Source organism: Pteropus medius, unplaced genomic scaffold (assembly GCF_902729225.1).
Source record: "Pteropus medius unplaced genomic scaffold, Ma_sr-lr_union100, whole genome shotgun sequence".
NCBI lineage: Eukaryota > Metazoa > Chordata > Mammalia > Chiroptera > Pteropodidae > Pteropus > Pteropus medius.
In genome coordinates, this window is record NW_024356248.1 from 3,735,570 (window position 1) to 3,807,658 (window position 72,089).

General features: G+C 44.3%; 2 protein-coding genes and 2 pseudogenes across 2 annotated transcripts; 2 read left to right on the plus strand and 2 right to left on the minus strand.

The window, feature by feature from the left end:
• The first annotated feature begins 2,495 nt into the window (after positions 1-2,495).
• LOC120600774 (olfactory receptor 9I1) lies at positions 2,496-3,422 on the plus strand. Its single transcript, XM_039860296.1, has one exon. It carries the CDS (start codon positions 2,496-2,498, stop codon positions 3,420-3,422), a length of 927 nt encoding a protein of 308 aa, XP_039716230.1.
• A 6,798-nt stretch (positions 3,423-10,220) lies between these two features.
• On the plus strand, positions 10,221-11,078 carry LOC120600748 (olfactory receptor 9I1-like; annotated as a pseudogene).
• A 21,453-nt stretch (positions 11,079-32,531) lies between these two features.
• On the minus strand, positions 32,532-33,516 carry OR6Q1 (olfactory receptor family 6 subfamily Q member 1). The gene has a single exon (XM_039860342.1). The coding sequence runs from the start codon at positions 33,501-33,503 to the stop codon at positions 32,550-32,552; it is 954 nt and encodes a 317-aa protein (XP_039716276.1). The 5' UTR covers positions 33,504-33,516; the 3' UTR covers positions 32,532-32,549.
• Positions 33,517-45,778: 12,262 nt separating this feature from the next.
• Positions 45,779-45,897, minus strand: LOC120600918 (uncharacterized; annotated as a pseudogene).
• Between the last annotated feature and the right edge of the window lie 26,192 nt (positions 45,898-72,089).

The following is a 72,089-nucleotide window of genomic DNA, read 5'->3' on the forward strand; positions in this document are numbered from 1 at the left end:
GGGGCCACCTCTACTCTGAGGAGTTCCTCTTTTTCCCAACTCCCTCCAGAGATCTCATTTTTTTTTTTCTACATTACTTAGTATAATCAAAACATTTTATAAGTGAGGATGTCAAGTCATGCATACTTAGGCCTTTTACAAAATGTTTACTGGCCATAGACTTTTGTTTTCTCTCTTGAAAAATGTCTCAGTTCAGGGAATCTGTTGCTGCCCTCTACTCTGGACCCATCCAAGCTGCTGGCACCCAAACTCCTTCTTAAACAAGATCATACGAAACTGGTTGTCGCCAGCCTGGTCCTGAAATTTTTCCTTCTGGGAGCTATTCTGGAAATTGTCTCTCTGAAAAATAAGAACATTCTACCACATTAGGTAAAAATCCATTCTAAGCTACCAAAAATCATTATTACATTATTATCAAGAAAATAGAGACTCTAATTTGGTTAAGCAATTTCCCCAAGAACATACCAAAGGAGAGATATGGCCCCCAAAAAGTCTATCTAAACCCAAAAAGAAGAAAGGAGTAAAGTCATGAACCATCAAAAAAAAACTCCAAAATTAAATGTAATCCTCTTCTCCCTCAGAAGTTGAGTATTCACCTAATAATCTTGGTGGTGCTATGATTTTAAAAGCAGAGACTCGAGTCTATAGAATGAGTAATTCTCTTCCTCTAAGAAGACAGCATATTGTGGCAGCAAGAGCACAGAATTTGGAGTTAGAAAATCTCAGATTCAAGTGTCGATTCTGTTTTTTCCTAGGCACGTGTCCAGGTGGTCAACTTCCTTAACCTCTCTGAGCCTTACTTTGGTCGTCCACGAAACAATCATACCCATAAACAACCTGTGGAGCTGCTGGAAGGATTAGAGTTAATATGTGAGGTAGGCCTGGCACACATGTGGCACAAACCCAGTGTGGCTGCATCTGTAGTCCAATGATCTGCCACCTAATCTCTGGTGATGTGCCTGAAACAGTCTTGTCTCTAAAGCAGAGGGAACCCTAGGGCCTTGCCACCGGATAAACAGAAAAGAGACTGTGACAATTTCAGAACTAGACATTGAGAAAGATGTTGAAATCAGCCACGTTTTCTCATGATTTAAAAACGGGAAGGATCTGATGTTCTAAAGAACTGCAGTGATATTTCTTTGATTCCATAAATCATAAAGATGCAGTAAAATATAGGGAAGCTGCGAAAGAAATTCATAGCAGAGAACACAGAATTTGCCATCAAATCATTAGCATTCAGAACTCAGATCTTCTACTTATTAAGTCGGGTGACCTAAGACAAATACATCTCCCAGAAATTCAAATTCCTCATTGGTAAAATAATAATATTAAAATAATAACATTTGCTTGAAGATCATCTAGACCATGTTACTGGACCAGCCCAAGGGACCAGCCCAAGGAGGCCATGTTTTATATGATATGTCAGTGTCTCCCCCCATCTAGTGACCCCTGATTAGAGCTGGAGGAAACCCCCAACCCAGGATAAAGTTGTAAAGATTAAAGTGAAGAGGCTTTTAGTTATCTTTTTATTAATATTATGATATATAACTGGCAATAATATCATGTAAATTTAAGGTATATAGCAGGTTGGTTTGATGTATTTATATATTAAAATACGATTACCTCCATAACATAAGCTAACACCTCTATCATGTGCCATGATTACACTTGATCTTAGCGAAAAGGCCAAGAAGCTATATCGTGTCCCATAATTATCATGGCTTCTTTATGGTGAGAACGATTAAGAACTACTCTCTTAGCAACTTTGAAGTTTATAACATAGTATTGTTGATTATAATCACTGTATAATCTCCAGAACTTAAACCTATCGGTTATAATTTTGTTCTCTTATCACATATTTTAATACAATGTGACTAAGCAATTTTTGACCTCATAATGAATAACTATATAACTAGAGAAATATAACAACAGGTAATATGAAGGAATAGTCAACATAAAGAGCAGATTCTTCATCTTCCAACTTCTGAAAGGTTTTCATGGCAAGGGATTAAATTGTGAGTGTCTGGAAGAGGTAAAATTAAGCCAAATTTGTAGAAGATAAAGGGAGAAAGAATCCAGGTTCAAAAAGAGAATTAACAGGTAGAGCTGTCCACAGATGGAGGCTCACACAGCAACCGGATAACCATGTGGAGAGTACACAGTAGAGGAGACTCTAGCATCCAGTGGGGATTAGAACAGATGCTGGATAGATTCTTTCCAAATATGAGAGTCTATGTCTCTTATCTTCACAGACATCTCCAAATACAAACCAGAATTCATCTGAATCAGAAACACCAGCTCACGACTCAGCTCCAAAAAATACAAGAGAAGAACATCGATGCCCAAGGAAAATCAACCACATACAGGATTTCTCAAAAACAAGCTTTATAAATTGGCCCAGAAATATAAACCTAACTCTGTCAGAGAGAGAAAGCTGTCCTTCAGTTCTAGGATTTATTTTTATTTCATTCTCATCAAAAGTCCACTTTGAATCCATGGTCAAGAATAATCTCACCACAGTGACTGAGTTCATTCTCATGGGCTTTACTGACTACCCCCGACTGGAGATTCTTCTCTTTCTGGTGTTTCTGAGTTTCTATCTAGTCACCCTTCTGGGGAATGTAGGGATGATCATTCTGATCCAACTGGATGTCCAACTCCACACCCCCATGTACTTCCTCCTGAGCCACCTTTCCCTTCTAGATGCCTGCTACACCTCAGTCATCACCCCTCAGATCCTGGCCACACTGATCAGAGGCAAGACGGTCATCTCCTATGGCCAATGTGCAGCCCAGTTCTTTTTCTTCACTATTTGTGCAGGTACAGAGTGTTTCCTGCTGGCAGTGATGGCCTATGACCGCTATGTTGCTATTAGCAACCCACTGCTCTACACTATGGCCATGAATCCCAGAATCTGCTGGAGTTTAGTGGTGGGAGCCTATGTCTGTGGGATGTCAGGGGCCATCCTACGTACCACATGCACCTTCACCCTCTCCTTTTGTGACAACAATCAAATCAACTTCTTCTTCTGTGACCTCCCGCCCCTGCTAAAGCTTTCCTGCAGTGACACAGCAAGCACTGAGATTGTCATTGTCTTCTTCGGCAACTTTGTGATTTTGGTCAATGCCTTGGTCATCTTGACTTCCTACCTGCTCATCATCAAGGCCATTTTGAGGGTGAAGTCTTCAAGTGGCAGGGCCAAGACTTTCTTCACATGTGCTTCTCACCTCACTGCTGTGGCCCTCTTCTTTGGAACCCTCATCTTCATGTATCTGCGGAGTGGCTCAGGCAAATCCCTAGAGGAAGACAAGGTTGTGTCTGTCTTCTACACTGTGGTCATCCCCATGCTGAACCCTCTGATCTACAGCCTGAGAAACAAGGATGTAAAAGTAGCCTTCAAAAAGGTCATTTGTAGATTCTAGGTGTCCCAGAGACTGTAGATCTAAGTGAGAGGACTCTCTTTTTTTGGTCCATTTTCTTCCCATGTCAATATATCCCAATAGGCATATACCAACACTCTATGCAACTTGTACCCATGAACAGAGAGAAGGTAGAAAGGTGCCACCAGGCACACAAGAAAAACTGCAAAGGTAGTAACACTGCTTTCCAGCAACCCTATGGTACTTTCTTCTCCCCATCTCCCACCCACCTCCTGCCCATGCCTAGCACTCAGAGGTCTCGTGCTACACTCTGACATCATAACTTACAGAATCTCAGGGGCCCGAGGTGTCTTCGGTTTATCTCATTCCACCCCACCACTCTTTGTATCCATCTTGTGTTTCCTATTTTTTCTCTCTTATTTTTGCTCCCATCAATGCTGCATTTTATTCTGTGTCTAAGTTTACATCTGGGGATCCCTGTAAATAATACTAAGTAGTCTTTCTTCTTTTAATAGGTGAGTGACTGGTCAGCTCAGTAAAGGGAGTATTGTACTAGACAAAACAGAGTCTCTAAATGGCCAAGGGAAAGACAGTTGCTTGGGAAACGGGCCTTCCTCTTCACTGGTCCAGGGACTCGGGTCGGCCCCTTGGAGTGTCTTCCTTTTCACTCAGTCCAAAACAATGGAATTTGCAAATTCCAAATTTATGAATTGCCTTCCCACCTGACCACTCACTGGTTTTGTTGTTCCCGCTTTAATGCTTTTCTGAGGTCTTTAAGACTAACGAAACCCTTGAGGATATCTCCTCAAGGGCCAACTCCCTCGTCTCCAAAAGATATGGTGCACTGTTTCTCCTCCTCATCCCCACTGCCTGCCTCATGGAAGTCCTCTTCCATTTCTAGGAACAGCAGAAATAGAAATAAGAAGAAAATTGAACCACGTATCATCTTCTCTGGCAATGAACTTGGTGAGGCAGGAAAGTTACTATCACCCCTTGATCAGACCCTTCAGGGGAGACCGATTTTTCTTCATGGCTGAACTCATCTTCACACCAGAGTCTGGACCAGATGAGTTCTCAATAAGTGCTCTTGACTCCATTTTTATGGCATATGCATGGTCTCATTTGAGCCTCATGGAAACTCTATGAGGCAAATAGGAAAGACACGGTTAAATATAAGATTCCCATTGTGCTATTAAGAAAACACTTTTTCATAGTCCTTTTGGACTTTTCTCAGAGTCCCTTTGTGCCCAGTATACAGCAGTAGACAAGTCATGGCTTTTGGAGTCGGGCTTGCATCTGAATCCTGATTCTACCACTAGTTCACTGTGAAACTTAGAGTAAACGGTTTAATCTCTCAGATCCAGAAGTTCCTCGGGTCTAAAACAAGTGTAACAACTCCTAGTTCAAGAGCGTATTGTCAAAATTAAACAAGGACGCGTAAGAAATCTCCTAGCCCAAATCACGTGCTCGGTGAATATTGTCCTTCTCCTTTCCCTTCCCCTCACTTTCTGACGTCAACTCTGGGCGTTGCCACAGTGCCATGACAAAAATGAAATAGATCACAAACAAATGACAAATTTTATTTCATCCAGGAAATAAAACAAACGGGCGTTTGACTGAGAGGGGAGCAGCATTTGTCTATAGCCCACATGGTCAAGGATAACCAAAGGATTTATTTTTATTGAACACGTTGTATGCCCAATGAATCCCTTTACCCAACCTTGATATTATAAGATATTGATCCTCCATGCCCCTCCACGCCCAACCACTTTATTAACGTGTCTCATCACCCTGCCTGCAGTTAATTGATTCAGAAGTAAGAATCTCACCCATATATGGCTTACTAAAAATTTTTCCCTGAGCTTTAGGAAGTTGGGCATTTAAAAGAGATTCAGAGTAGGAGAGCGGATTGGCCAACATAGAGAAGTCAAGAAGAAGACAAGTATGAAGCAGTTTTTCAAAGAGAATCTACCACAAAAGACCAAGAAAGAGTCCTTCCAGGTTCCCTTTCCTACTTCCCATTGTACTGAGGGGCGGCCACTGTGATTTTCTTGCTTCCTTAAGACACATTGGGACCCTTTAACAAATTCCTCTTTCTGGACTAGTTATGCTGGGTCATCAGGTTCAGATGACTCCACACTTACAGAGAGCTGTAATGGAGAGGAGTTCAGCATATCACAGTGGATCTGCTCTTGTTGACTCTGATTACAACTACACCCCTGAATAAAGAACAAACTGGTTCTCAGTCTCCTCTATACTTCCATGGTATTCCTCACCCATAATCCTTTGCTTAGGTAACGACTGTTCTACCATTTGACCTTGCCCTTCAGGTAATCATACTAGAATAAGCCCCTGACCCACTGTTCATCAATGCGTGAACAGAATAGAGCTATGACATGTCCTAGAGCTAGTCAATGATTATTAAGCAGAACCAATGAAATTATCTCTCTCTTGAGGATTTAAACTGAAAAATATGGGAAAGGACTAAGCCAGCTGAGAAAGGAGACTCACAAATAATAATCAGATATGGAGAAATTGGCTGAGTCATTTTAATGGGTGAAGACCAGAGAGAAAATGAACAACTGTAAGATGCTGTGGAAGCAGCAATACAACCCAGCCCCTAGTGCTGCATTAGATCTCTCCAGGTCTTGAATTACATTCCAGGCTGAATTCTAGGGCTCTCCATAGGTCCCCAAGAAATCTCTGTCTCCCTTTTGGAGCATAACAGTCTTAACCACATTCTGCTAGAAAATCTGACTGGGACTCTGTTACAATCTAAAGGACCTACAAGCTATTGTCCTAGCTCCTTAGTAACAAAATAATAATAATAATAGCTAAGACTTAGAGAGCATCTATTATATGTCAGACACTATTCTAAGTACTTTTATATATATTTAACCCTATGATGCCTTAGCAACCCTATGATGTAGGTGCGATTATTATCCTCACTTAGAGATGAAGAAACTAAGATATAGGTTGTCCAATTTGAGCACAGGGAACCTGGCTTTAGAAATTCTGCTTTTACCATATATCCCCTTTGAACACCATTTTATAGACAGTCGTTTCTTTTCTGGCACAAAATCACTTAAGGGAAAATCGACTTCCTCGTTAGGCTTTTTCTCCAGGAACCACAACAGATGGTTTTCCTGTTTAGGAGCTTGGGAGTCATGTGAAGAGACAGTCAAAGGTCAGTGAAGAGATCAGAGGTGACAAGAATCTTCTTGCAGGTTCTTGGCTAAGCAGCTGAATGCAAGCTGAAAACGATTGCCTGTAATGCTCATTCAATAAAGATTTATCCAGAACCTACACCGAGTTGGACTGAAGAGACTCTATTCTCTGTGACTGCTAAGAGGGGACCAGCGCATCTGTGTCAGCATCAGCCATAAATTTTGTCCCAGACAAGACAGGTCTGTTGATGATTGAGAGAACGAGAGCAATACTGATTCTCAGATCCACCAACCACGTGTATTTTAACACACCGAGTAAAAGTTACTTCTCTGGGCTTCAGTTTTCTCGTCTGCCAAATGAAGAGAACATAGCAGCCCGGGTGTGTTCAAATCTCTTTTTAACATCAGAACCCCGTTTCCAAACAAAATGAAATGAAGCACCTGGTTGTTTACAAGAGTTAAAAGAATCACTGCTTTGTTTGAGGCTGAAGCTGAGTTGGCAGCTCCCCACCTACTCAGTTTCCCTTTTATTTCCTGCTGCCGTGTCCCCTCGAGGCATCTCGATGAAGGCCAAGGCCTCTGAGAGGCAGAGCTAGAAAATCACAGAACCACATCACCAAGGTCTTTCCAACTCCAGGGTTCCATGTGTCTGTAAAGTATGGGGTCTCTGGTGAGGGTTGTGGGTGCTTTGAACACGTGTGGAGAGGAGCAGGTGAGCCACCTCAATGTCTCAGACCTCACTGAGCCTGTCCTGAGGGCTGTGTGCACAGCGACCCTTAGAACTCGAAAGAAAGAGAAAACAGTCCCCTAGATGCTGACACAATGCCACATTCAAATGTCAGGCATCAGACCAATGTGGACACAGAAACTAATAGACAACAGTTGATAGCTCAGAATTTCAAGGAATGTTCTTCTCGTGAGGTTTTCCCATGGAAACAATAGATGCAAGTTGTAGCTACTGCCGTCCAGGAGAGAGTTGCCATATGAATGTATCTCTCTAGATAGAAAAGGTCAACGAGGGCATAATGGGGTCTTTCCCCTGCTGGATGAACTAAATTATGTGCTAAACTGAAGGGTTATGACCTATCTGGGAAAAAAGCATTGTGACTGGTCAATCATGACAGCACAAATCCTACTAAGCTGTGAGATATTGCTACAAGTCTATAAGGCATAAGATTGTTTAGAAATCTGAATTTGCTAGTGATTTCATTCAAATACTGAAACATTGGAAGTAATCTTTTAAGAGCCTCAAAGCGACTTCTATTTACAGTCTTATAACTCAGATATATAGTAGCAAGAAAAGGGGCATTGGAGAAAATCTAGTAATGCATGTCATAAAGCATGGATTTCATGTCTAAAGTTTCATCTCTGTGGAAAGAAAGCGGGGAAAAAAGACTGTGACTAATTCAGAATGGAGAATCCTGCGTCAAAAGAAAAAAGTTATTGGGTCATAGAAGAGAATAGATATTAGTGCAAATTCAGGAAGTCTATACGAGAAAGTTCCATGCTGAGATATGAAAACCATAAGGACAGGTCTCAAAGAGATGTCGAAATGCCAGCCCCGTTCACAGCCCAGCCGAAGGCGTGAAAGCTAGGTTTTGTATCACACGACTGCCTGCTTTGGACACAGCAGTGTTCATGTGTAGGCTGGCTACATACTTTCCACTTTTTAACTTTAGAACTGCTCCCTCCCTCCTCCTTCCCCAAAAAAGAAGCTGGATAAATTGAATTCTCTTTTTAAAGTATTAGAACTATGAGACACTAAAATAATTTTTCAGTTTTTCAATGGAACTAGAGGTGATGGACCACCGTGGGGTGAGAAGCCACAACTATGTATGAGTCAGCGCCGTGAGGAAGCAGAGAAGGGAAAAGTGATGGTCAACTCACTTGACAGAAGGACAGGGAAAAAAGCATGTGGTTGGAGCACAGAAAAAAATCACAGTGACGGCAGTGTGCTGGAGGAAAGATGCTTAAACTCTCGTGCTTAAGATCCCGAGAATCCCCTTAAGTTCAATAACATGGACTTCTGTCCGTCTTCAGTTTCCATTAGATCCGGTTCAGGAGAGGGGAGTGATGGGAGAAACCCGGGAAGCCCACGATGAGCTACCGTGAATCCAGAGATGTCGTGCGCATCTATGTCCACACCCGTCGGAGGTGTCTATTGTTAGAAACTTGGAGGACCTGGCGTTCCATATCTGAAACACCGGGACCTTGGTTCTGCCTGATGAGCTGTGGAATCCCCAGGATCAAAATTAACAGACGGCCCCGATGTTCTGTGGAAGTTCTATGGCTGCTGAGAACCCCACAGCTCACAAACAGGTCTTTAACCCTGATTTCCACCAGCATCCCAGTGAGTCTTAGATCCCTGATGGAGTAGCCTCCATCCCTAACCTCCAGAGGCATCATCCCAGAGGACGGAGCCCAGAGCAATCAGCAGCCGACAAGAGAACTCATTCCCCCACCAGAAAGCGACGAATCATTATGATGTCCACAGAAAAGTCATTCTACCAAATACTATGAACCCCTATTCTGTGAGCCAGCTCTAGGCTACAGAAGCCAGATGTTAAAGTAGATAGTTAAGAAGGAACGATGTAGGAGGGGGAAACGTGCATGGAATTTTGACACCATGGTTTAAATCCTGGCTTCTCCACTTGTAATTTATTCTTTGACAAGCCTCTTTAACTTTCTAAACTCCAGCTAACACCTTTCAAGAATGAAACTCATAATGGCTGCTCCAGGATCATTGAGAGGAACCGCTAAGTTTGTGTGGAATTGGCCAACGCAGGAAAAGGTCTCCCAAAATCCAACGGTTTCCACAGAATCACCTTCTCTCGTGGACTCTCAAGAAAGAAATCCAAGACGAACAATGGCCCTGTTTGTCAGAGAGCAAAAGTAGATTATGAAAGCACTCACAAGGAATTGTTGAAATAACTGGAAATGTTTAACTTGGAGAAGAGACTGGATCCAAGTGAGCATCGCCACTCTCCATCTTGGGAGAGAGGGTTCACTCCTCATAATACCGATGTGTAGAATATGTCAACGTGTAGAAGGTACAGAAAGAGCAAGGTGCCTTTCCCAACAGGGAGAATTTTCCAAAGGCAGAGTCGCCAAGAAGTCGCCACGACATGAAGGAAACACAGGGCCCTGCCTCTGACAGCTCTGGAGGAACCACTTACACCACAGCCTACGCGAGTGGTCGGGCCTGGAGTTATTCAGGCACAGCCTAAGAAGGCATGTGAGGCAGCCCTCGTGTACACTGGGCTATCTGACAATTAAGTGGTGATAGTCTAGACTGGAGAGACTCCAGGTTGGTCTAGAGTTCTTTGGTCTTAAAGAAAATCTCAGGCGATAAGCAAGTGAACTTGAAGAAATACTGACCTAAGGTCTAAATTCAGGGGGTTAGAGATAGGAAAAAGCTCTCCATAGTAACTGCTAATGGTGGATTCTTAAGATGGTAAACGTTTTCATCTCTCTCTGAGCAGAGAATACCTGAGACATTCACCTAACATCTGACACTGAAGAAAGCAAAGGCCTTCAGTTCTGGAATCTTTAATTCCTTTCAGTTCCTCAGATCACTTAGCTACACTGAGTCTATAGCCAAAAGAAATCTCCACCGTGATGGGTTCTCGTGGGTTTCACAGATCACTTTGAACTGGTGGTTCCATTCTTCCCGATGTTTCTCAGTTTCTACCTGGCCACTCTTCTGGGGAATGAAGAGATGATTATTCTAATCCAAGTGGACACCCAACTCCACACCTCAAATTACTATTTCCTGAGCCATATTGCCCTGCTAGATGCCTGCTACACCTCATTCATCACCCCTCAGATCCTGGCCACACTGACCTCAGCCAAAATGGCCACCTCTTATGGCCACTATTCTGCCACTTTTCTTCACCATCTGTGCAGGTATGGAACGTTACCTGCTGACAGTGATGGCCAATGGCTGCTTTGTTGCCCTTAGCAACCCATTGCACTTATAAAGCGGCTATGACTCCGGACACTCGCAGGGCCTTTATGGCCAGGGCTTAGGTCTGTAGGGTGTCAGGGGCCATCCTGCATACCGTGTGCCCCTTCACTCTGTGGCAACAATCGGATCAGCTTCCATGATGTCCCACCCCTCTTGAAGCTTGCATACAGCAGCATGACACGAAGTAAGATTTTCATCCTCTTTTTTGCCAAATCCACGTTCCTGGCCAATGTCATGATCATCCTGGTCTCTTACATGCCCCTCATCGGAGCCGTGCTGAGGGTGAAGTCAGCTGGTGGGCGAGCCAGGACCTTCTCCACCTGCATCTCCTGCCTCACCACTGTGGTCTTCTTCTTCGGGATACTTGCCTTCATGTACCACAGAAGTAACTCAAAGAAACCTACAGAGAAGGACAAGATCATGTCTGTCTTTTACACTGTGCTCATTCCTCTGCGGAACCCCTTGACCTACAGTCTGAGGAACAAAGTTGTAAAAGCCACGTTCAAAAAAGTCACTGGTAAAATCCACTTCCCAAGGGATGCAGCTTTAGATGAGGGTCCTTGACCCTGACCCGCCTTCTTGCCCTAAAGAATGGACAGTAGGTGTCCTTTGGTGGCACCTGGAGAGTGGACAAGAACTACTAGCTCTGCTGGAAAATTGCAGGTTCGGTGGCATTTCTTTGGATGGCTCCCTCTACCTCTCTTTTCTGCCCCTCTGCCTCTTTAGCCCACCCCCCAAATCTGCAGGGTTCTAGGGCTACTTGCTGACACCGCACCACATCCAACCACCTGTTCCCCAACTCAACTCAACCATACTTGAGCTTCCTGGTCCTTTGTTCTTTTGTCTCTGTGCTCAGTGATACTGATTTTTACTTTGTGGAAGATTATAATTGGGAATCATGCTAATGGAAGAATAAGGCTTTATTTTTTTCTTTTATGATATGGATAACTTGCCAACTCATTATGAGGAAGATAATGAAGAAACTCGTGAAACCAGTGGAATTTCCAGTTGGTACAGATTAGAGTAGCAGGGGGAGAGTTGCTTACTTTTGGCTACCCTTCCTCTGTGTCTTCCCAAATGGTTCCTAATATCTCTGAGACTCCGACATCTACCTTTCAAATGGCAACTCTCTATACCCTGGACATCTAATTCCTTTGTATCTCTTCCTCCTAAAACCATGAGACTTTTAGTATAATGATATAGATTGCCGACTAATAATCTTTCATCCCATCGTTTGTAGTAATTGAATAACCAATAGATCATTAAGTGGTCTCCTGAAATATAATGTCTAGTAAAAGCAAAGCTTTGAGAACTATGAGGTCTCTGTCACACAGCGAATGGTAAGTAAGGTATAGGAATTCAAGACAGTGTAGTGAGTGGCTGCTTCTAAAGGCACTAGATAGTTTCATAACATTGAATTGCATGAGAATTCCAAAAATTTTGATCAAAACAGAATAAAAATCAGGGACTTTAAATTATCATACTTTAAAAAATATCCTAACTCTTTCAGTATTAGGGCTGAGATCATGAAAAGCGAAACCCCCCATTTGAACTGTGGATGCCAGATTGTACTACCAGTTGAATTACTGTCTTTTGTCCAAAACTGAGTTTCTTAATGCACCTAAGCTTAATGTTGTGGCAATAATTGAGAAAGAATGAGATAGAGAGATACTGGAAAAAGACAAACAGTCCACTGGAATGGAAACATAAGGAATGAATTGGGTGGCTCAGACACATGAATCTAGGGAAGGCTCATTTCTCCTGTCTAGGGTGCTGGTGAGAGATATATTCAACCCTAGCAGCCAGTGGTGTGCCAGGCAGTTGTATTGCAGTCCATGCTATAGCACATGAAGCCAACAGGTTGTCCATCAGCAGGCTCTTAGGAATAAATGAAAAATGCCCAGAAGAGAGGAACTAAGAAGCTCTGCTGTAGAGCATACACAGAATAGTCTGAAAGCTTATGCTACAGTGGTTTGGTCAATTTTTCTATGGTACGAAGCCACAGCAATATATTTTATTGTTTGATGTATTACTTTCATATTTTACAGTAAGCATGTTCGGTAGCAATGCACTCAAAAAAAAAAAAAACAGATGTGCATGTTGCTCAAGAAAGTTGATGATGAACATATATTTTGTACAAAATGTTTGTAGGCATTTATCATCCCTTATGGGAGTTAGAGTGATTTGATGTCCAGGACTTGAAAAGTAGAAGATACACATTTGCTGAAGATACATCAACACTTGCTTTCAAACACTATGCCTGACGATAATGGTTTAAAATAGCAGGTGTGTTTACATTTCACTCTGGGAAGCTGTGTCTTTCATGCCCATCAGAGGTAATTTAGCTCGGTATTTCTTTCCTGCTTCTTATCCACAAAATGATAAAAGGATGGAAGCCTTTGAAATGCTACTTTTTAATCAACCTAAGTGATCTACAATATACTGAGCTCATTTCTTTAAATGTTCTCAAAATGTTTATTGTATTTATTTAAAATCAGTCAGAAATCTTATATCTTTAATCAAAGCATATAATAAATGGAACGCAAAAACTTTCAACTTTTGACAGCGTTAGCAAATTCCAAGTGTTGAAAATCTTGCAAACTGGAAGGCGTTGAAATTTATCATATCCTTGAGAAGGGAAAAACTAAACAAAACAAGCAAAAACTGTACAACATATAATTCTGAAATTACATAATCGTGGCTTGGAACATATTGATTCGTGGCAAGAGTCATTTTGGTGGTCCTTTAATCTCGACTGGATAAATCTCAATTGGAACCGGAATGAAATAATCAACAAAGCTGATCATTTTTCAGCATTTAAGTTTGAATACAGGGGCTGAAATATTTATCCAGTTCAATGTGAAAAAAAATTGGAATTAAGAATATCCTCCATTTAGTAAAATTTTCTTAAAGCTTCTTAGACACCTTTGTGAAGAAAAAAGTGATATTTCCTGAAAAATATTATAGTTTATTACAACTATAAACATAATTTGGAGGCAAAAATCAGACACAAATGACTACATATTGTATGGGTTTAGATATATAGAGGACAAAAGCAGGCAAAATAATCAATGCCATCAATAATCAATGGGGGTGGTGAATAGAAGGGTGCACCGCAGAGTGTCAGGGACTGGCGAGGTGTGGAATCTTCACCTGGGGCTAGTAACTCAGGTGTGTTAAGATTGGAAAATACATGTATGATATTAATTTTTCTGAATGTTTGTTATACTTCGATGACATTTTTAAACAACATTATAGATATTGAGGATATCTTTCTACATGACCACAATATTATATCATTATCACACCTAAGAAAATGACCAATTACCCCATCACATCATTTCATACCTAGTCTACATTCGTATTTTCCTTATTTATCCGAGAATGAGTTTTGTTATTTTTATCCATTTTAATGAGGATCCAATCTAAATTCGAGCACCGCATTTGTTACATTTTTTAAATATTCTTTTAATCTAGTACAGTCCTCCTTTTTTATTTGTTACAAGACACTGACAGTTGTGTTATAAATACTCCTTATTCTACATTTGTCTAATCAGTTGCTAAATGTGTGGTAGGCAGAATTCTAAAATGACCTGCAATGACACGTGCCCTTGTGTAACTCCCACCCCCACCCTCGGAATGAGGGGAATACGATGGGACACCACTCCCATTATAAGGGTAGCAGATTTTAAAGATATAAGTAAGGTCCCGAGTCAGTCAGCTCTGAGTTCATCGAAAGGGAGGTTATCCTGGGTGGACCAGACCTAATGGAGTAACCTCAAAAGAGAAATTCAAAGCAGCAGAGACATTCTCCTGCTTTCTTGGAAGACGTAAGTCGCCATGTTGGGAGAGGAAGGACCACGCGGCAAGGACTTGGGGGTGGGCTGAGGACCTGGCTAGCGAGGAAACGGGCACCACAGCCATACAATCGCAAAGCAATGAATTCCGCCACCGACAGGAGGAGACTTGACGCCCCTCCCGGGGCCTCGAGTTCAGTCATGGGAGACTGAATAGAAGAGGAACATACCCCACATCCTGATTCCTGTCTTGTGGAAATTAAGAGATAATAAATTTGTGTCATTTTAAGCTGCCGAATGTATGGTAATGTGTTCCTCTGCAAGAGAAAAGTAGTACATGTCACGCACTCCCGTATTTCTTGTAAACTAAAAGTTAGTTGTAAAGCAGCAGCCAAAACACTTTTCTGAAAAGAACCAGATAGTAAATATTTTAGGCCTCGTGGGCTCAACAGTCTCTGTGGCAACTACAGAAAGTAGCTATAGGCAATACGTAAACAAAAGAGTGTGACTGCGTCGCAATAAAACTTTATTTTAAAAAGCAATTGGCAGGCCAAATTTATGTCCACAGAGCCTAATCTCCCAGCCCTGCACTTTTCCTACTCTCTGGCGCCCCCTTCAGGCTGACCAATGCACAGTCCCTGCCCCAACTCTGAGTCCTCCCAACACAACTGTGTTTCTGCAGCACCCCTGAGAGCCGCTGGTGTCATAACGTGCTGTTGTTGCTCCGTTTCCAATCCTGGCATAACCGTCCTTTATTTTTCATAGCACTTAAAATTCACAAGTCTCTTTTGAATGCCTAGTTACCACATTGAAGCTCCAAAACGGCCAAGTGAGCAAGGATGGCACAATCACTCCCATCTACCAAGAGGTGAAAGTGAGACCCGCGGAGACTATATGTCACACAGCCAGTAGTGAGTGAGTCAGGATCTGAATCCTGGGGATGTGGGCTCATTCCCAGGGGCCGGGGGAGAAATGTTTTATAACAAAGAGGAATTCGCGGCTTCAGCCACCAACCAGAGTTGGGACCCGGTGGCCCTGGGCCTCTTGGGCTTTCTTGGAGCTCGTGGTAGACTGTGTGGCCTGCTCCATGAGGCAGCTCGAGTGGGAAAGGACATGATTCAAGGTCCTGCTACCCAACTCCCAGGGGAAAATAGTTCAACACACACTGGCAGCCCGACTGCATCGGCGGCTTCCTCCAGCAAGTCAGCAGGTGGCTGTCACAGGTGATGCCCTGCCTCATTTCTGCTGGACCGCCCCGTCACTCCGTGAGGGCGTGGGGCAGGGTCCAGGAGCCTCGGGTTCTAAGCCTGGATCTTCCATTTACTGCCATATGACCTGGAACAAATCTTTCCATCTCACTGCATTTCTGCTTCCTTTCTGCAATATGAGAATAACTCTGCTTTACGTGGACTATCATAAGAACAAGTAGGAAGCTGGGTTCAAGGTGGCTTTATACATTGTACAATTTTACTGCCGCTTGATACTGCCCTTCTGAGGCCCCTGAACCAGCACCCCCTCTTACCTGCCCTCAGGTACTCACCTCAACCTCTCTGGAACCATGATTGTGTTGGTCTCAGAGACCACCCCCACTCAGCCAGGGCCGGCACAATCCACAATGAAACAAAGTTCCATTGACTCTTAGTTTATTAATATTCCCTGCCTACTCAGGGTTTCTATCTCCCCCAGTGCAGAGGACAGAATCCCGAAGCTATCCTTCTCGCCAGAGTCCGGAGTCACCTTGGCCTGTCCCCAACCCCTGTCCCTCCTGGATCAAGAGTGATGACTATTCCCATGTTCACCTGATCACACTTGAAAAACTAGAGTCAGACCTCAAATTAGAGGCAATTTAGTCCCATTGAATCAAACTGTGGTCCTTAGAGGTAGAGGACTCTTTGTAGAAGCCCAAGAATCCACTGAAAGGGGCATGGGAGGGTCCAGCAGGCAAAAGTCATGGCCACTGACCCCACCTCATAGGAGGCAGCTCCACCCCTATCTGATTTTATGCATTGTACTGTGTTATGGAAGGGTTTTGCTCTTGAATCAAAGTAGGAGAACCACCTGTTGAATCTAATATTTTCCTATCACAAAAGAGAAGACTGAGGCCCAAGGAAGAGGGAGTGATTTGCCAAGCTCACTCATCGAGTTTGCAACAGAGCTGAGAATAGAACTCAGGTCAAAAACAGATTGAAGCCGGGCCCTAAGGCCAGCCCGCCCGTGGCCCTGCCCCACTGGGAGCGTGATGTCAAGCTTACCGACCCCAGTGACAGACCAGAGACAGGCCTGTGGCCACAGACTTGAGAAGGCTGTTTCACTGCCACAATTGAAAAGTTATCCAATTAGATGCCAACACTTAATTCTCAACAGCTCTACTTGAGTAATGAATAGCTTTTGTCAGTCATTCACACCCTAGTATAAATGAGTTTATCACATGCTTTCTTCTGCAATACTGACTGAGAGTGACTTACAATAACTATATCATTTATTAAATAATTACCATTAGTGGAAACTGATTTTTAGATACTCTGCATGTATCAAAATTCTTATGAAGATGAAATGAGTGGATACATGTGAAACATTTAGCAAAAGGCCTAACTTGTTATTAGTGCTATATCAGTATTTCCTATTATTATTATCTTCATTTTTATTATCTCTTTTAATCCTACCAACAACCCTGTGAGATGAGGAAATTAAGGCTCAAAGAGGAAATATCACTTGCCCAAATCACACAGCTAATATGTAGTAGTTTTAGTTCAAACTACTACTACATTTGGAGTTCAAAGCCAGGCAGCTTGATTCTAGGGGTAGAAGTGGGTACAGAATCAAGGGGGAGGGAACCTCACCTAAGTAAAAATGCTGCCTGTTTTGGGATTGGTTATTATTTCCATATTTTTACTGCACACACTACTCATGGTGAAGAGCATTGCGCTACAGCCACATGTACCATGAGGTATATATGAGGGCACTGTCCTGTCCTCACAAATGCTCATGCTCTGGGCAAGAAAGCGAGCATGAACCCAGATAGCCGTACACTGGGGCACCCACGTGGCTCTCTAAGGGTCTACCACAGGAGGACTCAGGGCACAGCTTCCCCACTTCAAGGTTCCAAATTGGGATGTTGGGTTACTGTACCCAGATCTGAGTCAGACAGACATCAGGACACTTGGCTGACGAAAGATGGCTTTTTCTAGTTTTTTATTTGTGTAAACGTTCTTATGAAAGTATAAAATGAAATCACTTTTGCTGAACCTTAATTTCTTTCACTGAGAAAAATTAAAGTGCAGGAGATCTGTCCTGTCACCACGGTCACAGACCGCGTCGCGGTCCCACGCCAGCATGGTGGGTGATGTTAGACCTGACACCATCTTCTCACTGTTGCTTCTCCCCACAAGGGCCTTTTTCTCCAGCCCCATGGCCCTCATAAGACTGAGGCTGCAACCATCACTCCTGGGTTAAGTGCCCCAGAGATGGGGTAAATAAAGCCTTCTGATACACTCAGTATTGGGGTGCCAATTATTACAGTCTCAGCTTCGTAACTCTAGAAACATCATAGTCCACACCCATTCATAGATGTTTCCCGAACAATAGCTACAAGCTAGATCATACTCTCCCAAGGTACTGATATGAGTCAGACCCAGTTGCCGGCCTCGAAGAACTCATAGTTGAGTGGGGCACAAAGAGATGACATCATAGTTCCCGGGAAAAGTACTCACCCAGAAATGACGCGTTGGTGGGGCTGGCTCAAACTGCCCCAAATCATTGTCAAAACCGGAAACTGTTTATTAACTCATAATGAGAAATGTGATTTCCAACATGACCAACAGCCTTGGATTGGCTGGTCCATCTTCGGGGGAGGAAGCAGAAGGAAGGCCTTTCGGCCAGAGCTGTGGCCTTCGTAGATGAAGGCAGCCACTGCCAGCCATGGCTGAGCAGAGAGGAATCGGGGATTCGAGAGCACTGAGCATCGGCTTCGCTCTCCTCCCATCCCCGTTCTCCAACCAGAAGACAAAGGGCAGGGCGGCCCTTCGATGCGTCCGTAAGGGTCAGCCTACTGGGGCCCAGAGTTTCTAGATGGCAAATAGAGAACTGCACACTTTTCTTAACTAGAGTAATTTAAACTTTCATGTTTGCTCTGCTTGGTGATGTGTTTGACGCTATTCCACCCTCTTATACAATTTTCTATTTATTATGCTTTGTCATACCATATATAACTTCTTAAGAAAATGAATTGGCTTCTCGGGCATGAGCCCACAGGCTTTGGAAGGACCTGGACATTGCATATATCAAAAGCCAGTGAGATAATTTGACACAGAAGGACAAATACTAGACAATAGTACTTATACGATGAATCTAAAATAGACACTCATAGCAGCAGGGAGTCGAATGGTGGCTGCCAGGGGCTGGGGGCAGGGAGAGAACAGGGCGGTGTTGTCATGGGCACAAAGTGTTCATTATACAATATGAATAAGTCTCATGTACAGCATAGTTGCCTCTAGTTAATGATACTGTATTGCATACTTAAAAATTAGCTAAGAGGGTAGATTTATGTTAAGTTCTTATCATGCAAAGCCATAACAATAATAAGAAGACGGGAAGAAACTTTAGGACATGATGGATAGGTTTATAGGTTATGGTGATGGTTTCACGAATGTGTATTTATCTCCAAACTCATCAAGTTGTATATATTATTTATATACAGCAGCAGTCTCCAACCTTTTTGGCACCAGGGACCGGCGCTCCTATGAGAATCTAATGCCTGACGATCTGAGGTGGAGCTGAGGTGGCGATGCCAGCGCTGGGGAGCGGCTGCCAATACTGATGAAGCTTTGCTCGCTCTCCTGCCGTTCACTTCCTGCTGTGCGGCCTGGTTCCTAACAGGCCACGGATTGGTACTGGTCAGCAGCCCAGGGGTTGGGGATCCCTAATATACAGTATGTTTTTAAATGTTTTTAATAATAAGAGTCAGAGAAGGGAGGAGAGGCCAAGTCACAGGGTGGCCGGTGAGAACACCGGGGAACGCCCAGCATGGGGGGTGGCGGGATGCCCTGCAGAAGTTCGCAGCCCCGTTTCTGCCTTCAGGTCAGCCAAGGCTCTCAGCACCCCCGGTTAGTTCTCCGACCACTCACAGTTCCCGTCCTTCCTCCACGCGGTGCCCAGCAGTGCCCAGCAGCCCTGGGTCCTGGCCAAGCTCTTGAGTCATTTTGACTGGACCTGGGTGGGCCTGGTGGGCTCTGACAACGGAAGCTTTGAGTGGCCGGAGCAGCAGGTGCAGACCGGCGGCTGTGTGGCCTCTCAAAGAAGACCAGCAGTCAGGGCGACAGCATCAACATCATGGCCAACGTCATCGCCTCCAGCCTTGCCGCCATGGTCATGGTCTGTGACTGTCACCACTATCACTTCAGGCTCCTGGCTGAGGCCCTTTGGGAGAACAACGTGACCAGAAAGACATGGGTCCTCTCCACCTCCTTCCCCCACAGCCCCTCGGTGCAGGGGCCCAAGGCCATCAATTTGCTGAATGGCAACTTGAGCCTGGCCATCCACTTGGGAAAAGTGCCCGGCTTCGAGGACTTCCCGTTGGCACTGCGCCCAGCCCTGCACCCAGTCAATAGTCCAGTGAGAGAGCCGTGGGAGGAGCTGCATGGATGCGGGTGGTCTGGATCAGGGGCTTCTACCTGGAGCTCCGGAGAAGGGGCTCAAAAGAGCCCAGGGCTTGAGAATGTGACAGCTGTCCACCTGTCTGCCTTCGAACTTTCTGACCTGACAGCCACTTATCAAGCCTACCCGGCTGGTCGCCTATCAGAACCTGATGTCCTGCTCCCCTGGCAGGCCAGGCCTTGGCAGGTGAGCAGCCAAGACGCCCTGCCCAGTCCCCGTCCACCCCTGCCCAGTCCCCATCCATCCCAGCTTTGCTGTGAGCCACAGACTAGTAGGGAAGCAGCGTGGCCTAAGGAACGGAGTACTAAATTTAGCGCCAAAGAGACTTGGGCTCAAATCCCTGACTACAAAGGAAATCGAGGTCTAGGTCCAAAAGACAGAACTGGCTCCTATTGGCAATGAGAGTCAATTGTAAAATGTTCAGGAATTGTGTGGGTTGTTCGTTAAACCACCCAAATCGGCAGACACTCAAAATCCTGGCTTTTCTCCGCCGGAGAGCCAGTTGTTAACCATTCAGCACCACATCGCTGCAAAATATCCAAGCAGTTATAGAAACGAAGTCCGAGTAGAGGAAAAATCCTCTGAATATTAAAAGAATGTCTTCAAACTAAGCGCAGCTTCTTGAAGTTGGGTTTTAGGTAATTTTATCCATATTTATGTAATGAGACTTCTTAAAACCTGTAAAAACGATACACTTTTTAAGTGTTATTCTATGTCTAGTGATGTTCCAAGCAGTTTATGTGTATTCACACATTTCATCTTTATGACGACACTACGAGGCAATTGAGAGAAACGAGAAACGAGAAAATTGAGAGATTGAATGACACATCCAAGGCCACACAGCTGCTTCAAGGCAGAGTCACGAATCACACCAGGTAACCCGGCTCTGGGGTCTGGGCACTGAGCCACTGTCTCCACTGCCTCTCAATGCCGAAGAATTTCAGAAATCTTTCACGGTCCTAGCATCTAGCCAAGAGAGTTGCTCAAACTCCTTCTTGTAGTCTTATTGGTCTTCTGTGATCTAATTCAACAAATATGCGTTTATGCCACAAATATTTACTAAGCACTTTGTATGCACCTTGGAGCAATGGGGGATACAGACATGTGCACGATGGGTGCTTATCTTCGAGGTATTTACACTCTAGTTGGAAAGAGACATAAATACTCGTACACACCAGGTACTGGAGGAAATGGCGTGAGCAGGAGGGGGAAAGTGATCTGGTTGGCTCAAAGAGTGGTATAGACTAAGGAAAAAAAAAAAACTGTGGAAAGAAAAATTAGAAAGGCAAGTGAGAGCTCAAAAGTCTACTTAAAGAGTTCCAGGTTTCTGGAAAAGATCACAACCCCTTCTCCTAATCGCAGAATCAAAGATAATTCCATCTTACTCCAAAGGTGTTCCAAGATCTGGAGCACTCACCTTAAGGCTCCTGCTAGGCTCCTGAGGGCACACTGCCTGTCCTTCCTTTCCAGCTACTTGAGCTTTTCCCAGAAGGGAATGATAATGGGGCTTTGAGAGTCACATAATCTGAAGTTCTTTCAGCTACGGAAAGGTTTGGGATACATTGAAACATTCATACTCCTCAGTCTGTATCTCCTTTTAATCTGAAACATCCTCTAACAGCCACAGGGCTAAAATGAGCTAGGTGGTTCTTTGAAGGCAGGGCTGAGCTTTTGTATCCTAGCTACCAATCATGTCTGGCACAAAGAGGATGCTAAGTGAGTAGGAGGATGCTTTGTACAGATGGACGGCGGAAAATTGCATAGATGGAGACACCCACTTCCCTACCCACCACAGGTTAACATGAACTTGGGAGGTGTCCTGCTCCTGACCACTTTCTTTCCTTGATTTTCTGTCCCTGTCTCAGGCGCTCCATCGTATGCTGGAGGTTCATTTCACCACCAGGGCCCAGCAAGAGGCGTTCTTCACCAAAGATGGGGAGATCCTGGCAACGTTTTAATGTAGGAGGAGGCAAGAGAATTAAAATGTTAATCAAGCCACAATCAGAGACTGCAATGCGCTGATCAGCCTTGCAGCCAGGCCAGGAGGACACCTGCAGAACAAAGGAAGATTTCTGCAGCCCATTCCCCACACCTGTGAAAGGAAACAGGAATCAACAGACATTCCCCATGGCTAAAACTATGGGAACCTAAGGATTAAAGGCCGGGAACTGCCAGCAGGCCTTTGGCACTGCATATTCTTACCTTTTCACACTACAAATTCTTCCCCTTCCTCGCTGTATGTCCATATCAAAGGAAATGGAAACTAAAGAATGACATATAAATTGAATTCCCTGAACACTCAGGGTCCCTCTGAGTGCCTTTACTCTGTCTCTCTCTCTGTTCCTCTCATTCTCTGCCTCTGAGAGGAGACCACACTCTGTCTGTGGAGTGTTACCCCTTTTCTAATAAACTTTCCTTTTGACTCCAACTTTGGCATGTGCGTGTTGAATTCTTTCTACACTCTCTGCCAAAGGACCCTCTTCTTCTCTCGGTGCAGGGCTTGGTCTCTTCCCCAACTCGGGGAAATCTGCCCTGTCCTGCGTCAGTTCGATACTGAAAATTTCTACGTCTTCCTAGACCGGAGAGCAGAGACGGCGATTGTTGGAAAAGAGCAGCTGATAAACGAGAGCATCATTACCTGGGCAGAAGGACTCTTAAAGGCAAGAGCTGAGAGCCCCTCAGGACCAAGCCCACACAGCACCTCCCGCTTCCAAGAGCCCAGCAGTAACTGATTTAGGTTCCTTGGTCAAGGGGAGGGGAGGGTGACTTACACTATGGACTTACACACCCCCTGAGGCTGTTCAGCAAATTTCCAAAAACACACCCTGGCTCCCAAAACAAAGGAATTTGAAAAGGTAAAGGTAATTAATGAGCAAATGGAAAAGTAAATTATGTATAATTGCTAATTCGAGTTTACCTCGAGATAGCTAGTGTGTCCTCCTGGAGTTACTACTGTCTTAGCCTTGCAGCCTTATGTCAAGAGATAGATCATTGATGCCAAGATTTGTACACAGTGGGAAATAACCCATGGAACCTTATTAGTCCTTTCCCAGACCCCTAAGTATCTAGGGTCACTAGGTGGGGGACTTCTATTTTAAGTGTGGTTGCACCTCAACTATTACACCATGCCTCCTGCAGTTTTCTCCAATTTAGGTGCGAGTAAGCTCTCCTTTCTCTGAACATCTAAAGCATTTGCCACATGCCTCTATAATAATAAGCCTAGGAAAATTACCGTAACAGGTATAATATGTTTTTCCCCATCCTTGGTGATTTCAAACTGGTTCCACCTGCTCTCACCATAGTCTGGCTTGTCTTTTTTCATTCCCATGACCATCACACCTCAGCATCCAAATTCCCCCACCCTGGGAGAAAGAAACAAGGTGGCCGATGAGCAAGGGAGCAGAGTAGAGTTCCAAGGAAGAAATGAGCATCATTGCTCCACAGACAAAGGGCTGGCCCCGGCCATTGGAGTCTTTACTCGGCACTGGTTCAAGTACCTTCTCATTCCTCCTTGCCCAGACCGCAGAATCCTTTTATCAGATCTTTTAAGAAAATCTATTCTGTAGGCATGATCCGAATCTTCAGTTTTTCTTAACTCAAAGTGACTTTGCCTCTGTCACCGATCTCAAGGGGTTCGTTTTGCCTGCACGCATCAAAGCCCAAAGAGACAAGGACAGGAGTTTGCAGCAAAGAAAGTAGAGGTTTATTTAAGGAAATGGTGCCAAGCCCAGAGACACAAGTAAGCAAGCGCTCAAGGACCTGGCTCTGTGATGGCCTCCAGGGGATAAATGACATAGGGGGAAATTCATTAGTAGCTAAGGGAGTTGGGGTCATGGGCTCTCCTGATTGGTCAGGGCTACGGTAGGAGACAGGTGATCATCACATCAGGTCCTAATGTCAGTCATGGTGTCATTCTGTCTGGTTGCAAGGGGATGCTGGTAGGCTGTTCTGCCTTTATGGGTGGGGAGCTGCAAGATGTTATCTTTAGTTTGACCGAAACTCTGTTCCTGTGGTCAACGGACCTGCGGCTTTGTTCCTAAGACTGTTTGATGCTGACGTAAAGGCTTAATGGTTAAGGGAATGGCCATGCTATATGCAGAAGGATGAGGAAAGAAAAGAAACAAGTGAGCCTAAGACCAGTTTGAATCAAGGAGAAAGTGAAGGGGAAAAGTCATTTTAGAGAAGAAGTAAAGATTTACATGGTTACATAGCCCAGGGGACATTAACAATTATTATTTCGTTGTCACAGCTTGTGGGGATGCTACTGGCATCCAGTGGATAGAGGCCAGGGATTCTGCTAAATATCCTACGACGCACAGGTCAGACTCCATAACAAATAATTATCCAGTGCCAAATGTAGGCTAAGGGTTAAGAAACAGTAGACTAGTAGCTTAGTGTTTCCAGTCATTGTTCCTGATTCACTGTCGGTGACTCAGTTACGTTTGGGTCGAAGGGAAAATGAGTCCTTTGAAATAAAAATAAAGGGATTTGGTGAGCCCAGAGTGCAGGACAAACTCCTCAAACTATTCAGAATATCACCCTAACTCATCAGCATTTTCTGTGCACTCACAATGTTCCATACACTGTAATATGGGTTTTACTTACATCGTCTCATTTAATCTTCACATGGTCATCCAACTAGGTATTATTTCTAATTACTACCCCATTTTATTGAAGAGAAAACTGAGGTTTAGAGAGATTAAGCTATGGGTCACCCAGCCCATAAATGGCAGAACCACAATTCCAATCAACAGCCAGGGACCAACCCTTTGTCTGTGGAGCAATGATGCTCATTTCTTTCTTCTGAAGATTTCTTGCCCCTTGACCAGGCCATGTAATCCTAAGAGCTTATTTTCATTTGTTGCTGTTTCTCTAACACCTGTGCAGAACCTGATACATGGAACACACTGATAACTGTTTGAGCAAGAAAGGGAAGGAAAGGAAAAGGAGACAGAGTTTTGATTTTTTTTTAAGGGAGGGGAGGGAGAAGGAAGGAGGGTAAGTGAGAATGATGTGGCTAATTTGTTTAAAACCTGATTGCACACATGCCGTCCCATCTCCCCTGCAGATTCTGTGGCACTCTCTTTTCTCTCCTGGGTAGGTCCCTTCTTCGATCTGCAATAAAAAATGTCCTGTGGGAACCAGGAAGTCAGCCCTACCTGGGAAGTCAAACTGTTGCTGCCGTTGCCTTCCTGCCCGCTAGGAGATCTCCATCATACCAGATAAACAGGGAGGCTGGCCCTGGGTCAGAGGCGGCCAGCCAGCAGCCCACCCAGCTTCAGATGAGAGCTGAGCTGAGATTCACATCGAGGGATGATGATTCCTTTAATGGGGGGAAAAAAAAATTCCATGGAAGAGGAAATCAAAAAAATGATGTCATGTGCCCTCCCCACATGTGACATTAAAGTCATTTAAGGCTATGCATTCATTCTTTCTTTCATCGACTGTGAGTTTGTCCAAATTCTGTGCCTAGTTTAGAGTCTGAAACATGATAGGAGTTACATAAATATTGAAAATAAAATCCCCAAATGACTTAATCTGTATTTTACTGAAATGTTATTCATTCAATAGATATCAATTGGCACCTACTGTATGGAGCCACTGTGCTGAGTGCAAGAGTAGTAATAAATAAGGCACAGCCCTTGGACCACAGAGCTCATGGTCTCTTAAAGGAGAATAATCATTGTACAATAAAGAAACTAGACTACAAAGTAAAATCCATTGCTTAATAAAAGCAAAAGCATTGAGCCATGAGAGCACAGAGAGATCATTAATTCTAATGAAGGGTATGTAAGGCGACTTCTCACTAGAGGTGGGTGGCATGTTATACAGGCCTTGAACAACGAGTGGGGTTTCAAAGGCAATAAAGCATGATGAGCATAGTCCAGGCCAAGGAGTAAGCTAGTAAAGGCTCAAGTAGCGAATGCAATAAGGGGCTGAGAGTGGCTTGCGTATGGACCGTGATGGGAGACGTAGGAAGTATGTGGCCAGTCACAGAGGGCCTTACTTGCCAGGCTCAGAAGCCTCGACTCTGTTCTACGGGAAATGTGGAGCCACTGAACTGCTTAAGCAGAGCAGCGGTGCACATGTCAGTGTGTGTTTGGGGGACATTGATAGGCCATGGACGTGCTGAAAAGGAAAAAGATTGGATCAGGAAGACCAGGTTCGGAATCCAGGTAATCGCTGAAGCCTCTTCTCACACTGAACACTCTCAGTGAGGGAAAGATGGGGCTTTGAAGATACTTTTTTTGCCCATGTAAAGAGAAGGTACTTCTGAATGAAGCTGAGGAAGACAGAAATGACAAATAAGAAATCCTTGGATGTGGAGATTAAGGAGACTCGAAGTCAAAATGTCTAGGCACGTGGAGGTATAACCAAATGAAAGGAAGAGGTGAAATGAGATCATTCAATTGATCCAGAACTCCAGTCACAAAAAGCCTGTCCTTAAAAGCACTATGGAGAACAAAGCTCTGGGAAGTTATATCAAGAGAGTGATTTAGAAAAGAGTGGCTCAGTAGAGAGAGAGAGAGAGAGAGCTTGTGTAAGCACCCCGTAAACAGTCCTTAAATAGGCCGATGAATGAGTAAATGCATAAATAAATCAGCTGTGACTGTGAATTATAATACTGCCACAATGGCTGTTTGATTCAAAGCGATGAAGCCTACGTAGGAGTCAGAGCTTCCCCAGGTAGTGGAGTCACTGTTACTTCGCTATAATCTGATGCATGATAAGCAGCTGCTGTCAGGATCTCTGACATCTGTGTCTTTGGCCCTGAATCTGAGGACATCAGACAATCTGGAAGGCCCATTTTGACAGAACTGAAATACACCGCGCCTGCTGGAAAAGCCATCAGGAGTCACACAATTGCTTGACCGTGGGAAAGTTTCCAGAAGCTTCCCCACTCTGTTCTCTGGCCCAATTTTTCTGTCTCCCTTCAGACAGAACTGCTTGTAAGAAGTGCCCTGAGGACGAGTGGCCCAATATGGAAGAGTCAGTGCATCCCCGAAATCCTTGGCTTCTTGTCCCACCATGAGTCCCTCAACGCAGTGCTGGCTGTCTGCACAGCCCAGCTCTTCCCGTCCGCCCTGGCCATCTTCATTTGGCACCACCACACCTCCATTGTCCGAGCCGATAACCGCCAGCTCAGCTACCTTCTGCCGTCCTCCTTGGCCTTCTGTTTCCTCTGCCCCTTCTTGTTCATTGGTCAACCAGGGCCCTTCACCTGTGCTGTGCGCCCAGCAGCTTTTGGGGTCACCTTCACAATCTGCATCTCCACCATCATGGCGGTGGCAGCCTTCCGCGCCACCCAGCCGCACATTCAGATTCAGAAGTAGGCAGGTCTCCCTAGCACCATCCCCATTGTCTGTTCCCTGGTCCAGGCAACCTTGTGTATAGTCTGGGTGACTGGATGGCCCCACAGCCTGTGAACTCTACAGATCCTGGTCCGCGGTGACTGTAAAATGTGACAAGGGTTCCCTGGAACTATTCTGGGCCATGCTGGGTTACCTGGGTTTGCTGGGCCTGGTCAGCTCGCTAGTGGCCTTCCCTACCCGCCAGCTGCCTAACATCTTCAATGAAGCAAAGCATATCACTCTCAGCATGTTGGTCTGCTCCTGCGTCTGGGTGTCCATCCCTGCCCACATGCGTGCCCGAGGCAAAGACACAGTGGCCATGGAGGTCTTTGCCATCTTGGCATCAGGAGCAGACCTCACGTCCTGCCTCTTCTTTCTCAAATGCTACTTCATCCTTCCCCATCCTGAAAAGAACACAAAAGAACAAATACTTGGCAGGTATCATCGCAAATGAGAACATCAGAAGTGGACCATAGGGAGTGCCAGTTTCTCAAGGATGCCTTCCTTAAGCTCAGCACCAGGAAAGCAGCCCTTCCTCCGAGCCCCATCTTGCTGGTTGGAACGCTCCTGGTCACTTAGCTCCTTCTATTTTGGGTTTTATTCTATCAGAGAGAGATAAGACAAGTTTGCAGATAATATCATCCTTGATGGAAGCATCTGATCGAATTTATCCTATGGCTTCTCAGCAGCCAGGCAGTGCCTGGCACAAAGAGGAAACAGAATAGGTGTTTGATGAATGAATGACTTATGCAAAGTTAGCATTAGAAGAGATCTACAAAAGCAAGCAGTCGGATAGAGTGGGTGAAGGGAGTCGGGAAGACTTGATACAAATCCTCCTGGCTCTGCCATGTTGTAGTATGAACGTGGAAATGTGGCTTAACCCTCTGAGTCTTGGTTTCCTCTAACATAAAATGAGACAAAGCCTTCCCCTGCAGGTTGTCGTGATAACGAAATGAGAAAATGCGTGGAAGGGCTCAGCACATGTTAAACACTCGAAACTTAGGTGTTTAAAATCATCCCTTTTACCGTTAAGGGAACTGATGCCAAGACTGGGGACCAGTTTACCCAGGGCATCACTTTGCAGATGTTAAGAGTCAAATGAATAAATTTCAGGCCCTGGCTCTGCCATTTACTTAGCTACATGACTCTGGGCAAGCTACGTAACTTCTCTGTACCTCAGTTTCCCCATGTGTCAGGGAATAGTATTACCGACTTTGTGGGGTTATCCATGAGGAGCAAATGAATTAATATTTATAGCGTACTGGCACATAGTAAGAGCTAAAGATGTGCTTTTAATTAATTCGACAAAATTATACCTAGTGGCAAACCTGCATCTCTTGATTCATTGCTGAATAACTAAAACTTTTGTGAGAACTTTGCTCCAACCTACGTCTTGTGGAGGGAACTTCAGACAGGCTAATGTGTCTCCATATAAGCAAAGAGATTATAATCAAACATTCCCAACCTAACCTGATTGGAGTAAACTAAATATATTGTGAAACGGTTGTGTGAGAAGTAAATACTCTGAACGTGCTCTGGTTAGCTGCTAGTCTCTGGATAAGCGAGGACAAGTGACCGTCACAGTCCCAGATGAACAACCACTAGGGCGAAGTCTGCTCTAAATAAAGCCCCTCCACTCCCAAGAGAGTGTGAGGATGTTAATGAAGCCCACAAAATACTGGGCATTGATTAAGTAAGTGACAGCGCTCCTGGACTGCTCCCTGGGGAGGGACGGAGCTGAACGGTGTCACGCAAACTCTATCAAGGTATCAAGGCATCCACGTTTCTGGGTAATGAGATCCATCTTACGTTCCTGACAGAAGGAGTTTAAGATGCTCCTACCTTGCCATGGTTGGCCAATGATGTTATTTAGACCAACGATTATGAAACTACCAAAGGAAATAAGGATATAAATAAAGACAATTTAGAGAAACAGCTGCAGCATCCCGTAAGCCAGCATTTCCACAAACGTGCCTTAAAAATCAACTGCTGAGGGATTGGTGTGCGAAAATTGAAAAGCAAGGGACTAACCAAATTCTGGGAAAAAAAAAATGATATGGTAATTCCAGCACAGGTGCAAGAGATAAAAAGAATCTGGCACCACAGAAGGAGGTCCAGATGGGCCTCGGGGAAGTAGATCCACACCAAACTCGTTGACAGTGTTTCGTAATGGTACACAGCAAACTGTCGAGTTCTGATTTCAGAGCGTACCTCCAATCACTCTCTCCAAGTCCCAGGTTAAAGGGGCGTCTCTGAGACAGTAACTAGATAGTTCCCCACTAACGATTAAGTCAATATCCTGGTATCCAGAATGGGTAAAGCACTTTACAGTCACAGTCCCAGATGAACAACCACTAGGGCGAATTCTATCTTAATTCTCTCTGGAGTTACCCCCTGCAACATTCTCTGGGTACCAGTGAAGTCGTGTCTATGTTAAGCTAGCATTTTCCATGACTATGTTTCACTCTACGAATAAATATATCCCCAAAGAAGGAATTATATTCTCAGAAATTCCCTATTCATAAAAATATGTATTTTCCCTGATATAATTTCATAATTTATCTTCATGGGCAGTGGCTTTTAAACCTTGAGCTATCATTAGGGAGATCGTTTTATAAACTATATACATGTATAACCAATGTACTCGAAACTAATAAAATTAAATTTAAAAAAAAACTTTAGCTGTCAATACCTGCACGTATCATGCTCCTCTCCAGCAACCAAAATTCTCTCAGGTAGGTCTGTTTTTTAAGGGAAAGATTGTTTTATAATGTAAATGATCACACTCACAAAGACCTTTTATTTCAGTTTAGGTCCTTATATCTGATTTTATTAAAGCAACATTCACCTTTACATGTATAGAATCCTTTCTAAGAGTACACCTCAGAGTTTTACCAACTTACGTAATTTATTTCAAAGTATAGGTTTCTTCATCAAAAAGCTTGATGTATTCAAATTTTAAATCTTTCTACTACTATAAATGAGAACCTCATAACCTAGTGTGATGGTTAATTTTATGTGTCAGCTTGACTGAGTTCGGCGATGCCAAGGTGGCTGGTAAAACATTATTTCTGGGTGTTTCTGTAGGAGGTTTCCGAAGAGATTAGCATTCAATAAAGAAGATGGCGCTCACTGACACAGGTTGGCATCATCCAATCCGTTGAGGGTAGGAGCTGAACAAAAAGGCAGAAGGGCAAATCTACTCTTTACTTCAGCTGGAGCATCCGTCTGCTCCTTCCCTCCAAGATGAGTGCTGCTGGTTGTTCCGCCTTTAATTTCAGAATGAACTACCCCTCTGGTTTTTCTGGTTCTACAGCTTGCAGATGGCAAATCGTGGGACTTCTGGGCCTCCATAATCACATGAGCTAATTCCTATAATAAATGTCCTTTTTAATATATCTATAAATGTGTGTGTGTGTGTGTGTGTGTGTGTGTATTCTATTGGTTCTGTTTTTCTGGAGAACTCTGATTAATATACCCAGTATGTTTTGCTTTTTTTCCAATAGCCAGAAACCTAAAAGTCAAATTCAGGGAGGTGAACACATAATGTGAATACACACACACACACACACACACACACACACACACACATGTATATATGTGTGTGTATATATACATATATATATATATATATACACACACATATATGCTTTACTGTTAAAATATACAGCTGAAACTTACCAGAATTCATTAACCAATATCATCATAAAAAAAAATAATTGAATAGATTTAAATAAATAAATAAGTAAATAATAGGAATAAAAGTCAAATTCATTTTGTGTTCACATCTACTCAGGTCAGGTGCCTGAAAGTATCTACTTCTTCTACTCCATTCAGATGAATTCTTTTATTCGTTTCTGAAAGATTTTCATCTTTTCACTGTTTTGGCATCTTGCCATTTGAACCGAAGGAATATAAAGCACATTACTGACACAATATTCAATAAATAAAATGGTTTTCAAAACTTGTGATGTGAGCCCTCTCTGTTAACTATTAAAAATTCAACTGCTAAGATACTGGGTTGGGGGTTGGGGGTAGAGACTGTGATGCTTCAGGCACCATCCTGTAATCTGCTCATTATTGGCCAGTTTAGAAACATAATTATAGAAAATCTGTTTTCCCTCCTTCACCCAGTCTCAAGCTCAGCGTTTTTTTTGAATCAAATGTTGATTGTAAATGTCTTCAGGAAGGCAACTCTCTCTACACGTAGACAACTACTTGAATTGTAACTGTCTTTTTAAGTCTCATTTCAAGTGAGCTGACGTTGCCATAAAGCTCTTCTTAAATCAATTTTCAAAGAACCACGTAGTGTAGAGGGAGGATTATTCTATATTTCAAGTATGAGAATGTAAAAACAGAGAAGATAAGTGTATGGGTCCCATGGAAAATAAGCTGTGATTCTGCGGACTTTGTGGTGGAAACTGCTGGTTGTCTACCAAAATTTGTTCTCTTTTCCACAATAATGAAATTGCGGCTGGGTATACAGCTACTTATCTCTGGATTATTTTTAACACCCTTGCAATCAGACGTGGTCTATGGCCAACTTCTCACCAACAGAAGTGAGTGGAAATGATGATTGCTAAATCCAGTAGAGAAACCTTAAGACACAGTATATGTCTTCTGTATCTCCATCCTCACCTTTCCCGGCTGCTGGGTCCCAGTGGTGACCATGTGAATGACAAGAAAGCCCGCGGTTGGGGGTTGGCAAATGGACTCTGTCACTACTCAACTCCGTGTTTACATCACAAAAGCAACCACAGACAATTCATATGGGGTGCCTGTGTTCTAATCAAACTCGATGTGGACACTGAAATGTTAATTTTATAAGATGCTTACATGCCATGAAATATTGTTGATTTGTTTTTCAACCTTTTAAAAATATAAAAACCATTCTTAGCTCACAAGCCATTAAAAACAAATGCTGAGCTGAATTTGGCCCATGAGCCTTATTTTGCCAGCATCCTAGGAGATGTCGACTCCACAAGATGGAAAGAACTTGGATCCTTGTGTGCCTGTTGAGCAGAGCCACCCACTAACCTAGAGTACTCACTTTGGACTCTTGCAGGAAGAGAAAATCTCCTTCATTCTCTCAGCTCCATTATAGTTAAGTCTCTCTCATTATAGCAGATTCGCATTTTACTTTACCAGAACTCTTGACTACTTAGGCCACTGCTCCATTCCTCACCATTCTCTTTCTAAAGCCAAACCAAGGAAACTGGATCCCACTGGCCCCCTCACTGACCTTTCCAAGACTTGAGGGAAAAGGCCCTGCTCAGAGCTCCCTTCACCTCCTTGTTTCGAAGACTGTAGATGAGAGGGTTGAGCATCGGTGTGACAATGGAGTAGAAGACAGACACCACCTTGTTGAAGTTGATAGAGGAGGCCACTTTGGTCCGTACGTACATAAAGAAAAGCGTGCCATAGAAGAGGCTCACCACAGTCAGGTGAGCTGCACAGGTGGAGAAGGCTTTCCGGCGCTCGGCCGCTGAGCGGATGTGCAGCAGCGTCCAGATGATGTTGCCATAGGACACAGAAATGACTGCAGAGGAGACTAGGAGTACCATCAGAGAGACCAGGAAGTCTGTGGTCTCCTTCAGGGTGACATCCGAGCAGGACAAAGCTAGCAGGGGTGAGACATCACAGAAGAAGTGGTCAACGACATTGGGGCCGCAAAATGTTAGCTGAGACAAGAAGTAGATGGGCAAAATGGGCGTGAGGAAGCCCACCAGCCAGCAAGCACCAGCCAGACGAATGCAAGTGCCCCAGGACACCAAAACCCCGTATCGGAGAGGCATACAGATGGCCACATAGCGGTCATAGGCCATGGCAGCCAGTAGGAAACATTCAGTTGCCCCAAGGAAGGTGAAGATGAAGAGCTGTGACAGGCAGCCAGTATAGGAGATACTCTTGCCCCCATCTACCCCAATAAAACCAGCCAACATCTTAGGCACCGTGACCGAGGTGTACCCAATTTCAAGGCAGGACATGTGCGTCAAGAAAAAATACATGGGTCGCCATAGCCGATGGTCCAAACCCACCACCAAGATGATGGCCAAGTTCTCCATCAAGGTAAACAGGTACATGGTGAGGAAGAGCGTAAAGAAGAGGAAGCGTGCTTCATGAGCCCCTGCAAAGCCCGCCATGACAAACTCTGTCACGTGCGTCCAGTTTTGAGTATGTGGCTGCATGTCGGAAGTGAGAGCTCAGTAGACTCATAGTCTTGTAGATGAAGACCACTCAACGAGGATCTGTGAGGATGTCGGACTGAATATCTTCCACTTCAGAAGAGGAGAGGAAAGTCAAGACAGTTGCTCTACCCTCTAAGAATTTAGACAATTTTGGCACAAAATAAAAAGTGCTGGATAAAAATAAGACAAGATATTATGGGAGTAAATAGAGCGGAAGCTTGACCAGTCTTGAGCAATCAGAGAAATCTTCTTGGAGGAAGGGCTGTCTAAACTAGAACCTGCAAAATAAGTATAAGTTAGTGAGAAAAAAGATAGTGACGTGGAAGGAACATACAAATAAAATCTCAGACACCAGAGAGAAGATTGTGCATTTGGGAAACTTCAAGCGGATCCAGTTCACCATAGAGATTAAGAGCTCAGCTTCCTGATCAAGCACACCTGACTTCAAACATGAAAGGACCTAAATAAAGAGCTGTGAAATTTTAAATTGGATAATTCCTCTAAAGCACTTAGCATTGTCTTTAGGTCAATAAATATTAGGGAAATTTTACATGTTGATTCTCCTGTAGTAGAGTATGGAGGGAAGATGACTATTCTTAAGTTTGAGGAGTGGGGTTGGAACAAGATCATGAAGCGCTAGTGACCAAGTTAAGAGAGTGGACAAAGCTTCAGTCCGAGGTTGAATGAGAGCCTTGAAGAGTTCTCAGCAGGGGAGCAAGGCTCTACTTTCTGCCCACAGGTGGGGTGAGTGTGCTGGGCTGAGATGAGTTTGGAGAGGAACAAGATGGGAGGCAGGAAGGCCAAACTGAGAGGCTGTTGCAGGTACAGCTTGGAGTGATGGTGGCCGTGGTTGCTAAGCATGGAGAGTGAACAGAGTTATTAAGAGAGAGAATCCACAGGATTAAGTCTGAGCGCAAGCTCCAACATCGACTTGAAACATGTGGGGAATCACTCAATAATATCATTTTTTAAAAACGGATAATACAGAAAGAGATGCAAAGAGATGAACTCCTTCCTTGTTTTAGGATCTAATGAGACAATATAATGTCTCCATTGCTGAGGCAGTTTAAAAATACTGACACTCTTCCCATTAAAAAGTGTGGTCACTCCCCTTGAATCTGGGCTTCGTGACTGCTGGACGACAGAATATGATGGGAGGGATGCTGTGCCAGTTTCCAGGACCGGGCTATGAGAAACTGTTTCCTCTTCCTGCTTCTTGGAACCCAGCCACTATGGTGTGAAGAAGCCCAAATCGCCTGCGGAAAGATCCCAGTGGAGGGACTAAAAGGTCCCCAGCCCTCAGCCCTGGCTGAATCCTCACTGAGAGCCAGAGCCAACACACAGCCGGGTGAGCAAGCCATCTGAAGAATAGGTGCCTCAGCCCCCAGTCGAGCTGGCACCGCTGACACTGAGCGCTCCCCAAATTGCAGATTTGTGAGCTAAATAAATGATCATTGTTTCTTTAAGCCACTAAGTTTTGAAGTGGTTTGTTAAGAAGCCATAGATTGCTGAAATGATTACATACCGGTTCTATAACCTTGGGCAAATTCTTTAATATCTCTGACCCTTTGCAGGAAAAAAAAAAAAAGTGTTTTGCCTACAGTCCAAAATGCCTGAACTGAAATTTGAATCCAGGTTTGCCAGAATCTGAAACCCTTGCTCTTTCCCCATAAATTATTAAGCAGTTTCCTTGATTTAACATGCCATGATTTCCTGGCAATAAAAGCATATAGAGATACACAATCAGAAATAAACAAGGTCAAAGGCTTCTGATTCCCATGGGTGCCTTCACCACGCCCAAGTCCGTGCCCCAACATCCCCACTGGGTGTGGTTTATAAACACCAGCTTCCTGGCCGAAAAACTGCGTTGCAGCCCCACATGTTCACCGTCCTGTCGGCTCCAGGAAATTTCAGACCACTAATCCTGCACCATCCTCCCCGCTAGCAATGTGGCTTATCGTGCAGCCGTTCAGGAAGAGGGCTCACTCTTCCTAGGAGCCCTTCCTCACAGAGACACTCACTGCTGTAGAAGTCTGACGCGACTCTGGGTTATAGACACAGTACAGTTTTCATTGTAAAGTTTTCTGAAATGTTCATTCTTTTTCACAGTCGTTAGGAGCATGGGATTCAGAGTCAAACAGATCCAGAATCGAGCCAGTCTCGGCAATTTACCAGCTTGGTTGTGTCATCCGTGACTTGTTACTCTTATTTCTAAATCTTACCTGTCCTTTCAACTGTGACTCAAGTCTGATGGTCCTGTCTTCACTAGAAAGACTTGTCCATCCCTCATTCTTCTAAACTTGTATGCAGTTCAGACCATCACATGCCCAGGGCACCTGCTCTGTACCGGGACCCTTGGTGATGCTGAGAGCATCCTGGCACAGAGCATCTGTCCCCCAGCATCCAGAATGGGGCCTGGTACAAAGAAGGTATTGCCATATAATAGTTTCAGTTTCCTGATCCTCGACTTAGACAGAGGATGGCAGAACCTGAGGGGGGTTGTATCAGGTCCAGATAAGTTACATTGAAAAATCTGCTTTTATTACTCAGTAGCTGAAGGAGGGGACGTTTCACAAGCCAACACACACACACGATAGATGTGCCCTTCCCCTTCCTCAGTGTGGAACGTAAGTGTGCTTTCCCCGCTCTTCCTCCCATTCACAGGCTCAATTCTAATGATTTCGAGACCTCGATGGATGGGGGAACCACAAGACCGGAGAAGCCCGGATCCCCAAGGAAAACACTGCTGCCTTCTGGAGTAGGGTCATCGGTCTTGCCCTGCCAGAGAGTAAATATTTTAGGCTTTGTGTGCCACATACAAGCTCTGCCACATATTCTTCTTTGGGTTTTCATGGTTTTTAAAACCCTTTAAAAATATGTAAGTCATTCTTAGCTCACGGGCCATGCAAGAAAAAGGCTGGAGCTGAATTTGGCCCGTGGGCTGTAATTTCCCAATTCTTGTCCTAGACCCACCTTGCACTGTGTCATGAGCAAAAAACAGTGTCTCATTGTGTTAAAACATAGTTGTCCTCCCTGATGGATACACATACCACCCTGCCACCACCAAGGAGCCAAACTGTCCCCCAAGTATCTGTTGTCTCTATTCTGCAGGGAGATGAGAGGGGACAACTGATACCCAGGAAGGTGGAGGTTGGACCCATGAACAATTGCACCCTACGCCGAAGCCAAATGTGTCTTCCTTGCATCTCCCCAACGGCCCCCGCTTATCTTCAATGAGCAAAGTACGAGGGGGCTCTTTCTTGAATTCCAAATCAAAAGCCCAATATCTAGACTAAATGATCCTAGGGATCATTAAATCAATACTTCCTCTGCAGCTCAATACCCAACTGTATTCTTTGAGAGACTCAAGAAATTAACTCAAGCTGTCGAGCGGATTGAATCGTTATACTGAGAAAATCAGTCAAAAAGTTTAAATGAATAAAATTATTAAATGAATGTCCCATTACTTCATTTACTGATATGTATTAATTCTCATTCATTAAAAGAAAAAGAGAATTCCACAATTATCTAATCTTTAGCAAATTCTGAAGCCAACAGCATTTTGACTCTATTAATTTGTAGTTTATTGAAGTCTACCCAGGCTTCCATGCCTGCCATTGCCTCATAAAAGCATTCACCAAGGAGCCCCTGGGTATCAGGCATTGTGCTGGGCACCAGAACCAAATGACCTATGAGCCCTGTCCTTGAAGAGCCCATAATCTTTCAGGGCAGATAGAGAAGTATTCAAGTGATACCACAGGGACGTGATGGGTTAGTTATCTGGGAGAACAGAGCATGGGGACAGTTAATCTGGCCCAGAAGGAAGACAAGACAAGCGAGATCAGGAAACAATTTCCTAACCAGATCACGGTGTGTGGGCTGAGGGAGAAGGTAATCTTTGACTGACAAAACCAAGTTCAGCAGGAGAGCGAAGCATTCTGGGAAGCCAGGGAAGAGAGATGCGAAAGATAAATCGGTGAGAAGAGGCTGTGAGGTCCACGGGAGACGGGAGGGCAAAGTGGGTCAGACCACATTCAGGCATTAGACTACCTGGCATCTTCAAATCCCAGTCCAGCTGAAATGCAAAGAGAACACTTAGACAGGAAGCAACGCCTAACCCAGTGGAATGCATTTCTGATGGAACCCTTGAAGTCAGCAGAGAGGATTTAATGAGGAGAACTTGCGGGGCAAGAGTTTCAGGGCAAACTGAGCCTCACCTCAGAGGGCCAGATTCTGCTGGGTTTAGATCACCTCATTCAGTCCTCACAACACTATGATCCTATGACCTGTCCTTCATTCCTGGGCTTCATGCTCAGAGACAGTAACGAAAATGTGGCAGAGATGGAATCCAACACCGTATCTGACACTAAAGTCTGTGCTTCACCCCTACACTTTGCCATCTCCCTCTGTCGCTTCCTCTCACCAAGTGGCACACCTGCAACCCTGGCTCCTGGGGTTAATTTCTCTGTGTCTCGGTGCCCTGCTGGCAGAATTCCCTCCTGGACCTGGTGACCAGCAGGGGCACAGTGAGGCTCCCAGGCCTATAAACCACACCGGCTTCCTCTCCAAGGCTGGGAAAACTTATCAACCAAGTGACACATAGGAAACAAAGAGCCAACGGGACAGAGTCATAGGGGACAATCACTGAATAAGGAGAGAGGCCACACAGGAACTTGACCTAATTTGGTGTCCTCAAAAGATGGTGCCCCCTGGGCTAAGATTATCCCTAAAAAATATGAAAAACCAGTTTGGGGCCCATGGAAGGGAAATCGAAACTAGGTTCCTGCAGCTATGTGTTTGCACAGCCATGTGACAAACACGGCGAGAAGCCTGGACACCTTCCTGTTTCGGTTCTCTCCACCTGGCCTCTGAGAGACTTGTCCCCAAAGGCTAAAGGAATTCGAAAACGAACTTACTAAGGTCCAGACAATGATTTCAGAAAACAACCACCAAACCAAGATGAGCAGGCGGTGGTGGGTGGGTCCAGAAGGGGCTCTGAGTCGTCCAGGAAATGAAGCCCAGGGTCCCGCTCCCTGCTTCCTGTTTGCTCTTGCTCCCCACATGCCACTTCCTTGCTCAGAGCAACGCGACAGCAATACCATATCTCACTCTCGGGCCCGCAAACAGACCCTGAGCTCCCGGCACAGTTTCCAGAATTAGAGAAGCTAAGTTTGACCCTAGCTCCATCAGGTACTAGTTGTATTTTGGGAAAGTCACTAAATCATGCCATGTTTCAGTGTCGTCATCTTCAGATAAAGGGCATAGTACGTACATTTGCAGGGCTAGTCTAAAGGTCAAAGGTAACCACGTTAAGTGAAGGTTCGGGGCCTTTGCTCTTATCGTCCCCTCTGCCTTTCTGTGTGGCTTCGTCCTGCACTCCCTCCACTTCTCTGCCTCAGGCCATCTCAACAGAGAGGCCCTTTCTGACCACCCACCTGAAAATGTAGCTCCCATCACGTCCCACTACTCTCTGACCCTCCCTCGGCTTTTTTTGTCACAGCCTCATTGTCATCGGTCAGATATTTATTTGTTTGTATGTACTATCACACAATCACACATGCACACACTGTCATCATCAATACTACGTCATCAGCCACACACACGTCAACCTAAGTTCCTCGAAGAAAGTTTCTCTGTTTACTCATCACTGTGCTGCCAGTGGAAAAATTGTTGCTGGGAGGTAGTCTGCATGCAGGAAATATGTCAGAATAATGAAAGAATGAATACATGTCTCAAGCACCTTGTGACCAGAGTGTTGTGCCCTGTCCTCTTCCAGCTACCTGTTTCAAGGAGGCCCACCAATACTTACGGAAGAGCCAGCTGATTTATTTGGGTGTTGAAGTCCACGTGACCGTCCTGCCAATCAGCTCCAGGACGGGAGGTAGCTGACGGAATGATGGTTGTGTACCACTCTCAATGGCCTTGGGTGGGACACCAGTTGAACTGATTTTTACACTTCATTTCTTTTTCTTAGCTACTGAGTTGAATTTTAACGTTCCCGAAAAACTGTACTCTAGCAGCTGTTTTCAAACTCTGCCTCACCAAGCCCTACATTTCCCCAGTCGCCAAGGAGCCGTGAAGGGGGAGAAAGAGAGCTAGTATGTGGGGCTCCCAGGTGCCTTGCTTCACCCAGCTGGTAGGTGGCAGAATCCAGCCCAGTCTGGCCCCAGTGCTCACCATCTTTCCACCGTACCACCTCCCAAGGGAACTGGCATTGCTAAAGCCAAATCTGATCAATTCACCGAGTGCTTCTCTCATTACTGCAGCAGCTTCCATACTGAGCAGGCATGACCTGCTCCTCAAAGCTACTCACACATGGTCTCCTCCTAAAGGGAACACATGGGAAATGGAGATTTCTCCCATTGTATGTGCAACAGCGGCCCCAGTCTCCAGGCAAGCTGGGCAGCCCACTGTAGCAGAAAAGAACCGAGGTGGGAATTAAACTCTCTATGCTTCTGGCTCCTAATCTCCAAATAGGAATAATACCGCTCTTCCTGTCCCCAGGGTAGTACAGGAATCAATGAGATGGTGGACATGCAGGCTCTTCGAAACGTTAAAGGTGCTCTTTGGGAAGACCTTCTTATGATCTTGCCTCCATTGCTTACCGTTTGTGTGATTAGTGCAGAATTTCAATAAAGGGAAAGCCTAGGGGATGATGAACTCAGTGAGGCCCTGGGGATGGCCTTGAAGCTGCACTTGAATCACAAGCAAATTGACTTTGTTTAGATTGTAGGTTTATTTGAGGTGGCTTGAGGGGACAGACAGAGATGAAAGGGGCTAAAACCCCCAAACCTCCCTTGGCACCCCACACTCCGTGAGCTTAGGCAAACCAGTTGGATTCTGTGTGCCTCTCCTTCCTCACTTGAAAAAACTGGGTTGATATTTAAAACCACAATGACTCTGTGAAAGAGCTTTTGAAAGAAAGAAAAAAAAATGAGATAAATTAGGAAAATTGTGAAGAAAGGACTGGGTGATACCGAAGTCAAGAATCCTTCCTCTAAATTTGGTGTCTCTTTGGTTGATAACGTCCTTTCCATACGCCACCTTCTGCATATGCTTTGAACACGTGTCTGTTAGTTTCCATCACAGGTGTGAACCAAAAGCTAAATGGTCTGTATCTGTGTGGTCAGGGGTCTCTAGGAGAGCCACTCACCTGTCCCTGGCTACTTCTTTGTCTCTTCTCTGGGTGGAACACAAAGGCCCAACGTGCTCAGAACCCAGATCTCATCTAGGGAATAGGGACCCTAAATTCAAAGATCACAGCTTCTCTGAACCAAAGGGACAGGAAGGAGATCCACCATCAACTGAGCTGGAGAGGGAAGAAAAAGGAGTTTGTCCCTGGCTATAAAATGACTCATAGCCACATATGCACCTCTGACACCCTAGGGGTGACCCACTTGATTAAGTCTCCAGGGAGGTTTGAAGCACTCAAGCAACTAAAGAAAGAAGATGATAAATCATGGAAAACTCCGCCCCAGGGGATGTGCAGAAGTTACCTGGGAGTCCCAAGTTTGTAGACCAGCTGGACAAATGCCAGGGAGGAGGAGGCACCAACCAAAGAAGGTCCCATGCCAACTAGACTCTTTACCAAGGTCTCTGGCTATAAATGACCTTGGAATAAGATGCAATGAAGTCTCCAGAGTTCCTGATTTATCAGGGATGTAACGAGGCCTTCCTCTATTAGGTGAGTCAGATATCCCCACCCACTTAGCTGCCCTGTATGCCCAGGTGGAGAAAATCTACAGTGGTAACCACAGATATTACTGACTAGTCATCTGGGCCAGGCCATGTGCAATATAGGTGTGAAATGTTCAGCCTCAGTCCTTAAGGGCTCACAGAGGCTGTGACCGAGGCTGTTGGCTAAGGATCACTTTTATCCAGAATATAACTCTGCCCAGTTGCCTTCAGTGCAAAGAACTTGCCCCAGGGCACTCCATGATTACCTATAAGCTGAGCAATCTCCAAAGGAAATATGACATCATTTCACTCTAAAGCCAAAGGAACATGGAAGTGGTACCTACTCTATTTGATGGTAGGAGGCAACCAAGCCAAAGCTAACAGGATCCTGTACATGACTAGTCCTTTAACTTGTCTTAACCTTGATTTCATATGACACGGGTCCAGCCTTAATGTTTCAGATGCATGTATCTTATCTTCTCAACTAAACGATAAAGCTCCTTGATGGTCATGTGTTGTGTGTTACTGGATCGCACAGAACCTGGTGCAGTGTAGCACAGTGTAAACCATCACAGTCGTGGACTAGAATCCACATAAGCCTCTTCACAGATGTGCTACTTCAGGCAAGTCACCCCTCTGAGACAGTGTTCTCATCTCTAACATCGGGGGCATAATCTACCTGACAAGGATGTGGTTAGAAATAAATTAGATAAGATGAAGTATCATCTAACAGTGGACATGGGATAATTTTCTTATAAAACTTTGGGCATCTCTAAGCAGGGGGGCTGTTAAACAGTATCACACCTATGTTCTTTCCAATAGAATAAGCTCTTTTCAGCTCTGACCCAATTTAACCCAATCTTACCCTTCAATAGTACAAAGCAAAGAAACCTCTTCTGCGCTAATTAAAAGCACCCAGGAAGACTATCATGCCAGCAGGCCAAGGGCATTCAGGAAGAAAGAAGAACCTGGAAGGCCAAGGAAACAGAGGCAAACCCGAAACCTCTGCTCTCAAACCCAGGTCCCCTCTTCTTACCTTCCAGAACATTGGATGTCTCTATTCTGCCTTTACAATGTAAACCTATCTGGCCTTGCTGGTTTCTTAAGTTTTGTCACTCTATCTGTTGTCCCAGTTTTACACCACAGAAGTCCAAAACTGAGCAAGTTAAAGGCAGAATTCTCCTCTGTGAGTGAGGATTATAAAAGAGGCTTTGAACGATCATATTCCTTTCATTTTTCTCTTGCCCAAGGAATCAAATATCCCAGCTCCAAAAATGAGGACACACAAGAGGATCACAGAGCAGACACTCTGACAAAGGAAGAGGGACACAGAGCGAATGCCGAGGGCCTTCACCATTCCTCCGAGAAGGGGTTCGAAATGACTCCTTGTACTTAGAATCTTTATGTAGCAGCATTTTGATGAAGGGTGCAGAATCACGAGTTCTCATTCCACCATGGAGGCTCAGTCTTCTCCAAATGATGGTTTTTAGCCTTAAAACATCCAGAAATAAAGTCTGGCCTGGTATTTTTGCAGGTTATTCTTTTTAATGTATTTTTATCATAAAACAATTCAAATCGTTACACAAGAAGAAACATAATACAAGGATGACTTTATACTCACTGCCCAGCTTTATCAAATCTATAACCTTTGCCAATTGTTATGGACTAAATGTTTGTGTTTCCCTAAAGTTCATATGCTAATGTACACCTGAAAATTATATAATTGTATTAACCAATGCTACCCCAATAAACTTTAAAAAATAAAATAAAATAAAAAATAAAAATAAAGAAAAAGAAAAAGAAAAAAATTAAATCTTAATGCCCAATGTGATGGTGTGAGGAGGTGGTAGGGAGATGATTTTGTCAGGAGGATGGACCCCTTATGAATGAGATTAGTGCCCTATAAAAGGGACTCCAGAGAGCTCTCTTGCCCTCTCTCCACTACATGAGGATACAAAGAATCAGCAGTCTGCAACCCGGAAGAGGGTCCTCACCAGAACCCCGCTATGCTGGCTTCCTGATATCAGCCATCTGGCCTCCTGAATCGTAAGAAATTAATTTCTGTTGTTTATAAGCCACCCAATCAATGGTTTTCTGTTGTAGCCACCTGAATTAAGACAACAAAATTTACTTAAGATGCTTTTTTATAAACATATGATAGGTAGAAGATAGATGATAGATAGATAGATAGATAGTTAGATAGATAGATAGATAGATAAATGATAGATGATAGATAGATAAATGATAGATGATAGATAGATAGAGAGAGAGAGAGGAGTAGATAGATGAGAGAGAGAGATGGATGATAGATAGATAAAGAGAGAGAATAGATGATGGAAAGATAGATAGATGAGATGGAATAAATGATAGATAGAGATAGATGATAGATAGATAGATAATGATAGATATGAATGGATAGATAGATAGATAGATAGATAGAGGATAGGTAGAGGATAGAGAGATATATAAATGAATTGATAGGTAAAAATGCTGCAGACACAGTTGAGGGCCTCCGTTTATTTGTTTTCAATCTCATTACCCTCACTCCCTCCTCAGAATCAGCCACTATCATAAATTCTGTATTATCCTGCTCATTCATGATTTATATCATTTGTTATCCAAAACATTACATTATGTTGTTTTGCACATCTTGAAAATGTACGTAGATCATATCAAACCTCATCTATCACTTTGTAATTTGCTTTTTCATAGAACACTGTTTTTAATATATTTTATGTTATACTCGCATCTCTAGTTCCTTCATTTTAATTTCTATGTATATTCTATTGAATTAAAAAAAACCACAATGTTCTTATCCGTTCTCTGGCTGGTGGGCATTTAAGTCACTTCTAATTTTTTGCTGTTCTTAACAATGAACATTTTTGTGGCCCTCTCGTTGTGCACATCTGCGGAAGGCTGTCTGGGGGAGTGGTTCTCAGCCTGTGGCCCCCACCGGCACAGCAGCAGCACCTGAAAGGCGTCAGAATCCTCATCTCTTGCAGATACAAGCTGAAGTTTGAGAACTAACTGCTGCTCTAGGGTGTACACCTAAAACGAGCATTTCCCAGATGAGTAAATAATGCCAGGTTGCTCTCAAAAGGGTTTGCCCCAACTCTTTTCCCATCAGCAGTATTTGAGAGTTACTGTTTTGCTCATCCAATGCCAACACTAGGTCATGAGGCCTCTTATAGTTTTGACCATCCGAGGGTCAGGCATGGTGTCAAATGCCTATTGACCACACAGATTTCCTCTCCTGCGCATTCCAGTTCTTCGTTTTTCCATCGAATAGTTTACTTTTCTAATAACTTATAGAAATTCTGTGTATTTTCTAAGCATGCATATATTATGTAAATAGTCAATATTTTCCCCATGGGTTGACTTTGTTGATGTAGCATCTTTAATCTTTCTGTAGTGAAATGCACTAATCTTTCCCTGTATGGTTTGTGCTCCTTCTTCTTATATTCCACAGCTTGCTTCTGCTTTCATTTTTCTATCTCAGAAGCAAATTTTAATAGTCGTTAGTAAGGATCTGTGTGTAGTAACGTATTTGGTATTTATATGTCTCAAAATGTTTTTACATAACTCTTCCTTTTTGAATAAATTTTAGCTGTAAAATTCTAGTCTGACAGTTTTCCTTTCAGCTCTTTAAAGTTATTATCTCCCAGCATCTATTATTATTGATAAGAAGTTTGCTGTCAGTCTGTCATTTCTCTGAATAAAAAGCTTGCAGTTTTTAGCTCTCCACTCTCTGTATTGCTTTCTGAGTGAGTTCCTATATTCTATTTTTCTATTCTTTAATTCTTTTTTTTCCTCTGCCTGGTCAAGAGTTCATTCCATTCGTTATGACTTTTTAATATATTTTTAATAAGTAATACAATCATATGGTTCCAATCCGAAGATTACACAAAAGTAAACAATGAGAAGTTACCCTCCCGCCTCTGCCTCCTTTCTCAGTCTATTGGGCATTTGATGAGCCCTTTTAATATCCAAATCCATGTCCTTTAATCTGGGAAATTTTCTTGTATTATTTTATTAATTTTTTTCTATCCTTTTTTCCATTCTTTTCCTCTAGAACTCATGTTATTATTATGTTAAACTTCCTGGACTGGTCCTCCAATTTTTTTTCTCTCTTATTTTTTTCTGTATATATTTTTGTTCTAATTTCTAGGTAAATTCTTAACTTCATCTTCCAATATTATCATTGCGTTTTTTCATTTCTGCCATTGTGTTTTTAATTTCCAAATGTCCTTTTAAAAATTTTTTCTCTGAGGTTTTTGTTGTTTCATAAAGTATCTTTTTTATCCCTCTAACAATATTCATGTTTGATTTCTCTCTTTTTTTTTTTTTTTTTTTGCTTGTTTTTTTTTCCCCCCATTCCTCTGTGTAGTCTTTGCTTCCTTCAAGTTGCTTTTTCTGTCCATTGTGTTTTCTATCTCCCACATCGGAGGCTTTGCTCACATTTCTGGTAATCATAGATTTTTCTCCTTGAGATATTTTTTTTAATTTTTATTTTTTTTAGGCGAGGCAACCCTTGATTGACCTCACAGATTGCAAGGATCTCGTCAGTTTACAATCTCTTATTTTTGTTTTATTTTTTACACCTACAGCGCCTGGTCTTCCTAGGTGGTCTCCCTTCCAAGTACTAACCAGGCCCAACCCTGCTTAGCTTCTGAGATCAGACGGGATCGGGCTTGTTCGGGGTAGCATGGCCATAGACTCTCCTCAGGATTAAGAGTAAAAGGGATTTGAGAGCATTTTGGACGTTCTGAGCAGACGTATGACCTGTCAGTCAGGAGTGTTCCCCTATGGTGATCTGAGTAGGTCATTTTCTGGGCAGCCCCCAATATCTGTACCTTTAGAAAGTTTTTTCTTAGACTGATTCTATTCCTCATGGAAGAATCCTCCGAACTGCTTGCGGAAAGTAGAGTTTTGGCCACCGGCATTCTGAGAGCCAAGAGGAAGGGGCCTGGAGTCTAGCACTCAGTATTCTTTATCCATATCGTCACGTAATACTCCTGCTTTTAATATGATGTCACCACCCTTAACTGTGCCCGATGTACTCCTGTTCGTACTTACTCTTTTTATCATTTACAGGGATAAGCCTTCAAATTATCCTGGGATGAGGAGGAGCAGCCGTGGAGCACTGTGGGTGCAAGAGAAGGTCTAGAGATGTACCGTCTCTTCTCAAACCCAATCCTTTTGTTTTAGCCCCTACTTTTGCTCCAGGCCCAGAGTTTCTAGAATTGCTAGTTCCTGAGACTTGGAGGTTCTCAGCAAGGACTGGGTTCATTTCCGTCTTCAGTTTTCTCAGACCATAATGGCATAAAGGTCTGGTTGTCCTGGTTTTGCTAGTCAGTTATCACTCATTCATCTCGTTTCCAGATTCCAAAGTCCTGTTGCCATTGTCTCTTCACCTATTCTCCTCATTCTTGTTGGGGTTTTTCTTCTTTCCTTCCTTCCTTCCTTCTTTCCTTCCTTCCTTTCCTTCCTTCCTTCCTTTCTTTCCTTCTCTTTCTTTCCTTTCTCTCTCTCTCTTTTTCTTTCTTTCTTTCTTTCTTTCTTTCTTAATGTCTTTACTGTAATTTTACCATGCGTTAGAAAGGTCATGAAATTAAGTCTATCTGGGCAAACAGCCGTAGTAACTCAAAGCCCCACATCTTTTATTTCAATGACTATATTTTTTTTATGTTCAAATATTCTAACTGGTCCTTTTTAATAGCTCCGCATTGTTGTTTTTAGGCTGTTTTTTTTTTTTACAATTTTTATTATTTTAGTGGCCATTTTCGTTTCACTTATTTCTATGAAATAATCAATATATTTACTTTAAAGTCTTGCCCGATTGTTCTGTAAAATCAATTTCATCTGAAGTGAATCTATGTTCCGATAGTTGGTTTGTGGACTGTTTTTCTTAGTATTAGCTTTTATTCGTCAGTCTTTTAATTGGCTTACATTTAGAATATGAGATGGTTTGTTTGTTTGTTTGTTTGTTTGTTTGTTACAGAATTCTCTCCTCCCTCTACTTTACCTCCATATTGAGCTATCCTGTTAAGCAGCGTTGGGGGTCCCCAGTCCAGATCCAGGTCTAGTAAGAACAATTAAAGGAACCGTCCTGCAGAACCACTGGGCTGTGGCAGATCCAGGCTGGGTCACGGGGGAACCTTGACTCAGTCCTTGGTCATGAGGTGATGTCTCATCTTTGTCTCCCAGCTTGGGGCTGGTTATGAGCCACTGCTCCTTCAGCATTTGGAGACAGCTTCGTTCTCAGCCTACTCTTTTCAGGGTGGGGGATGAGGAATGAACACCACCCTCGCCCCAGGCTTCAGTCGGTGAAACTGTCTCTGCTTCCTCATCACAGGAGGAATTCTTTCGACTCATTTACCACCACTGACTGCCTCTGCATCTGAATCCCAGCAAGTCCACCCGCCCCTTCGGCCCTGATCGCTGTGTTTCTGTGCCAGCTCGGATCTTCGAAAATGCTTGTCTCGTATTTAACACTGACGATGCCTTCTTCTGTGTTCTCTTTTGGTTTTATTTGGTACTTCCACATTTGTAGAGCAGAGGGAGTTCTTGAAGCATGAACCCCATCTTGACATGGCTATCATTCGGTATTCTTACAGTTAGATAGTTGGACTGTGTACACCTCCATTGTGGTCAGAATTCTGGTGGCCCACATGGCCAGACCGGCTCAGCTTAGCCAGGCTTAATTTTGTCTCCATCTGTCGCACATTACTAAAGCACCAGGTATACAAGAGGCCATCAAGGTGAAATATTAACTGAATCTTTTCCGAATACTCAGAATTCAAACAATAATAGAGGAGATCGAACGGAATTAAAATAAAGATTTGAAGTTAACTCATTTTAGAATAAAATCATTCCTAGGATCCACAACTACTGAACCCACGGGGGGCTGTGGAGAAGATTAACGAGTGATTCGTGTAGGGCACATAGCACACTATCTAGCATGTCTCAAGTTTATTAGGATGCACCTGGTCTTAGAACACATTACAAAGGGAACAGAGGATCCAGTGGGTATAGAGGTCCTTAGAGAATCAACAGGAAGAGAGAAACAAAAGGGAACAGGAAATGACTCTCCAGACAACAGGGAGCAAGGATTAAAATCAGAAAAATAAATGACTATCACCAATGAAGCGAAGTTTTCCTCCCTTCCAGTACCCTTCAACTTGTGCACAATAAACATGGGATTATTAACATCAATCCACAGGCTTTGTAAGTCCAGGGAAGCAACCAGGAAGACAACGTATGCCCTCTGGAATGTACTCGTAAATTCTATGAGGGCTGGAATTTATCCGTGTCATTCATAGCTTTCTGCTTAGGACATAGTGAGCATTTAATAATTGCGGAATGAACAAACAGATTAAAGGGGCTCAGAAAGGGGTTGCTGTAGCAGATCCCAGTGCAAGCACTTGTGAGAATGAATTTATATTGTGGATACAGAGGAGTAGCAGGCAGCAGAAGGTATAGCAGCTCAGCCTCCAAGGTTCAGTACAATCTGAGTACACGAAGGAGAGAATGAGACCAAATAAATGCGTGTCCGACACTGGCCATGGGGAGGACTAGAGTAGGAGCTTTCAGGGACTTCCCTCCACATCAGAGAAATGGTGAGGTCTGAATCGTGAGGATGCCCACCTCACGGGAGTTCACACATGAGTACGGTATCACTAATTAAATGCTGGGGCTGTGTGGGTGTGTATGGGTGTGTGTATGTGTGTGTCCATGCGTGTCTTAATATTCTCTATCAAATAAACATATTAATTCAATCGCATGGTAAGAATGTTTGATCTGAATTTCAGTTATTCCTAGAAGCACTAAGAAAGGAAAATATGACAGCCCTTAAAACCAGTTAGAAAGGGATTCAAAAATAAACTGCATAAACTACAGGGTTGTGCAATCCCCATGTGATTAGAATGGAACTGGTTTCCACTTCGTGGCTGAGATGCTGAATGCCACTTAACATGCATATGCCATCAGGACGTCACTTCCCCCTCTCTGGTCCTCAGATTCTTTATGTATAAAATGAGATCTTGTCTATCAGAAATATTTTGGTTGCAAATAACAGAAAAACCAACTCAAGCTCCCTCCGTCAAGAACTTGGGCTTATAAGCTTGTATAACTGAAGAGTCTGTAAACGAGGCTTTCGGGGCCAACTTTCTGCATCCCTCTGTTTCGTCCACCTCTCAACAAGCCCTCTCCATTTGGTGGCAGGGTGACTGCCAGCAGCTCCAGACTTCTGTCCTCACACATGTAAGCCCAGTGTAAAAGAGAGAATACTTGTCCCACAGTCTCAGCAAAGTGGTGAGATGACATCTCACTGACTCCAAAGGGGGTCAGGTCAACGGCCTTGGCCAGAGGGATGTGATGTTCTAACTCCCCTCACCTGATATTCGTGCTCTCCCCTGGCTTTCCTCACCAAGATGCGACTAGACAGTCCCACCCATAATCCCACACTGCATTCTGTGTCAGAGCAGAAACTTGCAGTTTGAAAGCTTCTTGCAGAAACTCGACATAGCCTGGGAGGGAAGCAGAGAGGAGGATTCCCAGGCTGAGCCTTGGAAAGGATGTTGCAATTGATTGGTAATGTCTGCCGATTGAGCTCAAGCCCAGGCAGAGGCTCACAAGTAACATACTTCCCTAATAGAAGCCAATAGACCTTCATTCCCAGGACCACAAGACGGAGAGAACGCCAACAGTGCTTTTGTAACCCCAGACACTTCCAGGAACCACGACTGTAATTGTGTTTCTGTGTCGGATTTGGAGGGAGAAAGGAAGAGTCAAGGAAAACTTCAGGAAAAAAGTAGCTATTGGAATAATTCTTAAAAGAGTATAGGCATTATGGTTTAGTCTTATTAAAAATAAAAAAATAATTAAAATCAGAACAATCTGGGTTCAAACCCCAAATACATTTCTGACTGACTGGTTAAACGCAGAGTCCTTAATTAATAGTATCCCGACACCTAACACAGTGTCTGGCAGATAATGAATGTTCCTTTAAGAGTATGCAGAATAGATGCGAGTAGGTGGATAACCCTGAGCATATTACTGCATCCTCTCTGCCCTTCAGTTTTCTTATTTGTAATGAGACTTAATAGCACTTCCTATGGAGTTGTTATTGGGAGTCCATGGGATTATGGATGTACGGCGATCGGCATACAGTGCAAATTCATTCGGATACTCTAACACCCTCATCGGACTCTCTGCTCTCAAACATTAAGCAATGAGAATATTTACTATGTACTATGTACTCAACGCCTGGGAATCAGAGGGGCTGGGAATGTGAAATGTCAAGCAGAGAGCACACAGGTCATAACCTTAGAGACTGCCAGACTGCAACAGTGTTCATTGAAGCAACTTCTCACCCAACCATGGCTGCGGAAGTCAGGAGAGGGCAGCAAAGAGCTATGGGGCTAGATGGGAAGAGGAGCCTTCATCTCTTAACAGTACGTTCTGAAACCACGTCAGGAGTCAGAAAGCTCACACTGGCATCCTAGTTCAGCCACTTACTTGCTGTGTGACCTTAGATACCATACTACACCTCTCTGGTCTCCACGTCCCAATCTCTAAATTGAGGATAATTAGGTCTTCAGCTTAATTGTAGAGAATGAAAGAGTTGGAAGAGTCGTCGAGCTCTGCAGTAGAGTTGCTTCAGGGCAAAGATGGAGACCCCACACATTCTCACTCAGAAGAAGGAGGAAAGAATTGAGCTGACTTTGCGAACTATATAAGTAAGATTTTTTTAAATAATAATAAGGTATGTGTCATAACCAAACTGCAGGTACAAATCCACGATGGTACGTATAGTCCCTTGGACCTCAGACGCATGTGTCATCCTAAGAAGCGACCGAGGCAAAACCCATGCTTTCTGTTCACCAAATCTCATTTATTTTCCTTCTTCCTGGACACATGGAGGACTGGTTCTGGCCAACAAAATGCGAGGGAAAGAGATGTCTGTCACTTCCAGGCTGAAGCAGTAGAAGCCCCTATGTCTTTGGGAACAGACACTGCCAGTGTCTCTCCTCCCCTGCCCTAGAACCAAAAGTGTCGGTGAGCCTGGGTCCCTCTTGCCAACCTGAGCATCTCTGGATGCCTAACACGAGTGAGAAATAAAACTACGTTGTTTATTTGGGATCTATTATTGCAGCATAGCTGAAGCTGCCCTGAGTAATACAGTAACGGAGGAGGAAAAAAACAACAACAACCTTTATTAAAAGGGAAGTATGTGTGGCAATATTAATTTAATAAGATAAAACGGGGATAAAGAGAAGCGCTCATTTTTACAATATCATTTTATATTGAGTAAAGATACACTCCACCAAGAAGATATGGTGCCTTACAAATTGAAATACATAACTTCAAAATTTTATAAAGAAAACCCTGTTTAAAACATTAAGGGAAAATGACTTTCTTAAAAAGAGAGTTATAGGGGAAGCCAGTGAAGAGATGTGAGCAGAGAGTTGGCATGGTCTGACTTGAGTATTGAAAGGATTGCTCTGGCCATTGAATTTTTAAAAATAGACTGCAAAAGGGCAAAGGCAGAAGAAGAAAGATTAGTTAGGAGGCTATTGCAGTAATCCCAGTGGACAATCAGAGTGGCTTGGACCAGAGAAGCAGCAGTAGAAGGGATAAGAAGTGGATACATTTGAAAAGTACAGACAACAGGAATTTTGGATAAAATGTGAGATTCAAAGGAGAGAGAAGAGACGAGGACAGTACCAAGGTTTGACCTGATCCAGTAGGAGGATGGATTAGCCCCTAATATATGTGTTAAAAGCCTTGGGAAGAGCAGGCTTGCTGTGGGGAAGACCAGAGTTTGGCTTCGGACCTAAAAAAAAAAAAAAAAAAAAGTTCTTTTAGATATATCCAAGAAGAGAGATTAAGAAGGGAACTGAATCAGTAACTCTGAAGTTCAGAGCTGGAGATAGAAAACCTAGAAGTCTTCAGTTTACAGATTACAGTTGAAGCAATGAGACTGCCTGCGCCTGCCTAGTAAGCGAGTGTGAGTTAGAAAGAGAAGCCATCCAAGAACTATTTCCTGGGCATTGTGAGGCTGGGAGGCGAGGAGGAACCCACAAAAGAGACAGAGAAGGAGCAGCCAACAGTGGAAGAGAACTGGGAAAGCATGGCGTGTGGGTGCCAAGTGGAAAGAGCGTTTCAGAGATTCCAGTATCATCGACTGTGTCAGTACATTAAATAAGATAAAAACCAAATGCCAGTTTTCGTAGACTCACAGTGAGAGTGAAAGCTTATTGGAACAGGTCCGAGGGAGAATGGCAGAAGAATTTGAGACAATGAGCATGGACAACTTTTTAGAGAAATATGGTTGTAAACTGATGCAGAAAAACATAGGGCAATAGCTGGAGGGGGGAGGGGGCATCAAAAGAAGGTTTGGGGGGGAGTTTTCAACTAGAAGAAATAACCAAGTGTTTGTGTGTATTTGCATGTTTGTTTATCTTTAAATGAGTGAGAGACTCCATGCCTGTGTTCATGACTTGGTTCCCGGGCCTTCTATTCCCAGGGAGAGTCAAAGAACAGGATAGCTCGTGATGGCTTCAAAGGAGAGACCACCTTCCGCATGACTAAGCCCCAGGGATGCAGCTGTCTCGAGCCCTCACTGTAAACAGCACACCACGAGTCCACATCGATTACAGATGAGGTGGTATGGAAGACCAGTCACCTCATTAGCATGTTGCTTTTTATTGCACGATTCTTTGTTATCAAAGGACTTCATTATGCAATTTAAAGAGTCAAACAGCACCACGAGGCTTAGAAGAAGAAAAAGCTTCCCTGATCTGCTCCTCCCTGAGCCCCACCCGTCTCCACACCCTAAAGCGATGGCTTTCAACTCCCTCCTCTGTTTCTTATAGTGTCTAATGTACTATTTCTAGATCACATGCTTATGGTTTTTTTATTCTGCTTTTCATTTTAAGATTTCCATTTTTGACTTCATAAGATGGAAACCGAGGATTTAGTTCTTTTAACCTACACGCCACACCCGTGTCCTTTTATCCTTTCTATATCATGCTCTCAACAGTTATATCAGATATTTTGTTAATTGATATTCAATGCTTACACTGACGATAAAAATGGAATTCATAGCTGAGTCATTTGGTATGTTATATCACATACCCTTCCTTGTATGACTTTTTCCTGAAATAATAATCGCTTTATGCTTAGTTTTTTATGTACCTGTAATTGACGCATGCTCAAACGATCCCCACATTATTTCCAAATAGAACTAAAACCCATCTCCAAACAAATGCATCGCGTAAGTCATTTGTTCAATTTATTTCTCAGAGACACAGTTCCCAGGGCCCCGCACACTCCTGCTCCCCTCTGGCCTGGTTACCCTTCTGATCTGACACGGGCTGTCATCCTAGGATCACCCTCGGTGGAATCACCGTTCCCCTTTCTCCTCTTTGGATTCTCTGCTGGATCCTAGGTCTTCCTTTTTCTTGGTTCATTTCCTAATTTTGCCACTTTCTCCGTAGCTTCCTGAGATAAGATGCATGAGAGGTTTATTTTCATGATCTGGCGTATCTGAGCCATTCTTTATTTTACCACCCATTCTTTTCATAGTTTGTCTAAGTATAGAGTTCAGTGTTGGAGGTCACCTTCTCTCAGTCCTTTGAATGTGCTACCCCACTGGTTTCTGGCTTTCAGTTTTGCTATTGAGAAGTCTGATGCCCATCCTTTGTTTGTGGTCTCTTTCATCTCTCTAGAAGCCTCATAGGAGTTTCTTATGATCCCTGCCATCTGAAATTTCATGATTATGTGCCCTGAGACAGTTCTGTTATCATTTATTTTCCCAGATGCTCAGTGCACTTCTCAATTCTGGAAAGTCATATCTTTCAGTTCTAGAAATTTTTCTTCATCATTTCTGTGATAATCGTTTCCTCTCCAGTTTTTCTGTTCTTTCTTTCCATAATTTTTATTACTTAGATGTTAAAATTCTTCCCCTGATATTCTACTCTTCTTCTTTCTTCTTTATTTGTTTAATCAATAATTTTCTTGATTATTTTCCATTGTTTTATTTTACATTTTGAAGATATTTTCCCAATTTTATTTTTCAAATCTAAAATAGTGAATTTTTAATTTTTTATCATACTAGTAATAATCAAATGTCTCTTCTGATCTATACTGCTTCTTTTTTATAGTACCCTCTTCTTGTTTACAAACACAGTTTTTATGCATTCAATCAATAATATTTGTTGAATACCTACTTTGCGTTAGTCATGAGTACTGGTCATAGATAAATAAGCAACACAGAGTCCCTGCTCCCATAGAGCTTCCACTCAACTGGGAGAAATGGAGAGTAAACAACTAATAGATATACCACATATCAGGAGGTGATGATGTTACCAAAAAGAGAGAGATTTAAGCAAGGAACGAAACAAAGTGATGGGGGTGGCTATTTCACACATCCACTCTCATCTCCCATAGGCTGTTTTGAAGTTGACCTCTAATCTCTGTGTTCTGTTTTCTCTAAGTTCCTTTCAACTTGTTGACTTTGATCTTATCTCCCCTTCTAGTGTCTTTCCCCCAAAGGCTGTGGCTGTCCACTCCTGTTTAAGAGTAAGGCCGGTTTGGCATGGCTGGGCAGGGCTTTTTGACTCGTGGGCGTCAGCAAAGAGCGGTTTAGATGGGCACTGGCTTTGGGGGTGCAGGATAAAGGTAGCATTCTTCTCTTAGTTAGTGATCTCCCCAGAGAAGATTTTTTTGCCTCCCTGCTTGGTAGCTATGAGTCTGGCCACCTGCTTTCTGGGAGCCAGACCGGGGTAAGCAAGCTAAGGGACTCTTCTGCAGACTTTCGTTAATCCCCATTTTCAGTCTGGTACCTGACTGCTGCCCTCAACTCTACCTGGTATCCCCAAACCCAAAATCTCTGTGGTTTAAGTTCTCCAGAGAGAAGAGTTGCCCCCAGTCTCTTATTGGGACATGGTAAGGGACCCTGAGTGCAACCGCTCTGAGTTTGGACTTCCAATTGTCTCCTTTCTTTCATCCCCAGCCTACCCCTGCTCCTAGAGATACTTTGTGTCCCCAGCTCCTGAGTCTTTAAGGAGTTCCACAGCGAGACTTTTTTCTTTCACTGACATTTTAGTGGAGTCATGGAAGGAAACCCACATAAAATCATATTTTCAATTCCTCATGTTTAACCATAATAATTCCTTTGTGGTAGCCACTCCTAATTGCTTCAGATAAAATAAAAATACAATTTCTGATTCATCACGAGTGTTAGCCTGAATTCACTGCCAGGAAAATCTGATTCACAACACAGATCCAGCCCCGTGGGATGGGGTCTTCAGATTAACTATCAAAAATAACTCAGAGACAATTAGCCTAAATTTGCTTGTGACAGTCATGTACCAAGCCAAAAACTTTGTGTCCCAGCCTCTCTTATGGGTAGCCTTGAGCTCTGGCCAATGCAGTCCAAGTGGACTGAACTACGGATTTCAATCTATTGGCTATGGACTTCCCAGGAATGTTTCACTTTCTTGACATAGGGGTTCTTCCTTCTTTTGTATCTCGTCCTCTTTTCCACTGCCTGTGGCCCTTAAGTGATATCTGGAGCCACAACGAGCCATTCAACAAGTGTTCAGTTAAAGAGTATCTGCTATGTGCCAGGCACTCTTCCAACTCATGGAGATACAGCAAGAACAAAACAAATCTCCTCACCCTTTTGGTGCATACATCGTTCGATGCGAAGAAAAGCAAAAAGAATTATGTAGGCCTCAGCTTTGACATTTCTGAGCAGCTGAACAAAAGACAGAAACTTACTAGAGAAAAATTAATTTTATTCAGCCCCTTAGGGCTAGCTAATAGGCGTAAGGGACATTAAAATATTAGAGTGGTGATTTATTTTGGATATAGAATATGTGATTTATTCTGTAACCACAATTAAAAATAAAAATTTCAAATATATGCATTTATAATGTATACATGTATGTGTGAGTGTATATATATGTATATATTCTTTTTTCAGACAGAAAGAAAAATAGGCAAAGCAAATGTAGGACAACGTCATTTGGACCTGAGCGAAAGTTATACGTGCATTTGTTGTTATTCTTTCAGTTTATCTAAATAAGAAGTAAGGGATCTGTGATTCTACTTGAAATCTTGTAGCAAGACTCATGGCCTTCCAATGAAGAACGTATTTTAAAAGCGAAGGCAATTCCCAAAGTCCACCTGGGGGAGATGCTTGAGCTCCAAGGTCCCTTGGGCCCATTTCTGTCCATTGTGTGGACGAGGGACTGCACCAATCCTATCGTAAGAAGTACCTGCTTTTGGCCAAGCCTTCCAAGCCAATGCCGGCCAAGGTGCCTGGTGACTGAGACAGAGCCCCCTTCCGACCCCCGGACTGGCTGTCCGTGCCTGCTGGCCAGGAAAGGGCTGTACAGCTGCTGCCATTTGGTCTGAGACTTGATCTCATACCAACAACACTCCAGCAGCGGCGAGGTTGTGTGGGAGGCGACGTAGAATGCCCCCCACCACCGCCACCTGCTCATAGCACCATTCACCAAAAATAATTCGACACTGACGTCATGTCGGTTGGCAACAGCAGGGCGCCAACTGTGGGATGTGTGCCTCTCAGATCCAGAGAGGCATAACGTGATGTAATGGGGTGAAACAAGCAAGATGCAGAACAGTATTTCAGAATATCCCACGTAGGTTTAGAAAGAAAGGAGGGATGCAGGGGGAGAGGGAGGCAGGGAGGAGAGGAGAGAGGAGGGGAGGGAAAGAGAGGGAGATGGAAAGAAAGGCAGGTGGGAAAGAAAACTGAAGGGAATCAAAGGAAAATGAAAAAAAAATCTTTATTTGGATGTCTGCACGCATCTGCTTATTACGTATACACATACATAGAAAAATCTGAACAGATGCACATTAACCGTGGTTCTTATAGTGTGTTTGAAGATACAAGTGAGGCTCTCATTTTTTTTCTACTTTTCTTGTCTATTGTATGCATTTTCTGATTTCGTCTATCTTAATTTGTATTTTTTTCTAGTGACAAATAATCAAGGCAAAGGACTACTTAATAGGGAGGGGACTTTCCCCTCGAAGAAAAAGGGTTGCTGCTGCCACTTTGAAGTAAATAAAGGCAAAGCACAGAGGTCAGAGGTCAGCACACTACAGTGGGTGGGCCCACCATGGCCTGACGCCCGTCTCTGTGAAAGTCTCTGTGAATGAGGTTGTATCAGAACACAGCCACCTCTGTTCACTTACGTGTGGCCTGTGGCCACTTTTGTGCTACAAACAGCACAGTTTTGTGTAGTTGCTGCAGAGACCTGTATGGCTTACAAAGCAAAAAAATATTCACACTCCGGCCCTTTCCAGAAGCGGTTTGCTGATCCCTGGTCTAGGTCATAGTCACCTCGGAAACGGGTGGTGTACGGTCTACGTTAGAACGCTGACCGGAAATTCAGACTGTGAGAGGAAGGGGAAAGAGGTAAATCGTAAACTTATTTTGCAAACTTAAAAGGTTACATCAGCAAATGTCACCTCTGTCATAAAGGCCATTCCTATTCACTCGGTGCCAGACACCCTTAACACAGCCCTGTCTGCCATTCTTTGTTGATTTTCTTCCAAGAATTTCTCACCATCTGATACTTCCTTGTTTGTTTATGTTTGCCTCTCCCATCAGAATCTTCTCAGTCTTGTTTGTCACTCTATCTCCAGTGCCTAGAACACTGCCTGGCCCATGCTGAGTGCTCAGGAAACACTGAATGAATGAATGAATGAATGAATGAATGAATGTAAATTCGGTGGCAAATTTTTCATCAGCATGAAGAGGGATAAAGACACAGTCGATGGCAACAAAAACCAGAGTCCAACTGTAAAGAAAAATAGCGGTCAATCTATGAACGGTCCGTGAAGGTATTTTAAAGGCATGACCTGTTATACTTAGTAATTGTGTATGTGAGAGTCTTTTATTTTTCAGTTGAATTCAAAACTCATTTGGAAAAGAGAGTCGCCTGGGGGAAAAGATTGCAATTAAATGCAACAGTGTTGGGGGCAGAGCGGGGGATGCTTCGTCATGGTTTATGCATTTAAGGCAAGGCACAGGGTATTCGCCTAAAAAGCGATGTGAGAAGATACGAGGGTGCCCCTTTGGGGGTTTGGGAGTCACCAGTGACTCAGAGGAAGAGGAAGCAGAAGAGGGTCCAAACGAGAAATTCCACTCCTTTCCTTTTCCTTCTAAACCCGAAAGCTCCCAGGCGGGACCCAACAAATCCCCAAGCACAGCCCCCTCCGCTCAACACACACGCACACACAGTGCACAGAGTTGGGTGAACAAGAGAGGCCTGATCCCATGGCCCCATTCGCCCTGTCCCCCCGCCATCCGGGAGAGGTAGAGAGTGGCACTAGGGGCTCCCTTTTCCTTCACTCTGAGCATCTCTCTGAGAGCGGACTGACCTTCAGATGCAGTTACAGCCAGTCTCCACAGCCGATCTCCTTTCTAAGGGGAACGGATCCTACAGAGGGTCCATCCTTTGCCAGGCATAGGGGTAGACAGGAGGGTGAGAGACTGGAGACATTGAAAAGAGATCCGGTTATTTTGTTTAAGAACGCAAACAAAAGAGATGAAAGGAATGAGAAACCCTTCTCCTTTGTGACTAACGGGGATTTTTATTAGGTTTTATCATAGATCAAAACTATCTCCCGGGGACTCATAGAGCTTTTTGGGCTCCCCAAGACATTTTCAGTAAAATCGTCATTATTCATTAATCCTTTGTGGCATTGGATTTGCTTTCTGGGAAATGATAACGAGGTTCCCGCTTCAAGGTGGGTGTAGGGTCAAGAACAGAGGCTACTCCCGGAGCCCAGTCACATCTGAGGTACGAGAATAGCCTATTGTATTCTGCGGCCCTGGAGTCCTTATCTCTGTCGAGACTGAAAAGCAGAAAAATAGCAACCTTGAAAGACAGAGACCCATTCACTCTCCTAGGTGAAACCAAAAAATCCGTCCCGTTTTAGAAACAAATTAACTCTCACTCCGCTAGCAGAAGACAACGATCCATTCAAAGGTAAATGAATCCTTTGTACAAATGACCAAACTTGAATACCACATAACCATTGAAAATGTGGACCCACATAACCATTGAAAATGTCTCCAAATTTTGGACAATATGCCCCATTCTCCCAGTTGAATAATCTAATTGTTTGTCTAGAACAACCTGCGTCTGTAATCCATGGATCTTGTATTTTTCATTAACCTTTTCACTACAGCTCCTTCCCCGGGCAGATACGTGTCACCTGACTAATTTCACCTTCCATCAGAAAATGAAAAAGTTCCACACCCAAATTTACAGTTTACGATCTTAAAGCCATCCAATTCAGAAATTCCTATGTTTATTTATCTCTAGGTCTTTGCTTTTTCTTGCAGAATCGACATCACTCATCTATAGCTTTTCCCTGTGGAGGATGTAATATTTTCATACATCTCAACTACTGATTTGAATCCTCATACCATAACCTTCAGTAGAAACGTTCAATGAGTTCTGTGAGTCCTTCTAGAGGATTATCTAATCCGAGGGTGGTTTGGGAGCCCCCTCAAATTTGGACTTGGTGTCAGAAGTCAGGGTGGTCTTGCATAGACTCCCCCAACTTGTTAGATCCTAAGACCTTGCAGTTGGTGTTCAAAGTCCTGGACAGTCTCGTGTGGAGACTGTGCTCACTGTGTAGTTGGCTTAACTTCCTCTTAAAAAGGGACATGGATACAGAGAGGGTTGAGGGATTGGAGCCAATAATTAATCTACTTTGAGTCCTTGCTTCTATACTTGAGAACGGTTCTACGTGACCAAGACATCATCAAGGGTGGGAAGAAAATTCTGTCAGAGTAAGTTGAAGGTCATGACTAGAAGAACATGAAGCCATTTCATGTTTCTCAGCCCGTTCCGGTTATTTAGTAAAATTAAAGGGAGCCATTGCCTGCTTATGTGCAGTAGAATGTGACAATGAACGGAATTTGAGGAAGATGGGTGTGAAATCTGATGGGAGGTAAGAGAGTCAAGACCCACAGGACACACCAGACTTCAATCCTGCAGAGGGAACTTGTGGAGACACATTTAGGAAACAGTTCAAGCAGGAAGGAAGAACCACACCACCCGAAGCTTGTGTTACACGATGCGCGTGGGGTGGGAGGGGGTACACCTCCATCGCTCACTCTGGCGCTTTCTCACTCTCTTCCTCTCTCACACCAGCCTCCCTACTGACATAGGGTCTTGAGAACATCGAGTTGAGAATAAACAAAGGGTGTCAGAGGACAGCGGGTGCCTGGAGCCAACCAGCGTTCCATCAGAACGACAGAGGGGCAAGTATGTCTCGCCGGTAGCTGTAGCTCATCAGTAACTCATTAAACAACCTTTTATCTGCATGTCTGGGGCATAGAACAAGTGAGACCAAAAATGGACATCATCCAAGGGTGCCAGTTTAAGACCTCATGAATATCGAGGGCTTCATAAATATGTGCTGTTTTTTGGTCCTTTCATGCCTTCCTGTAAATATTCATCACACATATCCTCTGCTTCCCTTCTCGCAAACTCCCTGCCTCTATTCTTAGTCTCTCTTATTTTCTATGGTAGAATTATTCTTAATCTAAACATACATGACTGGTCCCTTTGTCAGAAGGATGTTCAACGTAATCCTCAAGATAAACAGCTGTCGCGCCTCAGAGCTGCTCGGGCATGACTCAGATACCTATAGCCGAATAGAAACAGGAACTGAAGCCGCAGAAATTCACAGGGAGAAAAAGGTGGGATATCTCAGGTGGCAGGAGACAGATTCGGGAGCAGCAGCTGCAAGGAAAAAAAAAAAGGCTGATCACACGGGAAAGCCTCCGAAGCCTGCCAAGGACAGGTCTAAGTTGAGACAAGCAGGTAGTCTCATTGGAGTGCTCCAGGAGGTGACAGTCACAAAGAATGCAGTGTGAATGAGGTCCCCTGAAGTTGTGAAATGTGGTACGGGGGCCAGAGGTGGGTGAGAAAATGAATAGCAATGCAGGCGGAGAGGACCCAGGGATAAAGTGTTATTTGGGAGCTAGGCTGCAATCACGCATTCGGGATTCAGCAACAGGCTCCTGGTCCTATGACAAACAAGATTCCGTCCTGACAGGGACACAAGTCTGGAGGTAAAAGAGCAGGAATGTTGTTATCAAGACCTGCTGTTAAGCACAGCACAGGACTCCCAGCCAGGAGGCTGGTGCTGAGGCACAGAGTACGACGTTGAATCTGTTTGTGCGCTCCTGAAAAATGTCTCTAGACTAGACCAGTAATAGCAAGTAACCCCAATGCAACTGAACGCCTAGAGGCTGGAAGCTGTGGAAGGGAGCAAAGATCAAAGGCAAGAAGATCCTGGCTTTTTGTCCTGACTGTGTCACCAGCTATGACCTTGGATTCATCACATCCCTTCCATGAGCCTCAGTTTCCCCCTTCATAGTAAGTACGCAAGAGTGTTGGCTGAGCAGACCTCTGAGAGTTTGTATGAAGGTAAAAAGAGATAGCAAACACTCAAGTTATCGCTAAACTACCAAGGTTAGTTATTACTATTGCCGGTGCTTTGCTATGCGATCAGAAAAAAAATTTAGTGAGCCTTATTGGGTCTCACTTTTGTCTTATGAGAAGGAGGGAAAAGATCACTAACAACCGCTCTGCTGTTAATGAGGGGGAAAAATTAATTGCCTAAGCCTCTAGGAAGATGATATTTATATGAGTGCTCTATAATGTTTCTGTGTGATTCTCCCTCTCCTGAGTCTCACACTCATTAACCTGAAGTTCGAGGCCCTCGAGGGAGAACCTTGGTAAATGAAGAGCGTCAGCCCGATACCGGGAGCCCCAGAGGTCCCAGACCCGACGCCCCACCCGAGCTCCACCTCCAGGCACCTCTCCCTGTGTATCCTAGACCATCAGCCATCGGCTTCCCGCTCAGCTTCTGGGACAACCTAAAATGAGGCAGCACTCACAGGTCCAGATGGAAAGACTGGATAAGAGCTCAGTCGAGAAGTCTTCCCAGGGAGGAGAGATCCAAAGATCTGCCAAGACATCCGACAGCGTCGTCCCTGGAACTCCAAGGCAGCCAGGGACACAGGGAGGGACAGCCACTGCCAGGGGTCTCCGGGAGCCGGGCTCAGACGGAGAGACGGTCCCTGGTCAGTGTGCTCACGCATGATCCCCACCTCTTCTCCTTTGCTGTCCTTCTTTCCCTGTACCTTCGAGCCCCCACTTAGAAATAATAGCAAGCTCCGAATATTTGCTGTCTACCAAACACGTTGACAAGTGCTTCAAATACATCCTTTCATTTAATCCTCCCTGCAACTCTAAGGCCAGGTACCGTGAGTCCCACGTTGCAGAAGACAAAGCTGAATATGGTTAAATCACTTGCCCAGGGTCCCAAAACTTGATTCAAATCCAGATCTGGGCAAAACCAAGGCCCATGCCCTTAACGACTAGGCAGAAATGAGCCACCAGCCCCGGGAGTCAGTGGTGGGTGGAAGAAACCTTTCTAAAGGCAATGAATGGTCCAGCTATTTGATGGTCCATGTGCAGTGGTTGGGGGTGGGTACAGGAAGAGGGATGTGGAATCTCTCTGTTCTAGGCCACTTAGACGTTCACCATTTCCCATGGAACTGGGTTCTCCATGCCAGACAGTCGAAGTCTGCGTGTCCTCCTGGGCTCAGGGGCGCTGGACAAAAAGCCGTCCCCAGAGAACCCATCGGTGAGGCTGCCCCTAGGTGTGGTCATTAAGTTCAAAGCTTGTCTTCCATTCATATACATGTAGTTTAATAAACTGCTAATTGCCATTCTTTGGGCACGTATATGAACTGAAAACCCATATAAAGAGGATGGTGAGTTTTCTTCATGTGCCAGGGAGGGTGGCCAAGGTTCTCTCTGACATCCTGCATCCAGGCTAGAAGAAAGAGTCTCCTTCCAGCGGCTTTCCCCTCTGGCAAATGCACCGCCTTATGACACTCCCCTCATCGGCCGCCCAAGTCACCTTCAGATATTCACAGCTAAGATGCAGTTACTTTGGGGAATGTTCTCCACACAGAGGTCCCTGTCAGGGAGTTTATAAATAGGGACGACCAGGGGCCCCCTCGTCTCTGTCCATCTCCACAGGCATCCAACTGCACAGGAGCTGAATCCACTCGAGCTGCTCTCGGCCCATCCCAAACTCTAACCAGAATGGGAACCAGCCGAGGACCTCGTTGAAATGCAGTTGCGACTCAGGGGGCGGCCTGGGGTGGAAGCAAACTCTGCATTTCTAGAGCGTATCCCATGATGCCGATGCTGCTGGTGGGCAAGTTCCCTGGTGACCAGAGGCTGAAATCAGTGACCACAGCTTTGGAACATCTGTCCCATCTGCCCAGGAGGGGAAAAAGAAAAGAAGCAAGAGAAAGCTAGGCAGGGCCCCTCTGCGAATTGCCAATTTTCTTCTTTCCAAAATCCATCACGAAAGCCAAGTCAGCGGCTGCACGCGAGTGTTTTTTATTGAGGGTCTTCACGGCCATAGGCTCCAAATTGCTTTAACCCAAAGCCGCTTTATGGTAGGTACTGTTTTGTTGGTAACTGTAAAAGTGGCAGCAGCTTAAATGTCCCTCACCGGAAGCCTGGTTAGATGGGACATTCGGGAGATGCAACACTGTACGACCTCTGGGCAGTACTTAGCTACTGACAGGGGGATGATCCCCGAGGTGGGATGTTAAATAAAAAAAGAAAGACAAGGTACAGAACAAAGTGTCTAGTTAGCTACCGTTTGTATCTTTTAAAACAGAGAAGAGATCTATAGATACACATATTGCTTATATACACATCGCCTAAACATAGATACACAAGAGACTGGTAGCTTCGGAGGAAGAGAGTCGAGTGGCTGAGGAATCACAACGGGGGGATGGGGACGACTTACTGTCACTCTAGTCCAGTCTGAATTTCGTACCGTAGAAACATATTTCCCGTTCAAAAAGACAAAAGCTAAAATTGAAAGACAATCTCTTGTTCTTTCTATACCTCCATCCACCCAAAAAGTCAATGAAATTGATTCATGCAACAAACATTCGCGAGCCCTCTCTTGGTGAGTCCCCAAGCAGATTAGTTCTTGGAACAGGGATCAGAGCTACCAAGGTGCCAGCGTTTTACCAGCGTGGAAACTGAATGATTCCTGGCGGGGAGCGGGGCGGGGGGGTCCCGATTTCCCTTATGGGATGCAAAGGATCTGCCACTGAGGTCAAGAACCGCCAGCCTGAGTTTCACGCAGACGGAAGAAATTCTGCACACCTGGGCCGCCCTCTGAGGAGGTGTGAATGGTGAGAGTATGGGACCCTTCTGCAACTGGGTGACTGAACTAGAATCTGTGGCCAAGGACTTCAGGTGGAGAACTGCAGTCCCCCACAAAGTCTCCTTGTCATGCTGTACTTAGGACATATTTCATTCTCCTGAGTTATTTCTGGTTTAGACATCTGACTTCGTCTGGCTGCATAATTGGGTTTTACTGCATTTTCCTGGTTACCCTATTTTATCTCTTGGTTTGCATTCAGAAATTTCTCTAGCTTGTGTTATTTGTTTACTTTCTTGATCCCTGCCCAATGAAGAGGGGATTATACCAATTGTTTCCCATATGGTCATCCAGGTTCAAATATCAGCTCATCTATTTGTGGCCTCAAGCAGGTTACTCACTTCTCAAACGAAGTCGGGATGGGGAGCGTTTGGCCCAGGGCATAGCACGGAGCAGAGGTTCAACAGATATGTGTTGCCTCTATCATGACGGCTCTTCCTCTCACCCCGGATTATTAATAGCACTTCATTCTTTTCAAAGCGCCTCTGTTGTTACCCTCTGTGTCCTCCCCTACTCCCAAAAGCCCAGCCAAGAGCCGTCCCCTGCACTTTGCAGACGAGTACACAGGACTCGGCTTCTTCCAATGACTTGCCCAGTGTCACGTCACATACCCAGAGGCGGCAGCTCGCAGGAGCGCACCCTGCACCACACTGTGCTCCCAGCCCCACTCCAGAGGGAATGAAGGTCCTCGGTCCTGTGGCTCCTCCACGTTTCCCCTCTCAACACATTCGAAGGCACAGTGTTTGAGTTCCCACAAAGCTGTGTTATGAGTGACATTTTAAAAAAAATTTTTTTATTAGTTTCAAGTATACAGCACATTGGTTAGACATTTATATAGTTTATAAAACGATCCCCCTAATTGCTCCTCTCTCTTCTGGTTTTCCACCTGGCCAATATAATAATGCAGACTGCATTCCCTCTGCCGTGCTCCCCATCCCCGTGACCATCTATCAACGACTAGTTTGTACTTCTTTAACCCTTCAACCCCATTCTCCAGCCCCCATCCCCTCTGTCCATCACCAAATTGTCCTACGAGCGACATTTTTTAATGTCCAGATCTTTTGTGCATGGGAAGCTGTTTATTAATTGATTGTAATATTTTAAGTTGTGAATTTAGAACTTAGTTTTCTTTAGACCATTAAATTAAATTTCCAAATATAATAAATTTAATTATATATCTAATAATGTCTGTTAAAATTTAAAACAATCACACTTGATCTTTGGTTGGTGTTCTCTTAACCCAAAAGTTCAACAGATTAAATCCCCCCAAATAATTTAAGTACTGTTTACAATCAAATTTTTTCAAAATGATTCAAAGTCACCAAAAAAAAAAAATCTTTAGAAGCAAATTCTTTTAAACATTTAAACACCATTTATAATTTGATTAAGTGAATGCTCTTAAATTTTTTAAACTACAATCACAAATTTATGTACCTGACTTCCCAAGCTCTTCAAACGCCTTCATACGCATTTAAACAACTCCCGAAAATTACTAAATCAAAATGTATATATTTAGTAAATCGAATATTCTTCTGCATTGTATCAGAGGCAAATAAATTTAGTTCATTCAATTTAGTTAACCATCTTTCATATTTCAAGTCAAATTAAGCAGATATTCTTAATGGTTTCAAACAGTATACATATTCCATAGGAGGCACAGGACCAGGGAACAGGGAAGGGAGTGCCAGCCTCTCACTCATCACCCTAGTAAACTCAGACGCTGCTTTATAACCTCACCAGTTCCTGAGCACACATCACTGCACGGCCCTAGGTGACCTGGTCACAGACTAAGAAGGAAACAGGCTTCCCAGAAACTGATCCGTGAGTGGCCTAAGAGGATCGAAGGGAAGACGAGGCAGAGGGGTGGGTACAGGAGCAGCTGGTGACATGACAAAGTTTGCCCAGAGAGACAAAGCATCTTGGGCCCCACAATCACCACCCTAAAACACGTGGCACTAAACCAGACAGGAGTTGCTGAAATGGTGGTGGGAAATGAGGTCAGATGTTACCTCTCTCGAGAGCACGGGGATTAAATTCGGAATTAAATTTTTATTTATACTCTGTTTTAAGACCACCAGAACACACCCAGTACCTAAAGATCTGGAACTTATCTAGCCAAAGGTAAGGTAGAGGGGCAGATCCAGCCACGGGTGCCAAAAAGACGACCAGCGTGTGGTCCTGGCCAGGCGGCCACATCAGCATCCGTCCTGACAAACCGTCGATGTTGGATGAATAGTTATCAGTACCCTCGGGTCTGTCCTGCATGGAACAGAGACAGTTCCCAAAATCTCCCATTTGAAAATGGAAAGGGAGTAAATCACTTTGAATCTCCTGGACGTTAATCTTATTCTCTAGAGTCTCAAACTCATTTCAACCAACCCTAGAGGCCCTTGGGAGAGGGACGTTGTGATGAAGTGGGGAGTCAGCCCTGACATTGGGATCTTCAGCAGAAAATTCAGGCTCTCTTGAGGGACAGCTGTCACTCACAAGTGCGAGTCTCTCCAGCCATCACTTCCAGGCACGAGTTGAAGCAGGATGGAAGGAGCCAAATACACGTGAGACGGGGGCCTTCCCATGGAGAAAGAATCCGAGAGAGCCCGCGGACATCTCCAGCTGGAGCTGGTCAGAAGCAACAAGTATCGCCAGGAGGGGCAGATGGGCAGACTGGATCCCGCCAGAAGGTCGTCCTGCCCTCTTCACAGGTCAGTGTACTGAACACTGTTTCCTTACCGGCTGCCCCCACCCGCCAGAATGTCATAGACCCAGTGTCACCCCTCCCCTCTCCAAGACCTCAGAGAAACTGGCCACCAGCCCCAAGAAGCTGTTATATGAGAAGCAAGCCTGGCTCACAGGAATGCGTGGAATAAGCCCTATAAAGGTGGATTTGCTCAATGGAGGGGACACCAGTCAATCTCAGAGCCCATTCTTCTACTCCAAGATGCTTATAAAGTCTGATGTTTGTCCTCGCTCTGAAACACTGAGGTTTCAAGGCCAGCCTTCCAGTCCTTATCACCCAGGAAGCTCTACGCCCACAAATCTGTGAAACGCTGCCAGATGAACAATTCATCTAAAGCATGATCTCAGGGTCTAAACACTGTGGCTCCCTTGTTCTACTCACTGGTACTCAAAACTGCAGTTCTTTATAAAAATGACCCCATCACCCAATTTGTGAAGGACCAGCAAACAAGCGAGGGGAGAAGGCTGGCAAGCTCTCAGAGGGTGCCCTAGGAAGACCGAGGCGGAAAAAGGGACCACAGAAAGACTCCAGGATCTATAAGCAGGATGAGCGTCTTCAAAATTTCTCAGAGGTTCGCCCCTGATGCCTCTGCCTTTATGACGCTCCCCTTCTGACTCGCCCCGTCACGACAGCTGTGCTCAGACGCTCTGCCCCAACGCGGGCTGCCGCCCTGGCAGCCGAGGCAGCCCCGGTGCCGAGGTCCCCATGGTGGAACTCCTTGGGGAAGCCATCTCCCAGCTCCCAGCACCTCTTGCCGTCAACCAGAGTTTTCACTCAGCGTGACTGTCACTCCCGTCAGTTAAATCCAATTCACATATGAGCTAAATGCTAATCGCTCGTCCGCTGTGGGGCTGACAGCTTCTCACAAACGTGGACAAGGCCAAAGAACCCACTCCAGGGACGCGACGAAGCTGCCTTCTCCTGCTCTCCTGCTGCTCAAGTCGTTTCCTCCCTTCAAGGGTCCTGAAGATGTCTCCATCTTACAAGAAGCACGGGTTAGGAGGATCTTGCTAGCGTTATCCTAAAAGCGCCAATATTTCAGCTTTAATTTCTTCCGCCCGACATTTGCTTCTCAGTTTATCTCCCCTGGGGGCCATCTTCTGTGCTGCATGACTTTCAGGGTCTCAGCGTGACTAAAATCTTGGGAAGGTGATATAGCTCTGCTACTATGCTGTCGTTTGGAGGGATTTTCTAAAGTGCACATGTCCCATGTGTTAGTTGGCTCGTTTCCAGGGCAGACCTGAGCAAAATGCCGAGATGCATACAACAGGCCACTCCACCTGTGCCAGGACAGTGATAGAAATGGTGCCCACATCCCGGTGAGGGACGACAGGGCGGAAGCCAAGGGCTCTTGACCCTTCTCTCTCCCAGGAGGTAGGACTGGAAGGTCACCTAGACCTTCACTTGACATCCTGCCTTAATGATAGCTATTCGTCATCAGAAATTTTCTGTATGTCCTGCACTTTATTTTTATCTTCCCATTAAATCTTCCCAACCATCCCCATGAGGCACAAACTACTAATAGCCCCATTTTTAAGATAAGAACACTGAGTAATTGAAGGGTGAAGTAACTTGCCTGAGGTTACATAATTAACAAGCGGCAGAAGCAGGATTGGAACCCAGACACCGGAGTGCTCAGGCGTAATCACTATGCCATACTGTCTCCACTATAATTAGGAAGCAAGTCAGGGACCCCTAAGACAACGAGTCTCCAAGGATGTTCACCATTCATTCCTTCCTTCTTTGAATGCATGTCATCCTCCCTCTGAGGTCGGCTGGAGGCGGGGGCGGGGGGGAGTCCGTTTTTCCTCCCCGTGACTCTGAACTGGTCTTGTGACTAGGACCGCCAGCCTTCACAGGTAAAAATACAGGAGGCTTAGTTGAAATTGAATTTCAGAAAAACAACGAATAATTTTTAGCATAAATATGCCCAATATTGCATGAGACACACTCATACCAAAAATTATCCATTATTTATCTGAAATTCTAATTTAACTGGGCTCCATGTACTTTACCCGGCAACTCCACTTGCGACTCGTTTTGACCAATAAATAGCACGTGGCAGAAACGACAACGTGCCAGTTCCGGGCCTAACCTTACGGCTTCCAGCTCCCCATCTTAGAAGCCCACCCTGAGACCACCATGCTGTGAGGAAGCCCAGCTAGCCGTGTGGAAAGGCATAAGCACCAGACATGGGGTAAGGCCTTGCCTTCCAGCACGACCCAGCTGCCAGCTGCATGCACTGGAGTGAGTGACCTCGATCTATCTCACGTGGAGCAGGACGATTGACCCCTAGCCCAGCCCTAATTCCTAACCCACGGAATTGTGAGAAATAATACATCGTTGTAGTTTTAAAATCTCACTTTTCAGGTAGGTTTCTAATATAGCAAGAGGTAACCAAAATAATCCTAATGGATCATCCTTGAATTATTTTGAATTTGCTCCCCAGAACTTGTGGTGGCCCCAGCCAGCTTGGTTTTTACACCTGCGCAGTCTTATCCAGTCTCACTATTATTTTCCCTGGGCAGGCAGTGCGTCCTTGAGACTCACAAAATGGGATTTAGAAATAGCCAGACCTGGGACTGGATTCCGGCTCTGTCGCACGAAGCTGTGTGACCTTGGCCTCTTTATCTGAAAAATGAGTATGTCAATATTAATTACCTCATAAGGTGGTTTGTGAGGATTAAAAGAGATTTAACACCTATAAAGCGCTTAGAACAGTGCCAAGTCCTTAATTAGAGTTCAGCACATATTAGCTGTTGTTATTAGTCATCCTTACACTGAATAATTTCCATAGCTGGTGTTGTTCTTCTATTATTTATCCCCCTTATTATTTCTAACTAGTGGAGACAGTTTAATAAAGCCACAGAGACTGCATGACAAGGGTAGCAGCGTCCACCACCAGTGAACCATACTTCTCCATCAGAAAAGACTCCTGGGACTGGAGGAACACAGGGAGGTGGCTGGCCTTTCCAAGTCCCTCATTCTGCCATGCCAGTCCCCCGTCTCCCTTACTCCATCACCTGTGCCTAAATATTTATATAGTAAAAAGCCTCGCACACAGCAGTGTTTATAGTCGATGTTTATTTGACACCAATTTCCCCATTTCCCCCAGCACTATCGGTTCTGGGCATCAAAAGGGCCCTGGCTGCTGGTCACACCGATTGACATCATTCTGCCCTTCTGTGGCCCCAGCATCATGCATCACGACTTCTGTGACCTCTGTCTGTCTGTCCGAGCGCCCACTTGCCTGCACTGACATTGCCAAGGCTGAGGTTATCCTCTTCCTTTGTCCTGCTCACCCTGTTCACTATCGCCATCACCCCTGTCACCTTCTGGAGGAGGTGTTCCCTGAAAGCCCAAAGCGAAGCTCTCTCCATCCATGCCGTCCATCTCACCATCACCCCCTCCTTCAGGGGCACCGCCGTGTTTGCATATGCTTAGCCAACCTCTCACAGTCTCAGGGTGATGGACCAAACCCTGCAGTCTATAGCAGGGCAGAACCAGGAGAAGATATGGGACTCTGAAGGGCAGAGTGGCGACTCTAAACCAAGGATGAGCCAAGGGCCAAATACCAAGAGAAGAAGGATAAGATTTCAAAACCCAGCTCAAGATAACAAAAGCAGCTTCATGAACAAAATCAGGATCAGACATGAAGTTAGACAAATAGGTGGTACTCTTGGGGGCAAGACAAATACTGAATTCCTTGTCCATAAGGCCATTAGAAGTCACAGCTGACTCATGAGGAGCCAGACTCTGAGTAAAGGGATGTTTCCGGATCCTTCCATATTCCTGCTGATGCACAAAGTTTGTTTGAAGTGAAGCTTCCTTTGAAGACCCTTCCTCTCGTATCCCGGCGTCTGACATTGACCTCTCATGTCTATTGCACCAGATAAGAGACGGTGGCTGAGGTCAGCACTTCCGAGGCTGCAGTGAAGGGTGTACACCTGTTTCCTACCAGCCTCTGTTTTTGTTTTTGTTTTTGTTTTTGTTTGTTTTTGTTTTTGTTTGTTTTGTCAGTGCCCATATGGGCCTCAAAGGTTTTTTTGTGTTATTTTTTTTAATTTTTTTTTTTTCAATTAGAGTTGACATTCAATATTATGTTATATTAGTTTCAGGCACAGTGCATAGTGGTTAGGCGTTTATACAATTTATGGAGCTATTCTCCCAATTAGTCGAGTACCCACCTGGCACTATACATAGTTACTATAATAGTAACAAAACAGTCGCAGGCAGGGATGTCAAGTACAGCCCTGTTTTTTCACGAGCTCTCCACGCCCAGAAACAGCAAACGCACGTGCACATCTGTCACTGGGACAGCGCTGAATAATTCGTACAGCGCGGCATTCCCGCAGACTCTGCCCACTCGTATTATCTGGCTATGCGTCTCACCTTCCCAACCAAACTGGGGAGCCCCCCATTTAATTAGAAGTGGAGTTCCCCGGCTCCTGGAGGGAGGAACCAAAGCTCATACTTCCTTCCCTCCCCGACTGTGCTTGATACAGTGCCGGGTACTTAATCGGGGTTAAGGCACATTTATTTATATATTAATATTAATATTATATATATAGATACACACCTATTCCTTTTTGGATATTAGACTTTTAGGCAGCAGATGATAGAAAAAATAATCTGTTATTGTTACTCTGTAAGGCTCAGACTTTAATCCAACACTTCTGCTCCCTGAAGGAGTCGTTTTCCCAATAATGATGATTAACGACTAATATTTATTGAGCATATATTAAGTGCCAGGCACCTTGTACCCACTATGTCACTCAACCTTCACAACAGTTCTACGAAGAGATTATGCATTGTACACGTATGAGGAAACAGAGAGT

Excerpts from the sequence above, each read along its gene's own strand:
- LOC120600774 (XM_039860296.1), top strand. The coding sequence starts at position 2,496 with ATGGTCAAGAATAATCTCACCACAGTGACTGAGTTCATTCTCATGGGC.
- OR6Q1 (XM_039860342.1), bottom strand. The coding sequence starts at position 33,503 with ATGCAGCCACATACTCAAAACTGGACGCACGTGACAGAGTTTGTCATG.